Genomic DNA, 72,089 nt, shown 5'->3' with positions numbered 1-72,089 from the left:
CTTGCGACCCTCAGAAACTGAGTATGTACTTCGCAACACCCATGAAGGCTTGCAATGGACACTTGGGGGGCAAAGCTCTCACACAGAAAGTGTTAAGGCAAAGGCTATTATTGGCCCACAATGAAGGTAGATGCACTCGAGCTCGTCAAAAAGTGTGACAGGTGTCAGAGGTATGCCAACATTCACCATCAACCTGCTACTGATTTGAAATACCTCACCAGACCGTGGCTCTTTACGCAGTGGGGAATTGACATCCTTGGTCCTTTCCCACCAGCAATAGGGCAGAGGAGGTTCTTGGTTGTAGCAGTAGATTATTTTACGAAGTGGGTGGAAGTCGAACCCTTGGTAACGGTCACAGCCCGCAACATATAGAAATTCTTCTAGAAAAGCATAGTATGCCACTTCGGACTACCTCAAGTGTTGATATTCGGCAATGGGAAGCAGTTCGAAGATGTTAAGTTTCAAAGTTGGTGTGCCAAGATGGGGATTCAACAAAATTTTACCTCGGTGGCATACCCCCAGGCGAACGGGCAATCAGAAGTAACTAACAGAGTGATACTTCGCGGATTGAAAGCTCGCTTAGCTCGAGCCAAGGGATTGTGGGTGGACAAGCTGCCCAGTGTCCTTTGGGCCTATCGAACTACTATTAAGACTGCGATGGGTGAGACCCCTTTCAACCTCACGTATGGCACCGAAGTGGTGATCTCGGCGGAAAAAGAGGTGCACACATTACAATTGGAGGCTTATGACGGGAAAACGAACGATGACGAGCTCTGTACCAACGTGGACCTGGTAGAGGAGGTATGAGACCTGGCTTACATTCGGACCGCAACTTACCAACAAAGAGTAGCTCGGTATTATAGTGCCCGGGTTAGAAAATGACACTTCCGTGTCGGCGACCTGGTTCTTCGAAAGATAATGGTAATTGAGCCCGATGTAGGTAAGCTCAAATCGAATTGGGAAGGTCCGTACCGAATAAAATGGGTGTTCGGGGAAGGCACATATAAGCTCGAGACTTTGGAAGGGAAGTAGGTACCTCGAGCATGGAATATCGATAACCTAAGAAGGTACTACTTATGAACTTGTGACTCCGAGGCAAAATTTCTTCAAGTCTATGTGACCACCGAACTGGTCGAAAAAGATGACCGACTGGAGAGAGGACTGCGAGTCACTCCTAGAAGCCTAAGGGCTAGGGCATCGAGCTGACAAAAGACCTCGGCACTACAACAAGTCCTAGTCGCCTCTTCGACATAGGCAAACAAGTCCTAGTCGCCTTTTCGGTATAGGCAGACAAGTCCTAGTCGCCTCTTTGGCATAGGCAGACAAGTCCTAGTCGCCTATGAGGCATAGACAGCTTGGGTGCAAACCCTACGATGTCTATCCACTTCGGCGTACAACAACGTAGGGTTAATCCCACCTGGAGTCCAGCTTGTTAGCACGGCAGTAAGCATCAAAGCCGCCCAATTGGAGTTCGGATCACCTTCCAGCTAGGAGTAGCCAGATCGCGCACCATCAAAACGCAAACAAAGCAACCAAAGATTTGAAAAAAAGAGAAGCCTAACCACCTCCTAAAAAGCAAACAGAGCAACCAAAGATATAAAAAAAAAGAAGGATGAGAAATCTATGGTTGTGTTTATGATTTATCTCCTCACAGCATGATGAAATTTTTTTTTGGGTTATTTCTGAGTACTTGTGATAAAACAATCCAAAAATAGATAGAAATTCTGAAACTGATCAAAATTTTGAACCTTGGCCTACATATCCCTGAAACTGATCAAAATCCAAAATACCCCTTATTTGGGGTTTGATGACCTGGTAATTGAAATTCTGAAACCTTGTCTACAACCACCCATACACAAAATCTTGCAACCACTCAATCAAATTCAGAGACGATTCATTTGTTTTTTAAATTCAAATCAAAAAGGCAGTTCATTTACCCTTTGGGCCCGCTCGTTTTTTGGTAAGTTATTTAGTTACCTATTTTTTTTTATTTCTTAGGTAAATAAAATAATGACCATTTTAACTATAAAAAATTTATTATCAAAAGATGTATTTTTGTCCCATCTATGTATTGGCAACTTTCTCCCATATGGAAAAGTTAATTTATTCACCTAAGAGATAGGTATCAATTAGGAAAATAAACTTTTCATGGTCTTCACATAAAATTGGAAAAAGAACATAGGTTTTTTAAACTTTTCTCCTTATCAAAATCCCAAAAATAATGCCGCCTTATGGATTTCTAGCATCCTAGCGTTAAGAAGGGTGTAGCTTCAATGAGCCTAGATACGATGTAAATTCTTCAAATGGGGTTATTCAACTTGGTCATAGCAAATGACTGGTCTCGTGGTAAAACTTTGCTACAATCATGGTCACAACAAATGAGAACATGCCATGCCAATATGGGCATTGATGATAGATTTTTTGGCAGCTCCCAATTCACTGGTAACTCGGATGCCAAACTAATTCCACTGGATGATGGCTTAGATGCCAAACTGACTGGGCTGAATTAGGAGGTTGTTCTGACTGGGCTGAATTAGGAGGTTGTTCGGGTTCCGAGCTAAGTTGATTGTCGAGCTGTGTAGTTCTCTATAGAGACCTACAAGGAAACAACGTCAAAGTGCCCCGGTTGCTTTTACCCGGCTGGACACTCCGATGCTTAAGTTAGTACTGGTTGTGTGAGCTGAATGCTAGTATGCTAGTATGCTAGTAAGTTTGGGAGCAAAATTTCATACCCCTTTGTGAGGTTGGGGTGAGGCCTATATATAGGCGTTGTTTGGTGTGGGCTTCACACATCGCGTCTGAGATCTCCGAGAGGTCGTGCCTAACCAATCCGAAGTCCTCACAGGTAGCCGTGCACGTAGACCAGTCTTCACGTCTTGTTCGGTTTCCTCCGGAATATTCAGTGCAGGGGCCAACTTCTGAGAAACCCGAGAGCAATGAGATATGCATGCAAAATTGGTCGGCAAGCACGTCTTGCAGGTCGCTACCTGGACCTCAATTAGGCCGACAAGCCCTCGAAGGAGGCCACTCCTCACGTCAAAGTCACTTCGGTTGGTGACAAGGTGCCACAGGTTAGTCCTAGATGAGGCGCTACCAGCCGCCCTGAGTTGTGGACGAGGTCGCCAACTAGGTTTCCACCAGGTCGCAGGTCACCAAGTCGGCAGAAGAGGCAGGTTGCCAGGTCGAACTCCATTACTTTGGCTAAGGCAAGTCATCGCATAGGTGGTGTCTGAGTGTCATCCAACGGTTCCGAGATGCCATGTGTCATGATGTCACTGGAGGGCCAAATCTACCCACATCAATTGCCCCCCACTCCCGAGCTGAGGTTTGCTCGGCGAAGGGAGAAGCTTGTTCCTTTGGCCTGAAGTGACTAGTTTGATGAGCTCGTAGCCATAGATGTCAGTCTAGTTTGCTCCTCAGGTCGGAAGAGTCTAATTGCAGCCTTACGCAGGACCTCACCGTCTTGATTATGGGTGCACAAGAGTGAATTCATTCACTTGAGGAGAGGCAAAGAGAGCACTCTAAGGACATCTACCTTACTAGGGATGCAACCATCAAGCAGTTTTGTAATTCGGCCCAATACCTCAAGAACAAAGTTCACCATGTCGTTCAAGAGAGGCTTCCAATTGCGCGATTGCCTTGTCAGGTCGCTCCACTCAAGTAGGCTACAATACAATGTCTCTCGATCCGGTTCTCGAAAGAGTAGCAGGCGAGGTCAATGCAGAGCCTGGAACCGAGGTGGAGGTCGACTGTGAAGAGATCGACCAAGTTTGCATGTCTACCACGGTGCTGAAAGTGAACTAGTCTTCCCTTCCTTAGTTTCTTTTTCTCTCCCATTTTTTTAGGGTTGGCGATGAGGTGCCAACGTCCTTTGAGATCGATTTAAGTGTGTTGTCGAGCTAGATAAATGGGGGGTCGACCTGCTTATATTGGTCTACCTATTGTCATCGTGTTTTTGAAGTTGACTTGAGGGCGCCTTTGCTAAAAAGCAGTATGGCTTTCCCTTAGAACTCAATTTCGCCAAGTCACCAAAGTGGATTGTCATTCTGTAGTAGTTTTAAATGCGGATGGCCAAGTTGACTCTCCCGGGTCTGCACTTGCGAGTCAATGCCATACATGTATTGCACCTTCTCTCGGAACTACTGGCTGCCCACTCCTACTGGAGCTGTGGGGGGCTCACCCTGAGGGGGTGGTTCTACTGTCTGTGGGTCGCCTACTCTCACGGGAACCACGAAGGGTTTGACCTATGAGGTCGGTTCCACATTTAGTTCGCTTCCAACTCTCATGGGAGCCATATAGAGCTTGATCAGTAGTGGGGCTTTGCAGTTCGGGCTAAGAGAAAATCTGGGTCAGATCGCTTGAAGCTCGTCCACGCTGGTCTTTCATATTTTGTCCTGCTCACGGGTCTTATTGGTATGTATGTTGTTGTCGGCGTTTGACGGTAGATTGATGCCATGGCTACATTGCATCAACCCTCAAAGATGCTAGTCATCTACTCCTATGATAAGCCACAGGGAGTTCGACCTATGGGGGCAGCTCTACTAGTTGTAGGTTGCCAACTCACACGGGAACCTTGAAAGGCTCAACCTGCAAGGGCATTCGCATAGTCTGTTGGCTACCAACTCCTGTAGAAGCCACAAAGGGCTCGATATATAGAGGCGACGTCTCGAAATAGAGCTAATGGGGCGTTGTCCAAGCTGATTGTTGCTGAGAATGAATATAGAATGAGTTGAGGTTGGCAGGGCTGCTCCACAATCTGTTGGCCGTCAACTCCCGCGGGAACCATGAAAGGCTCGACCTGCGAGGGCGGCCTCACTCTGAGGTGCTTGTCGCTGAACTGCTGGTTCTTGAGGTCGTTCTGCTATTGCTTATTCTGTGGCGGCATGAATGCACCGAACTTCTCCCATGCCCACATTTGGAGATTCATGCTTCAACTCATAAAACTACTCCGCTTCAATCTCGGCAAGAACCGCTGGTGGCTCTACCGTAGGGAGAGGGGCATTCACATGAGGTAGCGGTGTATTCATCTGGGGTAATGGGAGTGTTGGGTTTGGTACGGTTGCTACTCCAGAAAGTGTTAGGAGCACTGAACTTGCCTGATTGTCACAGAGGGGTTCTCAAAGTTCATCCTGGATGCTCTTGCCCCCCAGTAAATGATACTTTATCGTTGATGTTAGTGTTGCTAAAAAATGCCATTGAGTTGATAAAGGTGAAAATGAGATTGTGAGAACTTAGCTTTTTGTTGTGTTTCCCACAGACAGTGACAATTGATGATAGATATTTTGGCAGCTTCTAGTTCATTGGTAACTCAGATGCCGAGCTGGAGGATTCCACTGGATGATGGCTTGGATGCCAAACTGATTGGGTTGAATTAGGAGGCTGTTCGGGTTTTGAGATAGGTTGATTGTCGAGTTGTGTAGTTCTCTAGAGAGACTTACAAGAAAACAACGCCAGAGTGCCCAGGTTGCTTTTACCCAGCATGGGCGCTCAAATGCTTAAGTTAGTACTGAGTTGTGCGAGCTAAATGCTAGTATGCTAGTAAGCTTGAGAGCAATAAATCGTACCCCCTTGTGAGGTTGGGGATGAGGCCTATATATAGGTGTTGTTTGGCATGGGCTTCACGCATCGCGTCTGAGATCTCTGGGAGGTCGTGCCTAACCGGTCCGAAGTCCTTGGAGGTAGCCTTGCACGTAGACAGTCTTCGTGCCTTGTTTGGTTTCCTCCAGAACATTCGGTGCAGGGACCAACTTCCGGGAAACCTGGGAGTGACAAGATATGCATACAGAATTGGTCGGCAAGCACGTCTCGCAGGTCGCCACCTAGACCTCAATTAGTCCAGCAAGCCCTCGAAGGAGGTCACTCCTCACGTCGAGGTCACTTTGGCTAGTGACGAGGCGCCATAAGTCGGCCCTAGACGCCCTTAGTTGTGGACGAGGTTGCCAACTAGGTTTCCACCAGGTCATAGGTCGTTAGGTCGGCGAAAGAGGCAGGTCACCAGGTCAGATTCCATTACTTTGGCTAAGGCAAGTCATCACATAGGTGGCGTCTGAGTGTCATCCAACAGTTCTGAGATGCCATGTGTCATGATGTCAGAGAGCCAAATCCGCCCTCATCAGGCATCTTAAAAGCTAAGTGCAATAGAGCAATGTTTGGTTGAACAGTCAACCAATGGTAAGATTCTACACCAATAATAAAATAGAAAAGTACGAACAGGCTTAATGCAGATTTCAAAATTCTAGTACAAACCTATAAATATTCAAATTATAAAAAATCTCCACTCTATAGACAGATCTCACCATGAATTGGCATCAATTCCAAATTGGCATCCACCCCAATTATACTTTGGGCCTATGAATTTTGACACTGGGCTGAACCGTGATTCTTCCCATGGATCCACACCTTTCACGGTGGGTCATGAATTTATTATTGACGTAAAAACCTTATTCAACAACCAGCCGAACAGCTATCACTCACCTAATTAGAATTCCAATGCAATATGGTACGGTCTACCCCATAAGGTTGCTCTTTAGAGGAAGCTTTTATATTTTTCTAATATCTATTTTTAGCCTTTTACGGGATAATCCAAGGGATTGATTGTTTGATAACTGCCGACTTTGCTTTGTCTTTTGGTGAATAAGTCAGTGAATTAACAATGGCCTAAATGACTTATGTTCTGTTTAGATGAACTTTCGCAATTTAACTTGAAAAAGTGAATTAAAAAGTATTTTGAAGGTTTGGTAATAATTTCTTTAAAAACATTGTAATAGCTAAAGCTCTTATCAAACCACAAATTAATCCTAAAGGGATTTTCTTTTTTTTGAATTTTGAGAAGGGGAAATTGGTAAATGGGATTTTGATTGTCATTGGCCAAAAATGTTCTTTTTTTTTTTAGATTTGTGTGGGGACAAGAGAAAGTTTTATTTTAATAGGGTAAGTAATATCAATCTCTTAGGTGGATAAATAACTTTTCCACTTAGGAAAAAGTTACTAATAAGTAAATAGGAAAAAAATGCTCTTTTTATAATGGATTTTTATGATTAAAATGATCATTACATTATTTACATGAAAAATAAAAGGGAGAATGATGGCTCAACCCAGGGTCAGAATTTTTAGGTCCAAAGTACAGTTGGGGTAGGTGGCAACTCAGAATTGATGACAATTCAAGGGCGGGCATTGATGTATAGAGTAAGGGTATTTGACATTTTGAATTTTTATAAGCCTACAGTGGAATTCAGAAATCTACAATGGACATGTCCGCTGAGGTTTTGTTCTTTTAGGGTTCAAAGGCACAAATTTCCAAGTTTATAATGCAAATTCCCAAGTTATTATTATTAGGATAAAATACAAAAACCTCCCCTGAAATTTCTGACAATCATGAAAACTTCCCCTATAGTTTTATTTTAGTAAAAACCTCCCCTCTATTTTTGAAAAATTTGATAAAAACCTCCCTTCCGTTAATGCCAAAACAGAAAACGTTAAACTGATGATTAATTTTTTTCAAATACCCATTTTACCCTCTTATATTTTAGCCTAATAAATAATGTAATAGGTTCAAGATCAACACGGGCCAGACCACTCCACTATACTTCATGCTTCAAAATAGGAGAGGACATGGCATAGGGCCTGGCATATATAGCATTAAGCATCCAGGTTCGTTCACGGCAACCTCAAGTCCTCTGATGTAATTCCTGGGTCCCGACATTGAGACTTGTCTCACCGGTTACTACCTCGCCATGTTCACCGATACCTCCTCTAAAGATGAAACCCTTGACTCCGCTGGATATAGGGCCCCTGACCCTAAGGCCTATAAGTCCAGTCGTCAAGCCACTTCCAAATCCGATGTCTACTCCTTTGGCGTTCTCTTACTGGAATTTCTGACCGGAAAACCTCCATCCCAGCATCCCCTGCTCATATCCAATGATCTGCTTAATTGGGTCAGATTCGTCAGGGACGATGATGGTGGCAATGAGAACCGGCTAGCCATGCTTCTTGGGATAGCCACCACATGAGACATCTCCGGAACAAAGACCCAGGATGTGGCAAGTCTTGAAGATGCTCCAGGAGTTTAAGGAGACGGTGATGAGTTCAATACTAGGTTTTAGCTCAAAAAGTGAATCAAAGACCAATCACAACCAACTGACCTCTTTCTAGTTCCCTAAAATTCTATAGAAATCCAAGACTAATCAATCGAGTGACTCATTTAGTGAAGCTCCAAACAGAGCATTATTATTAAAATTATACAAAATAATACTACTGAGAATCTGAATGAAAAGAGAGAAACCTTCTGGCTGAATACATTTGAAAACAGAGCAATACTGTTAAAATAATGACCAGAACCCGTGTGCATTAAAAAACTGTTAAAACCGAGAATAATATTAAAACAATGAACCAAAGATTAGTGTCAAAATAATGACCGAAAGGGGAAGAATAAGAAATCGGCTTGTGTTGTGTTCACTCACTTGGCTGAATACGTCTGAAAGGGAAAGAAAAAAATGGCAAGGAAAAAAACAAAAACGAAAATGAAAAAAACAGCTTGTGTTGTGTTCCTCGAACCCTTGTGCATTCATTCCTCCTGTGTTTCTTCTCTTTAAATAAAGAGGTATAATATGTTGATAGGGGTATTTTAGTAAAAATAGAAGCAAATTAATTTGTAAAAGGATAAAGTAGGTATTTGAAAAAGAACCTAATTATCAGTTTAACGTTTCCCGTTTTGATCATTGACAAAAGAGAGATTTTTGTCAAGTTTTTTTTTTTTAAATAGAGAAGAGGTTTTTGGTAAAATAAAATTATAGGGAAAATAAGATTTTTGTATTTTACCATTATTATTATTATTATTAATTAAACTCAGCGACTTCAACCATTATTGAACAACCCTGAGTCCCTAAGCCAATTAAAAGTAAAAATGACATGACCAGTCCTAACATGTAAAAGACGCGTGCACCCACCACCAGCATAAATCATTTTGTCAATACATGCAGCAGATGTCGGCATTCCGACATTTTGCAGTTTTGCACCACCTTTTCCACTCCTCCCACATTGTGTATCTAATTCTAGCTTTGGCCTCTATATAGGACACGACGCGCAGGACCAGATAAATCATTTTGTTTAATTAGCTTCATTGAATTTCTTATTTGATTTAAAAAAAAATGCAACTTAGATTTATTTCTTTGTGGAATATAATGGGCTTCGTGAAGAAAAGTTCAGGCAGGAGCCGTATGGCATTCTAACGTCCAACCCAATTAATATTTTTGGGTTATATATTTACATGGAATTTAAATATATTTTAATTTTTTTATTAATAAATGCGTTTTAATTTTTACTAATTAAGTAAAAATAGATTCAAAACATCTAATGAAATCTTACTCATACTTGGTGTGTTTATATCTTTTATTTCATTAAGATACATTACTATTTACTAATGACCATTGACCACCTTGTACTTGATCCCTTAATGGGTCGGGTCTACTCTCATTGAGTGGAGTTAGCAAAAGTATATGGGCCCCAAGATTGATTTTTCTAAATCATCCCTTTTTAGACCATGGGCTCTCCTTTCAATCTTCAGAATTTCGTGGTATGCTCTTGAAATATTTGAGAAAAGTAGTATTGTGATTACAATCAGTTTAAGTCTGGTTATTTTCATCCTATATTAACCTTCCCAAGAAAGATCCCGAGAAATTGTATGAGAATCTTCTATTTCATCAAGATCACCGGAAGACGATTCTTGAATAATAATAGATTTAAAGGGAAAAGGTAAAGGTGATTAATTGCATTAATGGGATCATTGGGAACATCTCCAGATGATGTCCATCATTGAGGGTCTTTTCAATACACGGCGGAGATGTGCTGTGGGGTGGAGATGTAAACTCGCATTAATTAATTGGGAATTACATTCATTATATATAGAGTATATATTGACTGAGAAATCTAATTCAATTCAAAAAAGCAAGAGAAATTCCTAGTACCATGCTGCAAAGTCATCTTCGATACACTGATCATCATCTCCAAGACCCACAGGGACAAGTCGTTTCCCACCTCTCTTCGGGAAAGTAAACATTTTTTTGATCAATAAGTTCTAATTGTTTATGTTTTTTTGTTCTTTCCTGAGTGAGAGAGGCTACAACTAGTGTCTCTCTTCGGGAAGCTTGTAGTGGTTGTATTTGTTTTGTCTTCTCTATATCTTAGATTATTAATAAAATTCTATTCACTTATCAAAAACCAAATGGAAAGAAACATGCTTTAGAAGATTCAAAGAACTAGCAGATGGAGAAAGATACATTTATGCTTTACCTCTGTAGATTACTATAACCATTAGAGAAATCAAATAACATTACATATGCATTGATATTTTACCTCTGAAGGCTCCAGTAGCTGTTGTGGTATGAGTTATATAACCTCAGTCTTATTTCACAACCTCGAATAACAACTTTCTGATATATTTTCTTGCCAAAAGCTCTTTATGGAGAGCAAGCTCTGAATGACCGGTTAAAGTCAGGAACAGCAAATGCTGACAGACCGGTTTATACAAAGATGATATGCCTTTGGGCACAAATTTGGTTCCTTTTTTATCAATAACAGAATAATTTTTGGCTCTTGGTGCTCCAGTCTGTGCACATGAGATATTGCTCCTTTCCTAAATCTAAGACTACGTCCTTACCTGTTTTGTTCTTTTTTTACCTTTCTTTTTCTTTCTCTTTATAAGCATCTAAGTATCAACACCACCTTAAAATGGATAAATTAAAAGAAGTAAACTCTAGGAACTTCTGATCTGAATTCTGCACTCAACTCTTGCTCCATGCTTCACAGGTATGCAACTAACGCTATAGGCTATACCTGTTAGACAGTTTTGCATGCCCTTAGCTTCAATCAGAATGATGTACTTTATGAGTTTATTGTAAATGAATAAAGATGCATATTTGATTCATGTCCCCTTGGTATGTTTCTGTGTAATACCCTTAAACTGGACACTTAATGAGACTCGTGTTAGTTTAAAATGTTCACAGCCAGTGGGTCGGTCTGGGGAGACCTATCCTGACAAGGCTGACACTGTGGTGCCACCAAGTCGGTTGGGGTGGCCTGTCTCAGCTGCCAGGGTGAGACCCTAGGCACATACAGTGTAGGATTAATTGAATCTATGAACTGGACCAGATTTTCAGTATTGCCCTGGACCTTGGAGATTGATGGGCAAAACTGGAAAGTTACACCCGACCCCTAAACTCGATTATGATACTACACTAGGTGTCGGATTGGGCTGTCTTTGATGTACCAATCAGTGAGATCCTTAGCGGGGGTCAAAACCTGGGTATGTTGGGACAGTCCGAGAATTCATCTGAGTGGGTGATCATAGTGACAGGATCAGCCCCTTTGTCGGACAAAGGTAATGATCGGGGATGCACTCTCACTGATGGAAACCAAGACTGCCGGCAGCCGATTTCAACCATTGAGATTTGTTTTGCAAAATATATTTTATATAAGATATAAAAGTATATATGTATGGTTTCTAAATTGTTTGCAAGAAGGTTTTAATTCCCGGGATCCATATAAGTGGAGAGTGCAACACTGTTTCTTGCAGCCGAGGGAGAGGTCCTCTCTTGTCGGGCAGTGTATGATCATTATGGGCTGAGAGGTTAAGTGTAAGACCATTGAGGTTAATACCTGATGGGCTAATCTTGCATCTGCCCACAGTCCCTGGGTGTTACAAGGTGGCTTGGCCCAAGGACCTCTTAGGGTAAGTGTTGGGCCCATAGAGCTCATTTGATGGGTTTCAGGGGGTACACTGTCTTCAGCAGTGCATTCGGCCAGGCCTTGTAACAAAGGCTGGGCTGAACCCATGTGGCTGATGTGTAGATCAATGCTTGGGTCCCACGCCATACAAGGAAGCCCAACTGGGCAGCAGTTAAGAGGGTTAAGTGAGCACATAAGCTTAATGGGCCTAAAGCCCATTTCGAACTGGGCTGCTTATTTAGTTAATAAAGGGGCGAAATCTGAAGTGGATCAGCTAATAGGATTGGGCTTAGACCCTATCCACTTAGAGAGTCCAAGATCTAAATAAGATTTAGATCTGGAAACCTCCTAATCAGATTAGGAGATGCCTGATCTGATCTCCAGATAAGATAAGGATTATCCCTTATCACTTAAAGGGACTTCTAAACCAAATATGATTTGGATTAGCAACTCCTAATCTGATTAGGAGCTGATCCCTTTAAAACTATAAAAGAAGAAGGGGGCGGCAGCCTTTAGAGACACAATACACACAGATCATCAGGTTTCTTTGGTGCTGAAATGTAGAAGAGAGAATTCTGCTCCCTGCAAATACTCTCTTGCCGCCTCCCTGTTCTTGCCGCCCTGCTTTCCAGTTCGATCTCCACTGGTGGGAGAAGTCAAGATTGGATCTTGACATCAGTCCTTTGAAAAATGATTGAAAGGAAGCTGTGCTCACGTGCCATCTTGCTGATTCTTGCGAAGGACAGAGTTCTTGGAGAAGAACACTGCTGATTCTGCTCCACCTGCACTGCGCCATCTTCAGTGGGAGCAGTCTTTGGATCCTTCCTTGGGCGTGAACACCTTCGTTGGGAGATATTACTTCTCCGTATCAGGTATAATCCTTCCCACTTCTTTTTGGTTCAGATCTGGTTCGGTTTATGGTTCAGAATTGATCCTTGAAAATATGATTTTCTAAATGGGGAATACGATTCCCAGTTGAAGGGAGAGAAAAATTTTTGAAATTCGCCCCTTATTTCGCAATCTTTTGGGCGTCCATAGTATGGATCTCTCATCCCTTCAATGGTATCAGAGCCATGGTTCAAATCTTGAACCAGTTTGTTTCAGATCTGAACCTGCGCAAATGGGCGGAAGGTGTTCTACCCGATTTGCGCAGATATGGGTTTTGGGAAATTTTGTTCCCAAAATTAATGGGCGAATAATCTGAAATTAATTTTATATAAATCTGATTATTATTTAGAATTGTTCTTTATGATTTTCTTGATTTATGGGTTGTTCGTACAAGAGGAGATCGAAATCTTGGTTTGCGCAGGGAACCTGCAAGATTTCAGTTTCTTGATTTATTTGTTACATTTGGTCTGTAAATAATTTTTTTTTATTTTCTAGACTCAATGTATAGGTACTCGATCTGATGTAATTATTAATAGAAATAGGATTTCTATTTATTTTAATTTTGGATCGAAGATGGCGGCGCAGAAAGGGAGATTTCGCAGAGAAGAAGATTTCGCAGATGGGAGAATCGCTATCTGCGATTTGCAGTTTGTGAAACTGCATTCTGTGATCTAACCTCTGTTTTGCATGATGGATTGTGCGAACAGCCCTGATTTACTGATTCTTGCTTTTCTTTTATCTGTAATTAATTTCAGATTATTTTCTTGAATTAAAGATTTAATTAAAGATCAAACCCTAGACCCATTCGAACCAAGATTGGTTCAAATTGTTTGGACCGAATCTAGGGTTTAATCAAGGCTGAAAGTCAGCCCTAATTTTCCCACTAATGGGCCTAAGGATTGATATTTAATTAAATGGTTAATTCGGCCCAACCTGTAAAGGCCCAGTTTTAAACAGTTAAAACTGCTAAAAGCCCACCTAACCCTTTAAAGCTATATGGGTTGAACCATTCGGCCCATATACCTAGATAATGTTAATGGTTAATATTATGGATTTAAAATGGGCTTCAAATGGGCTTTATAGATAATTAATTGATTGGATCAATTTATCCCTGCATGTGATGTATGGATGTGTGATGTGCTGCGTACATGGGCCATGAGTACTTGGCCCATGCTCAATCGACAGTGGCTCTTTCGCACACCATGGCTGAATGCACATCATTGCCATGGTGTCCGTTTTGGTCATTGGATGACCTCCCTCAGTGGTGGGCCCCACACCTCATCATGAGGCCTCGCGCGGAACCCTAGCCGATTTAGGCCCACCAAAATCTGGCTTTATGAAAGTCAGTGGGAGCCACTTTGGTTTGACCTAAAGATAGAACTAGGGCGTAATTATCTGTTCCCTCCAGATAATATGAGTGCATGTGATAGGGAGATTCATATGATGAACTCTCTAAAGGCCTTCCATCATTAGCACAAGGATGGGTCCTTCAGTAATGAGAAAACGCACCAGAAAATGGGCTATCCATTTGCTGTTGGGCTTGTCTAAGTGTTTCATAAGATGATAGGGGCGTCATAGACCGATGTGGGAGGGGCTTCACCAGAAAATGGGAACTCTCTCACGGTACCTTGGCGTTCACGAATATGATGGGTAAGCACTCACTAGACAGAAAGGTTTACCTAAAAACGGCTCTGAACCTTGTCTGACAGAGGCCAAAGGGAAAACTCATATGATGAGTGGATATGATCCTTCACAGAAAGGTGGTGGGGTTATGCAGCTGAAACAGTTGGCTTCATGCACCCTATGTGATTTCCCACATTTCCAGAGACAACCCGTAGTCTCCGTCACTGAGAAAGGAGGGAAATCTCAGAGATGAATAAATGGAAATGGATCGTAGATTAAAATCCATATCTATGAAATGAACATGAATCGAATTAGGTCGTGGACTGATGTTTGCTCTTTTATCAGAAAATGGCAAACAGATCATTTGCAAAGCTACTTGATGACAACAAGTTGAAGGGCCCAAACTATGCTGACTGGTATAGGAACCTTATGCTGGTCCTTGCTTCTGAAAAACTTGACAAAGTGGCAAAGAATCCTACCCCGGAGCGTCCGGGAGATAGGGCTTCTGAGGCCCGAAGGAGAGACTATCAAGAATGGGAGGAGAAAAACTCCCTTGCCCGGTGTTACATCATTGCCTCCTTGGACAATCCGATACAGAGGCAGTTTGATCAGATCGAACTTGCCAAAGACATATTGGACAGTCTCAGGACAATGTATGAAGAGCAGAATCGTTCTACTCGACAAAAGGTCTTGAAACAGTTCATGACCACACAAATGTCCAAGGGTCAACAAGTTCATGACCATTGTCTTCGGATGATGGGATACATCAACGAACTGGAGGCTCTTGGATCCGGGCTGGACCTTGCAACCCAGATAGATGCTATCCTTAACTCTTTGCCTCCTTCCTTTAATTCGTTCATCATGAACTATAACATGAACAAGCTGAATGTCAGCTTACAGGAGCTCAGTAATATGTTGCAAAGAGCTGAAGAACTGATTAAAAAGGATGAGCCTGTAGCCATGCTTGTTGAAGCTGGAAAGACAGGCAAGAGAAAGAGGAAGGCAAAGAAGCCTCAGAAGAAAGCCACTAAAAGCAAGAAGCAGAAGAAAGACAAAGCATCGGATGCCTGTCACTTCTGCAAGAAGACCGGCCACTGGAAAAGGAATTGTCCTGCCTACCTGGAATCCAAGAAAGGTAACATCGAAACTTGTGTTATAGAAACCAATTTATTGGTAGCTTCTGCGTCCTGGTGTATTGACTTCGGGGCTTCAACTCATGCGTGTAACTCACTGCAGGGGTTCAAGGTAAGCAGAAGGCTGAGTGAAGGAGAAGTCACACTCTACTTGGGGACTACTGCAACTGTTGCAGCCGCGGCCATAGGAACCGTGGAATTATATTTTAGAGAATGAATAATTGTACTGAAAGATTGTCTTTATGTACAAAATTTAAGAAGAAATTTGATTTCTGTCTCAAAACTGTGTGCAGATGGTTATTCTGTCTTCTTTAGTAATACGATTACTATTAAAAGAAACAACAGATTCATCGCATACGGGGAACTGGAGAACGGTCTCTATGTTCTACATCCTTCTCTAGAAACTAACATAACCGAAACTACGTTGGTTGAAAACCCCAAGAAGAGAGCCCGTGATACAGTTAATCCCACGTGTCTGTGGCATTACCGACTTGGCCACATCGGTGTTGACCGAATCACAAGGTTGGTAAAGGATGGTCCTTTGGATTTTCTAGCTGTAGAAGATCTTCCCACTTGTGAGCCTTGCCTACAAGGCAAGATGACGAAACGGCCATTTAACGGTAAGCCTGAAAGATGTACAGGCACACTTGACCTAATACATACTGATGTATGTGGTCCCCTGAGTGTTAGGACACGAAATCAACATGTGTATTTCATCACCTTCATAGATGATTTTTCACGATATGGTTACGTGTACCTAATGAGACACAAGTCTGAATCCTTTGAAAAGTTTAAAGAGTTTAGACAAGAGGTTGAGAAACAGTTAGGGAGAGAAGTTAAAGCCCTTCGATCAGATCGAGGTGACGAATATCTCTCTGACGAATTCAGGGACTACTTAAAGGACAATGGGATAGTATCACAATTAGCTCCTCCTGCTACACCACAACTTAACGGTGTTTCAGAGAGGAGGAATAGGACCTTATTAGATATGGTCCGGTCGCTTCTCATACACTCAGAGTTACCCACATCTTTTTGGGGTTACGCATTAGAGACTGCGATTTACGTGCTGAATTGGGTTCCAACCAAATCGATTCCGCATTAGAGACTGTTCCTTGCAGCCGAGGGAGAGGTCCTCTCTTGTCGGGCAGTGTATGATCATTATGGGCTAAGAGGTTAAGTGTAAGACCATTGAGGTTAATACCTGATGGGCTAATCTTGCATCTGCCCACAGTCCCTGGGTGTTACAATGTGGCTTGGCCCAGGGACCTCTTAGGGTAAGTGTTGGGCCCATAGAGCTCATTTGATGGGTTTCAGGGGGTACACTGTCTTCAGCAGTGCATTCGGCCAGGCCTTGTAACAAAGGCTGGGCTGAACCCATGTGGCTGATGTGTAGATCAATGCTTGGGTCCCACACCATACAAGGAAGCCCAACTGGGCAGCAGTTAAGAGGGTTAAGTGAGCACATAAGCTTAATGGGCCTAAAGCCCATTTCGAACTGGGCTACTTATTTAGTTAATAAAGGGGCGAAATCTGAAGTGGATCAGCTAATAGGATTGGGCTTAGACCCTATCCACTTAGAGAGTCCAAGATCTAAATCTTATTTAGATCTGGAAACCTCCTAATCAGATTAGGAGATGCCTGATCTGATCTCCAGATAAGATAAGGATTATCCCTTATCACTTAAAGGGACTTCTAAACCAAATATGATTTGGATTAGCAACTCCTAATCTGATTAGGAGCTGATCCCTTTAAGACTATAAAAGAAGAAGGGGGTGGCAGCCTTTAGAGACACAATACACACAGATCATCAGGTTTCTTTGGTGCTGAAATGTAGAAGAGAGAATTCTGCTCCCTGCAAATACTCTCTTGCCGCCTCCCTGTTCTTGCCGCCCTGCTTTCCAGTTCGATCTCCACTGGTGGGAGAAGTCAAGATTGGATCTTGACATCAGTCCTTTGAAAAAGGATTGAAAGGAAGCTGTGCTCACGTGCCATCTTGCTGATTCTTGCGAAGGACAGAGTTCTTGGAGAAGAACACTGCTGATTCTGCTCCACCTGCACTGCGCCATCTTCAGTGGGAGCAGTCTTTGGATCCTTCCTTGGGCGTGAACACCTTCGTTGGGAGATATTACTTCTCCGTATCAGGTATAATCCTTCCCACTTCTTTTTGGTTCAGATCTGGTTCGGTTTATGGTTCAGAATTGATCCTTGAAAATATGATTTTCTAAATGGGGAATACGATTCCCAGTTGAAGGGAGAGAAAAATTTTTTAAATTCGCCCCTTATTCCACAATCTTTTGGGCATCCATAGGATGGATCTCTCATCCCTTCAATACCTGGGGACAACACAAACAGATGTGCTTACTCTATGTTTCTAAATCCAATGTGGAATGGGAATTATACTATGCAACACGCATCAAATACCTATTCCACATTGGATTTAGAAAAATGGATTATTCAAGAATAATTATAAATTAAAATGTGTCTACCATTGACATACGGCCTCAGAAATTCATTCTGATTATCGGTTGTAATTCAGCTTGTTTTATCAACCCATCATGATGATTTTGGACCCAGCACTGCTTTTACTCCAAGATACATATCAGTATCAATGGCTTACAATGAGGTAGAAACAGCACCAAAACCACACAAAAATTCTGAAAGAGTTCCTCTTTTTTTTTGTTTCCTAGGGATCATTCCATCCAAAGGAAAGCTCTTGAACTAAGTTTAATCCTAATATCCTTGCTCCGATTCCATGTCAACCTCTAGGCAAGAAAAATAAATCAAGCAGTCTTAATAAAATCACTCCCAGACAAGTGTTGTAGATATCCAGATGACAAGAAGTCTTCAGATTGCCTAAACTCTCCAGATGATTTTCAATTGAGCAGACTTCTTACATTGATAGCCTTAAACTGTGGAGTGTTGTTTTATTCCTTTTTCAGATTATGCCCACTTCGACAAATGAGATAAGTTTAAGGTTGTAATATCAATAAAGCATATAAATACTACTGGAAGAAAATAGCAGTAATCAGAAGCAGTACCCAAATCCACACTCAATCTAAAAGGTTGCAGGAAAAAAAATCCATTATACTTAAAAAAGGAGAAATTAAGGACTACAACCTCTATGCGTGTTGAACAGATATGCCTCTTAATAAAATCACTCCCTACCAAAAAGGGCTTGGTCATTTGGGTGTTTTTTTAACAATCAAAAAGACTAAAAGGGAGTCTGCATGGCCATTTGTAATGAACCTACTGACTACAAAACAAATATGTATGGATATACAGAGAGAAGATGAATCAAAACGTTGAATATAAAAGAACTCAGGGCCTTATATAATCCCCGAAATGGAGACACCTATGAATCGCAGAAAAAAAATAGGAGTACATCCATCGGTGTATGAATATTTTACAGACTATACTCACCGATTGCCTAGATTTGGAGTGAAAAACCGTTAATGGTAGCAGTGAAGTAGATCGATCCCAAAAAAGAGTAGAGCAGATCTGAAAAAGATAAAACCAGTCGGTTAATGAAAAGAAAAAGAAGGAAGAATGAGGAAGAGGAGGAGAGGAAGAAGAAGATTCAATCGGTGGGCAGTTGATTTCGAAGAAGAAGAAGGAGGAGGATAATGGTTTAGCAGTGGTCTTACCTCGCCGGAGGTTGGTTCGGCCCTTTGTTCGGCGATGGACTTCTCCCTGTTCGGCTCTCCCAATCTCTTCGATTGGATTGAAAATGAGGAGGGCATTTTTGTCAAAAAAAATGATATTCATATCCGAAATGAGAATCGGATTCCCTGGGGAGGGGTCGGGAATGGCCATTTCCCGTACGAGGGAGAATGGGAATGGGATTCCGATTCCGTCAAATCAAACATTTGGAATCGGAATGATTCCGGACCCCTATTCTTGCGAACCAAACAGACCCTAATATATATATATATTAGCAAGGATCCCATGGAGCGGGGATCGGGGTCCATACGGGGCAGGGAGTGTTCTCCCCGTCCCCGTCAACGGGGATGAAAATTTCTCGGGGGAGGGATCATCCCCATACCCACCCCAGTCGGGGCAGATTCCCACAGGGATCAGGGAAATGGAGAAAATTGCCATCCCTAAGTTTACTAAACAACCCCATCTAAATTTAATTATTGTTATTTTTGTATTATAAAAATTATTAAAAGTATTATATAAAATATAAAAATGATTATTAATTATTATACAAAACAATTGTATATAGGGATATCAATGGATCAAGTTAAATGGTAAACCCGGCTTGACCTGACCCTATAGGTTCGGGTTATGGTCAAGTATATTTGGTTTAGGATCGGGTTAGAGTTTTTATTCTTTATCCCTTAGTAGGGTTTGGGTCGGATTCGGGTTTTGGCTGACCCGCCCCATCGAGTCATGATACCTTGCATATATACCAAGTACTTTTAACTTTATAGGCTTAAAGTTTATAATTTATTTATATTTTGATTTTCTTCTTTTTTTAAATGGAAAAAATAACACCTTATAATCTATAAAACAATTTCCTCATTTAAATTAATGTATTTTAGGTCTTCAAAATGTGTTAAAAAATACATTTAAAACTATACAGGTCAAGTCGGGTTGGAACCAGGTTAAACCCTACAGGGTTGGATCGGTTTGGGAATCATGTACTTTTTAAGCCAGGTCGGATCGAGTTCAGGTTGGAGTGTGGGAGGGTCTGGTTAGAATTGAGGCAAACCCGTGCTGAACCCGACCCGTTGACATCCCTATGTATATTCTTACATGTTTCTATTATTTATCTTTAACTTAACAAATCTCATGCATCGCACAGGTCCCCACTAATAATACATATAATTGGGTAGCGAAAGAAAATTTCCTAACTGAAATAGGAAATTGGAGTAATAAAACTGAAATTGGGGACACACGGCAGTATACTTGCATAACTTGCCGTCTGTTCCAAATGTCAAGCCCCTTTATCAACCACTTGATGACTTACTCATGGATCAAATGAGTTAGAAACGAGTTCACTTTGGCTAGCTCCTCAAATTTCCCATTACAATCACTTAGGATATCATTATGAACACCTTAGTGGAGTGGCCATGTTGTGACTTACTTGAGGCAGCTTAGAATACTTCTTATTTGGGTAAATTTCTTAAAGTACCCTTATGGTTTAGTTAATTGATTAAGTGTATCCATATTGTTTGAAAATTGATTGGTGCTATCCCCACTATTTCTGACAATTGACTAACTTTACCCTTACTGTTAACATCCGTTAGTATTCCGATAACCCCTTCTTCCTCAGACCTTCAGTCTCTTTTCTCTTACCTCTCTATTTTTCTTGACATAGTGGCGGCGAACCAGCATTGACCCTCTCCACCTCCGACTAGGTCCTTCTCCGATCTCTCTCTCCTCCTCCCTCTCTCTTTCCCCCTCTTCTTCTTCTTCTTTTTCTCCTTCTTCCTCTTCTTCTCCTTCCTCCATCTTCATCTCTGTTCATCGTCTTCTTGACGGTGAACAAAGAACTACCACCGACGAAACCCTGTTGGTAGACCAGAGCTGTACAGTTCGACAACCAAGGTGCTTCTAGCTTCTACTCTGTTCATCGTTGCTTGTGTTTTCTGTCCTCCCAAGAAAATCTAATTTTCTTCCTCCGCTCTCTGCCAAATCTAGCAAAGATTTAGCGTCAGAATGCGTTGGTAAGTTGCGACCTTTAAAAGAGGAAACAAAGATTTTGAGAGAGAAAGAGAGAAACAAGAATCTCGCCTAGTTGTGGGCTTCAAGCAAAAGGGAAGTTTGATCCTTTTAGAGTTTTCCTGGATTTCAGTTTCAATTTTTTTGTCATCGGATACCCTGTTTGAATTTCTGGATATATCGATTTCTTAAAATTTTGCCTTTTTTCCGCTCGAAAGAGATGCTTTAGATTCGGGAAACCAGTTGATGAAGGACGATTTGGCCCGACCTAGTAAAAAGGGGACATGTGGACACGACCTAACTAAGATGACAACTCAACCTGGCATGCCTAGTCCGCAACAGATCGAGCTCGGATATTCAACCATCTCGGGACAAGGTCACCTCGGGACGAGATCACCTCAGTACAAGACCGCAGTAGGATCACCTCGATCCCAAAGCACTTCGGCATTCAATCCAGTTCGGAACTAAATAGCATCAGCGCGGGGATACCGGTTCAAACCACTACGTGATGATCCCGGAAATCCCTCCAATGGATTCCGAACCTCACAGGATCACACCGCGTAACGGCAAGCCTTATCTCCTCCCCACCTGGTTTGGGCGGAATTGATAAGCCTTATCAGTTGACAATGTTATCCCCCAATTAAAGCGGAAACGGATTCCATCGTGACGAAGATTCCGGAATCGATCCGCATAACCCGTGAGGACTCAACTATATAAAGGCTCCAACCTCGATGGCTTAAGGTGCGCATGATTTCTCTGCTCTCTAGCTCTCTAGCTCTCTACATTATCAAAGCTATTTCAGCTCGCAAACAGCTTACTAACTTAAGCATCGAAGCGACCTCGTCGGGCTAGCCACCCCGAGTTCTTTGATCTTATTTTGCAGATTTACTTAGCTCGTCGTTTGACTAGAAGCCAGATCATCCTCCAGCAGGGAGTAGTCAGATCGTGCAACATCAATTGGCACCGTCTGTGGGAAACACTACAAAAAAGCCTTCTCCACACTCAACAGCTCATCTGAAATCAATGGCATCCTCTAGTTACGCTGGACAGAGGACTGAAATGAACATCTCTAGGGGGCAACCTCAACTTCCATCAGTCAGCATCGGTCAGTTCACCATACCACTCACTGTGGCTGGGGTTCCAACACTGACCATGCCGCAAGCTTCTACGCAGGTAAACGCACCACTCCCTCCTGTAGTTGGTGTGACTTTCGCTGAACCATCTGTGGTTCCCCCCGGAGTCGGGCAATCCCAGTTCGATGACCTGTTACACTGCGTCCGGGCCATTCAAGTCCAAATGCAACAGGTCCAACAATTCCAGCGATACCAGCAACAAGTATTCTACCAATTCTACCAACAACAGTTCCCTCCACTGCAGCAAAGCCAGCAGCCGGTTCTGCCCCGACATCCAGCAATTCAGTAGAACCGGCCTCGTGTACAGAACACTCGATCACCCCATCGAGGCGAGGAGACTTCCCAGGTTCCACTTCCTCTTGGAAGCCAAATCTCACCTCGTGGCAAGAGAGACGGGCAGGTTACTCCGCTCGCTTTATAGGGCAACATCGGAAACAAGTCCGGAGACACTCAGCCCGCCAGAGCCACTCTTCCTCGGCGTTCGCATCAAGAAGGTGGTTCGCTCGCAGGTAATTGGTTTGGGGTTCTAGCCGTGAACTCAAGGCAAGACCCTTCCATCCATGGCAGTTAGCCTCAACATCCAAGGAACCAAGAGCCTCCTCATGGCAGAACAGTACCAGACCACATAGAGATTAGCAGCACCAATGAGGAACCGATGAAGGAGCAACAGCGAAAGCGTTGTAAGGCACGCCAAACCGTAGCTTAGAACAGCCAGCTCGCGAGGCCAAATCAGCAAGAACATATTAAAGGTAAAGAAGAGGCGAGCTCGGTAGCCACAAAGACCGCTCCTCTCCTCTCCGGGTTGTCCCCTCTGTCCTCCGAGCTATTGGTGACCCCGATTCCCAAGGACATCAAAATGCCTCCCCTCGACAAGTATGACGGATCTTTTGATCCTAACAACCATATAGATTCCTTTCAATCCCAAATGCACGTAGCTGGAGCTGACGAGTCCTGCATGTGCATGGCTTTCTCTACCACATTCAAAGGAGTAGCTCGCACATGGTACCAGAACCTCGTGCCAGGAACAATTAAGAGTTGGGCGTAGTTTGTGGAGTTGTTCACCTCGCACTTCATCACCAGCAAGAAGTGCCCGAGGTCTCAAGAAAGCCTCCTCAATGTAGTTCAAAGAGAAGGGGAGTCCATCAGCAGCTATATCAAGCGCTTCAATGACACTTGCTTACAAATCCCCGATCTAGATCCAGCGGTGAGGCTCACGGCAACAAAGAAGGGCATTACTCACAGGGAGTTCAAATGGCATGTGGTGACCAACAAGCCGATAGACATCACAAAATTCCTCAAGCTCGTCGATCAGTTCATCGGAATCGAGGAAGAGATGAATCAGAGGACTGATAATCTAGCATAAAAGAGAAAAAGAGAAGGTGGCAACACAGGTAATGACGGGAACAAGAGAAGAAAGAGCAAGTCCCCGACCAGGGGAGGAAACAAGTCTGGGAGCTGATCTCCTTCGCGATCTCACAAGTCAGGTCAGCATTCTAGAACTCCGCCTGTTGAAAGAACGAGCTATACACCCATCAACGCGAAACGAGGAGAAATCCTGATGGCAATCAAAGACTCCTCCTATGTGAAGTGGCCACCCCGGTTGAGGGGAGATTCCGCCACCAGGAACAGGAATGTTGACTGTCACTTCCATAAAGACCACAGATACAGAGAATTGTAGGAATCTCCGCGACGAGATCGAAGAGCTCATCCGTTGCGGATATCTAAAAATTTTCATACAAGGAGAAGACAAAAACCAAGCAGATCGGCAAACAGATTGGTAGGGGGACCAGAGAAGAAATGCTCCCGAGTCCAGCAGCAGACAGAGTGAGCAGCCGCCATGGCAGTTGCCCGAAGAAAGGCCAATTTGCGGAGTAATTAACATGATTATTGGTGGGTCCATCATCGCGGGCTGCACTTTGGCATCAGGTCAAACTTCCATTCGCGAACTGGAAAACGAGGAGCAGAACCCACCGAAGCGATCCAGACTTGAAGGCCCTATCTACTTCACGGAGGATGATGCACGCGGGATCCAATATCTTCACGATGACGCCCTAGTGATAAAGCTGAGGATAAATGATTTTGAAGTCAAGCACGTCCTAGTGGATTCGGGTAGCTCGACCGACATTCTGTTCAAAGACGCCTTCAACAAGCTGCAGCTCCAGACAAGCGATCTAAAGCCAATGGATACTCCCCTGGTAGGCTTCAGCGGCGAGGAGGTCAGACCTCTAGGATGAGTCTCAGTACCCGTAGAGGTTGTGCGAGGCGATCAGCTCGAACAATGCCATAGTAGGTCGGCCCATTACGCACGCACTACGTGCGGTAGTATCCACCTACTACTTAGCAATGAAGTTCCCTATGGACTATGGAGTAGGGGTTGTGCGAGGCAATCAGCTCGAATCTCGCAAATGCTACGTCGCCGCCCTCAAAGGGAAAGCCAAACTAGCGGTTGACGTCGAGCTCAAGCGACCTATGGAGTATACCGAGGAGCGAGCCACACCGACAGATGAGACGATTAACATCCCGGTCTCAACAGATGATCCAACTAAGACCCTCCATATCGGCGCTTCGATCGAGGAACCACTTCGCTCTCAGCTGGTAAGTTTTTTACTTGAAAATTTAGATGTATTTGCTTGGTCCGCAACAGAAATGCCTGGAATAGATTCTGAAGTCCTAACTCACAAACTAAATAATGATCCCTTAGTTAGGCCCGTTAGACAGAAAAAATGCAACCTCACCTCGGAGCACTAGAGGATAGTTGACGAAGAGGTCGGGAAGCTCTTAGCGGCAGACTTCATTAGAGAGGTCCATTACCTGAGCTGGGTAACTAACCCAATTCTGGTAAAAAAGGCCAACGGTAAATGGCGCAAGTGCGTCGATTATACCGACCTGAATAGAGCCTGCCCGAAAGATTGTTTCCCGCTGCCCAAGATCGACTGCCTAGTGGATGCGACCTCAGGGCATGAGTTGCTGAGCTTTCTGGATGCATATTCGAGTTACAACCAGATCAGGATGGACCCTGCCAATGAAGAAAAAATAGCCTTTGCAACCGAGCTTGGATTGTATTGCTATAAAGTTATGCCCTTCAGACTAAAAAATGTTGGGGAAACCTTTCAAAGACTTGTAAATAGAAATTTTGAGCCGTTAATCGATAATAAAGTTGAATGTTATGTAGATGATATGGTCGTTAAGACCCAATTTTCAAAATTTTTATTAAATGATTTGCAAAATGTTTTTGAAATTTTACAAAAATACAACATGAAGTTAAATCCCAACAAATGTGTCTTCGGCGTCACCTTGGGTAAATTCTTGGGCTACATAGTCAACCGATGTGGCATCGAAGCCAACCCGGAAAAGATAAAGGCCATCTTAGATATGAGACCACCTTACAAACTAAAAGAGGTTCAGAGGCTGAACGGCTACAAGCCGCCCTGAGCCGTTTTATGTCAAAGTCGGCAGATCGCTGCCTATCTTTCTTTAAGGCCATAAAGAAGAGTAAAGACTTCGAATGGACTACGGAGTGTCAACTCACTTTCGACGAGCTGAAAAGATACCTAGCTAGTATCCTGGTTCTAACCCGACCCGAGGAAGGGAATATTTTAAAGTTGTACCTCTCCGCGAGTGACTTGGTGGTTAGCTCGGTACTGATAAAAGAAGTAGATCGGGTCAAACGACCCATCTATTATGTTAGCAAGGTTTTGCAGGATGCTGAAACAAGGTCTATGGGGATCGAGAAACTGGCGTACGCACTAGTCATAGCAGCTCGGAAGCTTCATTCGTACTTCCAAGCCTACACCGTCGTCGTCAACAAGCCTCTGAGGCAAATTCTGGTCAAGCCCGAGGTGTCTAGCAGATTGACGATATGGGCTATCAAACTTAGTGAATATGACATCCGATACGAACCTCGGACGACAATTAAAGCCCAAGCCTTAGCCGATTTCATGGCATAATGTACGTTCAGCACCGCAATCCCCGAGCTGGCCGAGCTCAAGCACACGGAGGAAACTTCAACCAATGTGGCACCAATCCCGGTTAGAGCAGGTCTGACATGGGACGAAGAGCCCTGGATCCTCCATGTTGACGGCTCGTCCAACCAATAAGGAAGCGGTGCGGGCATAATTCTGTACGGTCCAAGCGGGGTGAAACTCGTGGTCAACCAAGCGGGCTCACTTTAGCGAAGGAAGTAAAGTCTAAACACCTTATCATCTACAGCGACTCCCAGCTCATGGTCAACCAAGTTAGCGGTGAGTATGAAGCCTGTGACCCCACCATGGCTGCTTATTTGACCAAGGTCAAAGAGGTTCTACGTAGCTTCATATCTTATTTCATCAGGCAGATCTCGAGATCCGAGAACGCTGAGGCCGACGCCTTGTCCCGGTTAGTCAGCACAAGCAGCAACACCATGCGGACCGTGTACATAGAGGAAGTAAAGGCTAAGCACCTTATCATCTGCAACGACTCCCAGCTCGTGGTCAACCAAGTCAGCGGCGAGTATGAAGCCTGTGACCCCACCATGGCTGCTTATTTGGCTAAGGTCAGAGAGGTTCTACGTAGCTTCATATCTTATTTCATCAGGCAGATCCCGAGATCTGAGAACGCTAAGGCCAACGCCTTGTCCTGGTTAGCCAGCACAAGCAGCAACACCATGCGGACCGTATACATAGAGGACCTACCTCGGCCTAGCATTCTCGGGGGGCAGGAGAGGTTCCTCCCGTAGCACAAGAAGAGCCGAGCTAGATTGACCCACTCGCGAACTATTTACTTCACGGGACCCTCCCTACAGATCGCAATACGGCCCGAAGGGTAGAGCACCAATCGGCTAAATACATCATTATAGACGGACAGCTGTACTGGAGATCTTTCACACTCCCCTACTTGCGCTGTTTGTGACCCTCAGAGGTCGAGCTCGTTCTCCGCAACACCCATGAAGGCTTGTGTGACGGACACTTGGGGGGCAGGGCTCTCGCCTAGAAGGCGCTGCGACAAGGTTATTACTGGCGCACAATGAAGGCAGACGCACTCGAGCTAGTCAAGAAGTGTGACAAATGTCAGAGGCACACCAATATCCATCACCGACCTATGGCCGACCTCAAATACCTCACCAACCCATGGCCCTTCGCACGGTGGGGAATCGACATAGTTGGCTTATTGCCGCCTACAACAGGACAGAGGAGGTTTCTGGTGGTAGCAGTGGATTATTTCACGAAGTGGATGGAAGCAAAAACCCTAACGACGATCACGGTCCGCAACATACAAAATTTCTTCTGAAGGAATATAGTATGTCACTTCGGGCTACCTTGGGTACTCATCTCCAACAACAGAAAGCAATTCGGGGACATCAAGTTTCAGAATTGGTGTGCCAAAATGGGAATGCAGCAAAACTTCACCTCGGTGGCACACCCCCAGGCAAACAGGCAAGCGGAAGTTACCAACAGAGCTATACTCCGTGGACTGAAAGCTCGCTTAGCTCGAACCAAACGACTGTGGATAGACGAACTGCCCAGTGTGCTATGGGCCTACCGGACTACCATCAAGACCACCAAGGGTGAGACTCCCTTCAACCTCACTTATGGCACGGAAGCGGTGATCCCAGGAGAAATCGAGGTGCCAACACTATGCTTAGAGGCCTACGACGAGGAGATAAACAATGACAAGCTCCATACCAACCTCGACCTGGTGGAAGAAGTACGAGACCTGGCATACATCCAGACTGCAGCTTACCAGCAAAGAGTGGCTCGGTACTATAATGCTCGGGTGAAGAAGCGACACTTCCGTGTCGGCGACCTGGTTCTTTGGAAGGTTATGGTACCTGAGCCCGGTGTTGGTAAGCTCGGACCAAACTGGGAAGGTCCGTACTGAGTAAGACGGGTATTCGGGGAAGGTACGTACGAGCTCGAGACCTTGGAAGGGAAACAAGTACCTCGAGCGTGGAACATCGGCAACCTAAGAAGATACTACCTGTGATTGCCGAACTGGAGAGAGGATTGTGAGTCACTCCCAGAAGCCTAAGGGCCATGATGTCGAACAGACATAAGACCTCGGCATTACGATAAGTCCCAGTTACCTCTTCGGCATGGGCAGACAAGTCCCAGTCGCCTCTTCGGCATGGGTAGACAAGTCCTATTCGCCTCTTCGGCATAGGAAAATCACCCCTCATGCCTAAGGCATAGACAGTTCGGGTATAAACCCTACGACGTCTAGCCCAGTTCGGCATATAATAATTGGTTGGACCCACTAGCTCTAAGGGACAACCGACATCTAAGCTAGTAGCTCGTGTGCAGACAGGCCAGGTATATTCCCTACAATGTCCGCTCACCTCGGCATACATTATGCGAAGTTACCCCTACTAGTAGTCCAGCTCTGTAGCTCGACAGTTCGGGGTAACCTCCACTTGGAAAAATTCTATTTCGGTTATCCCTACTTGTAGTCCAACTCGGTAGCTCGACATTTCGGGTAACCTACACATTTATACTCCTACTTGGTTAGTTCGTCAGTTTGGGAGTTTTTTACACAATATTTTTGAATAAAAGAGAGTCAAAAATTGTATTTCATTGATATCAAACTTTGAGTACAAGAGGAAAAAAGAAAAAAGTTCACTATAGACCGAGCTCAAAGGCCCGAGGTATACAATATAGGAGATAAAGCCTCTATTAATCTCGGTGCTCTTCACCCTTGTCTAAGGCTTCAGCAGGAGGGTCCATACACTCAACATCAGTCTCCTCGACGTCACCGAGTAGATCACTATCGCTTTCCGCTTCGGAGTCCGGATCTTCAGTAGTTTCGGCAGCCATTTCCTCTGTGACCCTCGAAATGGTTATGGCGCTAAGGTCGAGCTGAGGGAATTCACGTCGGGTCAGCCACCTACTAAGCTTGAAACCCTTACGGTAGCTCTCCATCCCCACCTTGATCATTTCTCTCCAGAACTCCTCCGAGGCTGTATTCTTGGATGGCCTTGACCTTGGCCTCTTCCGCTACTTGAAGGAGTATCTCAGTTCGCTCCTTTACGTGGGCTTTAAGGTTCTCTACCTCCCTCTTCAGCACCACTTTCTACCCCGCGATCTCCTCCTTCTCGGCCATCAGCAATGTGATCAACTCCTTTTTAGCCCGCGCATCTTTCTTCAACTGGTTAACTTTGTTGCGGGCCAAATTCAGCTCGGCATGAGCCTCGCAAGAAGAAGACTCAACTGCAAGAGCTCGTTTCAGATGTAACTCGGATTAGTAAGTCAAGGCATGTATAGTGGAGTTCACCTGCCAAGAGGACACAAGAGTTAGTACAAGAAAAGTTTTAAGTACAAAATTGAGGAAGTCAGACAGAACTTACCACCATGCAATGGGTAGCCGCTCGTGCTCTCATCTGAGCGACCGGTAGCTCAGCCCAGCTAGCGACCTCCTCGGAGTATACTACGCTTTGGCTCTTGAGAAGGCTATACTTTGGAGTCAGTATGCTCTGAGCTGCTTCATCGCTGCCTAAAGAAGTGGTAGTTGCAGGGGCGGGCTCCGAAGATGTTGCCTCCCCGGGCGCACGCAACGGGGAGACCTTCCTAGATTCCTCCTCGATCAGATCAATCAAGGGAGGTTGCTCAACGGAGGGCTACTCGGGCTCTAGAACGGCAGCCTGCGGAGACTCAATACGAGCACTTTTGGTAGCTCGCTTCTTCTTTCCCTTCTTCATGCTACCGAAAAGTTCGGTCGTAGGGATTTTCATGGTTGCTGCAACAAAAGCAAACTATCAGAAATGGCACCGAAATAAAACAAAGGCAACACAACAAGCGACGACCTACCAGGACTCAGACTAGCCTGCACGAGCTTGTCTTCGGTCACGTAATCCACAAACTTGAGACCGAGCTCCACCCAAGATCAGAGCGCTTCCCTTGTCTTCAAGTCCAGCCTGACACCGGGATCTTGAATGTTCGCCCTCCAGTGGGTCGGGAAAGGCCACTCCTTAGTGTTACGGACCACGAAGTAATGCCTTTTCCAGGCTGGGACCTTATTTGGGAGCTCGTGCAAGAGTTTATAGCTCGGACAAGGGGATAGGTAGTAAGTTCGCCTATGTTCGGGTAGAACACAGGAGGAGTTTTTCTTTATTGAGAGAATGGAAGAAAAAGATATCAAGGTCAAGAGGAAGGTTATAGTCATGGAAGAGGGAAATGGTTCCTACTACGTTACGAATGGAGTTCGGGTGCAGTTGATCTATGGTAATGTTAAAAAGTTTTATGATTTCGACAATCATGGGGTGAAACGGAAGACGAAGACCAGCTATGAGCTGCTCCTCGAAGATCACGATCTCGTTGTGACCGTGCTCCCAAGGAAAGTTACCTAAGGGAAGACTATAGACAAAGTTGCTCGAAAGCCTATACCAAGCTACTAGGGACAGGAGCCTATCCGCCATCATTGTCGACGGGCCAAAGTTATTTGGCTGTCGACCTCAATGCGAGGTGGACGCCAGATCACCCAAGGCCTCTCGAGCCTCCCGGGGTGATCCCACCTCAGGAGGATCGTGGACCGCATCTTGACCCGAAGTAGCTTCTTCAGTATGGTGATCTACGACTTAAGCCGAAGTACCCACCTCGGCCCCAGCGGATTCACCGCTCCCATCTAAAAGACTGTCAAAACTAAAGTTAGACATGGAAAAGACATGGAATCAAAAAGGAGAGCTAGGGAAGACTCACCAAAGAGAGACCGAACTGAAGGAAGACACCGAGCTAAGGAACTTGAACGCGACCTCAGATCGAAGGCTAGCGAATTTGTGGCGAAACAAATGAGCCTCGGGCCCCCTATTTATAACCGTTGTGTCCAAGAATCAACGATCGAGATTGAAGTGATCCGACGGCTCCCAGGAAAACCGACTGCGTGACCCCCGAGGTTGAAATCGGTTTAGCGTGTGTTTTGACGTCCGCGAAGTTTATAGATCGCGTGATGTCCGTGCGTAAACTAGACGTGACCTGGGTTATTCCTGGTTGAGCCGGGTGGCCGAACAGGTCCGACCGGCGATTCATCCGACAAGCCGCCTAGACCTCGGACCAAATCCACCTGGACTTGTCATGAACTCCCCGCACCAGGTCGGGACCCCTGCCTCGGGGAGTGGGGGGCAATTGATGAAGGACGATTTGGCCCAACCTAGTAAAAAGGGGACATGTGGACATGACCTGACTAAGATGACAACTCAGCCTAACATGCCTAGTTTGCAACAGATCGAGCTCAGATATTCAACAACCTCGGGACGAGGTCACCTCGGTACAAGATCGCAGTAGGATCACCTTGACCCCAAAGCACTTCGGCATTCAATCTAGTTCGGAACTAAAAAGCATCAGCTCGGGGATACCGGCTCAGACCACTACGTGATGATCCCGAAAATCCCTCCAGCTGATTCCGAATCTCACAGGATCACGCCACGTAACGGCAAGCCTTATCTCCTTCCCACCCGGTTTGGGCGGAATTGATAAACCTTATCAGTTGGCAACGTTATCCCCCAATTAAAGCCAAAACGGATCCCATCCTGACGAAGATCCCAGAACCGATCCGCAAAACCCGCGAGGACTCAACTATATAAAGGCTCCAACCCCGATGGCTTAAGGTACACGTGATTTCTCTGCTCTCTAGCTCTCTAGCTCTCTAGCTCTCTACATTCTCAAAGTTATTTCAGCTCGCAAACAGCTTACTAACTTAAGCATCGGAGTGACCTCGTCGGGCTAGCCACCCCGGATTCTCTGATCTTATTTTGCAAATTTACTTAGCTCGTCGTCCGACTAGAAGCCAGATCATCCTCCAACAGGGAGCAGTCAGATCGCACAACATCACCAGTCAAGAACTCTTTAAATCCTAGAAATTTTTTGCATCCCCTACAAAAAAAAGGGGCGGCATATTCTCTCTAACGATGAAAGTAACATTGGTGGCTTTCCTCTTCACTTCAATATCTCTCGTTTTCTATTCTGCATTCTCCAGCGAATCCCGAGTGACTGTACTCAATTGCTTCAGTAATTATACCCCTCCTTCCCCACCTTTGAATGCACCTCTCAAGTTCTTCACCGGTAAGATGAGCCGGCAAAGGACCATTTCCGCCAATAGCCCCTCAGTACTCCACCTAACAGCCCTGCCACCGCGTGCGTGTGGAATACCCCAAGTGTATCATCCACCTTATTAACCAAAGTAACAAATTAAAACGACAACAACATGTTAATCTCTGCAATCGCCACCCACGCAAAGACCTACTGCTCCAAGAGTGACGCAAACAAGGCTGGTCATTATGTCTTGAACGGCTCCAATCACCAAGGGTCTCTCGAAGAAGAGCTCCAACAGGGTTTGATGAATAAGCATTTTTTTTCCTTTTTTCCTATTTTATTTTAAAATTTGAAGAAGAATAAAAGATAAAATAGTCTTTTTTGTCTTTCTATTAACGGATGCTAACAGTAAAAAGAAAGTATTACTCAATTGTCAAAAACAGTAAAGGTAGTGTTGGTCAATTTTCAAATAGTAAGAGTACACTTAATCGATTAGCTAAACTATAAGGGTAGTTTAAGAAATTTACCCTTCTTATTTTTTTCATCTTATGATTTTTTATTTCAGAAAATCTAACGTATTCCTAAGTTTTAGGAAATTGACTTATTCTACCCTTATTGTATGTAAATTTCTTTAAAGTATCCTAAAATTTTCTGAAAATTGACTAAATCATTCCTGTCATTAGTGTCCATTACCGTTAGTGTTCCATCACAATCCATTCACCTGTAGCGCCACATAATGTATAGAAAATTTTGAAATCCCAATATTGATCACTTTTTCCCTCTATTATTCTTCAAAATTTCAAAACAAAAGTAAATAGATCCAGATTTTCAACAATGCCTCTACATGTATATTGTCTCCAAACTAAATCAAAACCCTTGAAATCTCACGGAAATCCATTTCCAATCAATGAAATCTAATCTGACGCAACAAGAATAACAAACCATTCCCTCTAATCCTTAGCAAATCTCAGCAAAACCACTGCTCCATGAAACATAGATTGTCCTTAAAAGCTAAATTGTGTTGGACTATATACAGTATGCATAATGGCTTGGAAAGTTTATTCAGAAACCAAAGAAGTTAACAGTTTCGGGCGGAGTTACCTTCCATTTAAATCTCTCTGTGAGGAGCGCAGCAAAACCTTATATTTTGTATTATTTTGTATGAATTTATAATGTACATATTTGTATTTGTACTCCTTCCAAACTAAGCTTAAGGCTCAATATGGAAGGAGTACAAGTACAAATACAAATATATAGAGTGCAATGAATAACTTGGGTCTAAGGCTCATTCAAATATTGCAAGTTTCTTCTAATTTTCAGATTTATTATTTTAAAAATTTAAAGAAAGAATAGTTTTCAATCCTTCCATTAAGAGAAACAATGAATACCAACATTACCTCCTTGGGGTAAGGGCAAAGTGAACTAGAAAACAGGTCCTCTTAAGGGTGGATACTCTTATTCCTTTTTCAGATTTATGTGAGATATTTGGGTAAATGACACCCATCTCCCTAGTGGATAAATAACATTTTACGTGAGGAAAAATTATCAACACTTGGATGAGACAAAATTACCCCTTTTAATAAAATAACATAGATATTTTTTCAAAAGCAAAATTACCCTGTAGGCCCCAAAAGCATCGAAGTCTAACATCCAGGAAGCTTGATTTACAAGCCAAAAGAACTCTGATTGAGATTTATTGGCATGTTACTAGAGGTGTAAAGTGGGTTGTGTCGGGCCATGCCGTGATGGCTCGTGGACCGTCACGGGCCATGCTGCCCTCCTCAGTGAAAATTTTGGGGGTCGGCCCGGCACGGCCAACGGCCCAGACCCATGCGGGCCCGTGCCGTGCTGCAGGCCTGGGCCGATCCGAGCCGGGCTGCAGGCCATGCCATGAGCTTGGGCCATGCCGGGTTGGGCCACAGATCAGGCCTTGGGCCTAGGCCAAATCGGGTCAGACTATTTTTTTTTTATTTTGATTTCTTTTCTAAGTAAAAGTGTAAAACTAAAATATTTAACTTTCGTTTGAACTTTGGCCTTAGGAACTATTTCAAAAATTAAGAAATGAGAAATCTAAGTTATCTAACACATAAATGAAAAAAAAAAGGAGAATAACCAATCAGCCCATATCAGAATTTTATAGCCCCATAGTACAGGGGGATTGCATCCTGGCCGTGAATTGATGCCAAATTCACGGGTAGGATGTGGTTTATAGGGGGTAGAGGGCTAGTAGTAGGGGGGGCTGAAATTCAGAATTTTGCATCGGGTGTTTCTGTACTTCTCCGAAAAAAAATACTTAATAAAATTGAAATAAGAATGATGGAATAACAAATTGAAAGAAAATTAGGAATTTTATTTCATTTAAATTTGAATGATACAAATTACAAATACAATGATTGGATGATTGGATACTTGGATGAATGAAATATGAAAATGGAATAAATTAATAAAATATAAAAAATACAATATAGTTACAAATTGAAAATACAAAATTACATTGTTAAAAAATTAAAAAAAAATATATCAAATAAATTAAAAAAATTACAATAATTTGAAAAAATAAAAAATTCTATGCAACTAGTCAACTTCATGAATCATGACTTTCATCATCTGCTTCAGGTGAAATATCCGGTATAGTATCATGCTCTCCTTTGTCTTGTAATCTATCTTCTGCATCTAGCCAATCCTTGAAGCAGATGCACGTCTCTATGCTTTCATCATTCATGTAGCTTCTCTTGTTGTCCAGCACCCTGGTACCTAGACTAAAACAAGACTCCGATGGAACTGTAGACACCGGAGGGGTTAGTAGATCATGTGCCATGGCGGCGAAAACTGGATAATTTTTCGAATGTTCACTCCACTAGGTTAAAATATCAAAAGTATTTGATCCTTCACCTAAATTAGAAAAATTTGCTTGTAAATAAAAATTAAGTTCAGTAAATGAACTTGTTGTAGAAGTAGCAGATTTATGCCTTCTACTTATTAAATAAAAAAGTTTTTCTCTTCTACTACTAGGCTCAAAGTTAGAAGTAGAAGATGTTGTACAAGTTCATATTTTATTTTCTATATCAATGTTCATATTTTCACAATATGATTCAAGTAAAATATCTAAACCATCTTTCCTAATCCTAGGGTCTAATATTGTAGCTAAACAATAAAGAGGAGAAATGTTCTCCCAATATTTTTTAAATTTGTTTTTCATTATTTCAACAATACATTGAAATTGTGGATTATTTCTATATTTTGCAAAACAATCACTAATTACCATTAATTGATAAGGTAAATTACAACTAGTTGGGTAATAAATTTCTAATAATTCATTAGATGCATCATAAAAATGTTTTAAAAAATCTCTTATACAGACTGTCATTTCCCAGCCTTCCTCAAATATCATATCATTAGGCATTTTTGAATTATAAAAATCAGTAAGAATTTGTTTATGAGAAATAAACTTTCTAACATAGCATAGGTAGAATTCCACCTATGTTTCACATCTGATATAAAATGTTTATATTTTAAACCATAATTTTGACATAAATATTTAAATTCTTGTTTTCTTGCCCTTGAACTTCTAATATATATAATACAATTTCTAATTTTAAAAATATGAGTAGAAATAATATTCAAGGCATCTTGAATACATAAATTTAATATGTGACATGCACATCTGATATGAAATAATTTACTATTTAAACATGGTCTTAATTTAGATTTTAAAATATTTATTGCAAAATCATTATTGCTGGCATTATCAAAACTTATAGAAAATAATTTATTTTCTATTCCATAAGCATGCAAATTATTTAAAATACTTGCAGCAATAGTTGGGCCAGTATGTGGCCATTCAAGCCTACTAATATTTAAAATTGTTTTATTTAAAAGCCAATTTTCATCAATGAAATGGCCGGTAACACAAATATAACTTATATTAAATTTAGATATCCAAACATCAGAAGTAATTGCAATTTTAGAATTAAGATTTGATAAAAAAGAAATTAAATTTTGTTTATATGAATAAAAAATTTTTAAAGCATCTGATCTAATAGTATTCCTAGAAACTTTTTTCATATTGTGGGTTTACAAAATTAAACAACCATTTTTCAAGCTTTGAATCTTCAGCTAATACAAATGGTTGTTTTGCATGTACAATACACTTAGCTAATTTTTGTCTCATTTTTTCTTGTGAATATTTAAATGTACCAAAACTACTCCCCCTCCCAATTTGTGTTTGAGTTGCTTCTCTCCCTTCATCTTCTTCCTTCTCATGTGTGAACAAATGCCTGTTCAAATGACCCGTACCACCCTTGATACAATAACTAAAATTTTTCCTGCATTTTTGGCAAACTGCCCTTTTTCCCTTCCCCTCAATATCATCTACTTTGAAAATTTTCCAAACAGGGCTACTCAACTTAGAGGCCCTCCTTTTTCCTCTAGTATTAGTATCGGGGGTGAAAGTTCCACTTCTATATATCAATCGCATCAGTGCTAACACTATCATGATGCGATTGAATATCACCAATGGTGAACATGTTGGGGAATCAGTTTTCAGAAAAATCGGCCATTTTTTTAATTCTAAAAAGATAAAAATTAATCTAATTCAACTTACCCGGATTGTTGGTTCAAAATCCCAACTTAATCTCAACGGTTGAAGCAATGAAGCCTTTCGACGTCCAAACCTCCCAAATTGAGATACTTGAGTTGGTTGAGCAAGCCTCTTCTTGTTGAAAGTTGAAACTTCAATAAAGTTGAGACTTGAGAATTGGAGAAAAGAGAATCAGACAATCAGGCAATCAGAATTGCTCAGATTGTAGAGAATTGAGAATGTATGAGTATGAGAGAGAGAGAGAGAAGAGATTGAGACAATTGTTGAATTGGTGTGATGAGATTGGTGGAGGATAGGGCTATTTATAGGAATTGAACATAATTCAATTGCCCAAATACCCTAAAAACTAGATGTTATTTAGTTGTTGGGAGGGGTATTTTGGTCATTGTAAAGTTATTTATAACTTTACACAAAAGCCCCCCAAACTAGTTGTTATATAGCTGTTGGAGGGCATTTATGTCATTTCCCCCCCCCAAGCAAAATACATAAATACCCCCTGCCGCCCCGTGGACCTCGAACCCCTGGCCTAGCACGGCATAGACCATTGTGTTGGGCCTAGCACGGCCCGTAGGTTGTCGTGTTGTGCTATGCCGCAAGCAGCCCGGCCTGATTTACACCTCTACATGTTGCACCACCTCATGTGTAGGTTTGTTCAGGTTTCTATTTATATATACAAACTTTATTTAACTAAAATTGTTTTCCAAGTTCTGAATTTCAAAAAGAAGAGTCCAAGATTGCTAAGGAACAGAAATCCCAGGCTAGGGGTGGCAATTTCTCACCTAACCCATTGGACACACCCAACCAGACCATTTATTTGGTGGGTTGGAAATGGGTTGATCACCCATTGGATCAATTTAAATGGGTTGGGTCAGGTTGGGTTGTGGATAACCAAAGTATTAATTCCTTAGCCCTTTTTTTTAATTTTATTTATTTGAGTGAAATAATTTATAATTAATGCATTATTTTTTTGTTAATTATTGACTAAAATTAGTTTTGCCTTGAATCAACACACTTCACCCAAATCAAATCGACCCGAGTTCAAGCTAGTTCAACTCGGTCTAAATATGAATAGATCTGATCACCTCGGTTCAGTTCATTTGAGTTGGTCAGCCCAATCCGAACCCAACCCAATCCAGATCAGGCCGATCTTGGTCGACCTGAATCTAAAACGGGTTGGTTCGGACTAGACCTGAATCCTAGCCACTTGTTTTGGTTCAATGTGAGTCGCCCAACCCGACCCGCATTGTACATGTGAACCAAATTTGGACCGGCCCAATTTACTTCCCTTAACCCGCTTCAAACCAATTGGTTTGGTCCCAAACCCATGCACAACTTGATATGAGCCGATCCCAGTCAATTTATCATTGATAGAACCGGTTCGATCGGACTAATCCGAATCCAAACAGTTCAACCACTCTTGATGTGATTATCTCAAAGACAATCCAATTAGATAGTTCAAGTTGGTTTGACTGATTTAAGCCTAAGTGGTTCAATCAAACTCGAAACTCAAACATAATCAAATGGTTTTGCTATTTGTGTAAAAATAACATACATGTAATGTGATTTGAACATTCACCACTTGTGTAGATAACAGCTACTATTACCATCAAGCCATGACCAACTTATTTGTCAAGTGGGAGTTAGGTATTTGTTTTAAGTACATAAATATAAGGTTAATGGGTTTAGGCGAGTTAGATTGGGTGACGGCAGGTTTGAATTGAACCCAACCCATAACTCGGTCATTAATGGATCCATTGACGGATAACCAAACCCAACCCAAACTGCCGAATTGCCACCGCTATCCCTCCCCGACCCATTTATAATCCTAATTGCCGAAGATGAATCCAAACAACAGACTAACCGATCCCATCATTTGGTTAACGCTTTGAGATAAATAACTTCCCTAAAACGAACAAGGCCTAAGTGCCTAACTCTTTAACATTACAAGAGAAGCTCTACATACAAAGATTCCTTTGTCCTCACTCTCCGTTATTGCTAACGTTTCGTTCTATACATTTCCCCTGGGTTGACTCCCATGAACTGCGTGACGATTGCATCTAAGCCATCCACAATATGATTCAAGGTTGCATGCCAAAGCACAAACATCTATGGGAACATTTGAAAGGCTTTGGTACTACTACTACAACTGCCTAGATGGTCCTTTTAAGCTTTAACATAGCTTTTTCCATGAATCGAGTAAATGACCCAATCGGACCAGTCATGAGCACCATTATCTTAGGCTACTCCCCAGCATCAAAAGCCATCTAAAAGACAAATGCACGCACGCACAGGGAAAAATTTCAGGCCAATCCAAGCCATAACCAAATACACAAGAGGGGGATCACGGACAACCACTTCTGATTAGTTTCAGAGACAGAGTGGCGAAACTTGGACATCCAAACGCCACCTAAATTCAACAAGAAAATATCCCAATTTATAAAAAGGAATGCATAGAAAAGGAGATAGGCATCCTCAAATATCCCATTTTAGAAGAAATATATTATATATATTGCAGAGTCGATATCCATAACCAAACCCATCTACATCTGAGAGGCATCATGTAACGAAGAAACCCAAGTTCCCCAGAAGCCAACGTTTTTAGGTATGAGCTTCCAATCAGCCTTCCCAGGTGCCAAATTATTTAATGATTAAGCCATATGTCTCTCATGTCAGAAACAGAGATTGCACATAATCAGTCACTATATGATTGATGCAGTGAAGAGCATTTACGCTGGTGGCAGGATCTTAGTTCTTTGATAGCCGAGCAGCCACAAAAACCATTCAACTAGAGAAACAAACAAATGTTCAGTGTGCGCGGTCTCTGAGCACATCAAGATCCATCTCTGTAGGGTCGGTAGCTTGAATCTCATAGTGGATACCATCAAGCTCGCGTCGGAACCTGTCCTTGGAGGTGGCATACAGCATCTTGGCACGGATACGAGAGATGGATGGGGCCCTGTACAGGTGAACATGCCACACGTTAAGTCAAAATGAATAAAAGCAGAAGGATTAAAGCAAAGGTTTTCTTTGCCCAAATGATGTTAACAAATAAATGCCTCAAGAAGTGATGCCACTATCATTTCTTGAGAAGAAATGATCGTTCCTAGTAGGGGTAGCTCTTTCATTAGAACCTCAGAAAAAATAAGTTACATCTTTCAACAGTATTATTTTTTAGCCCTTCAATTCCAATGGACCAATATGGTCTTAAAATCCTGGTGACCCTGCTCCATTCTTTCCACAGCCTAAGTGAAAATTTTTGGTCTAAACAAAACGTTCATGATTTAACGTTCCTGAAGCCTTTGAAACAAGACACTGAATGGAGAATAAGAAGAATAACGCAACGGAAAAGAAGTAAGTCTTCTTGTAATCTCACATTCTAGAATCTATTGATTTTATAAATTGGATATCAATATCCGAGGCAACAGGAACCTCAACAATCAAGTAAAATGCACGCCTTTGTTATAAAGTAATCATGGTTGTGAATAATAGCCCGATCAAGGTAATAAGCGCCCCAGGAACATGCCCAGGAACCTGCAGCGGTCAACATGTTCCATGGGAGTTAGACTTCTAGATGTCTAACCATTGGAACAGGAGTACAGGAGGCTCCTGTTAAACCTAATATTAAAAGTTAAAACTAGATCTAGAATCTTATTGGAATAAGACAATAAGCAAGCAAATAGAGTGCAACAGAAACAGGATATAAAAAAGACGAAGCAAGCAAATAGAGTGCAATAGAAACAGGATATAAAAAAAAATATATACAGAAAGCAGTGACAAAATAACTTAGTGGAGATTCAGTTAAGCTCTCTTTATTCAAAAGTGAATAACTAGAATCAATTTTCCAGGTTAGGAGTTCCGCCTGGCCCTGGATGCTATTCCAAAAACCATTCTTTCCATATTTCAAGATTCAAAAGCAAAAGGCATAAATGATTTGGATCCCTCTTCCATAATCCAAGCTAACAGTGGCCTCAAATGCTAGCAGACTGTCACTCAATTAAAATGGAAATGTAACATCTGAAAGTTACACTTGACAAACAAAGAGTGCCGCCTAGAGTTGAGTCAGGTTCTTCTAGAGATAACAATAACTCAGAATTTAAGAAACCCATTAAGATATCCATAAGAGGTAGGGATACAGTTTGGAGAGTGAAATTGCAGTTAGATTCAGCAATCTTGAAGTGCTTTCTTGTTTGTGTCCGTTTTCTCTTGGTTTATCTTTTTGGTTTTTACTTGCGTAAACTAGTCTTCCCTTCTCATGAGGCCATGACCAAGGCCTCCTCTGTGGTCTCCTCCAAATCTAATCTGAACTGAGAAAGCGAAAGAACAAAAACATTTGCATGACAATCATCACCACAAGTAAGATCCATTTTTAATATTTGCATTACCTTGATCAGATCCACTGATCTTGAGCAAGGTGAATCAGGCAGTAGAACCGCTTGTATCTTTCTAGACAACCAAGGCATGTAATGATACTGCTGCCAAATTATGGTACTTTTAAGCTATTAACTGTCAGGATGATGTCTGTCCAAAGGAATTTTGTCCTCATGCTATGGTATTAACTAGTCTTAACAAAGAAGAAATATATTATAAAGATTGTGCTTGATTAAAATAATAGATGCCACTCCAGAACTCTAATATATGTTTGTGCAATAAAAGGTTAGATATTACAATAGTGAATAAAAGGCTAATTGTTGTCAACAAAATATCATTAAGTCAATGCTGACTTTTGTGAGTAGCAACATGGAAAAATAAAAAATACAGCACATATGAGCAGATATATATGCTTGCAAATGCATACTTGCGTTATTCATGGTCAAATAGAAGCATTTGAAATGAAACATGGTAGGATTATCATACAAGTTGCCATACTTGAACTTGAAATAATTGAGATATAAAGGCTTCCTATATATAATAGTGTTCAAAAGGACAACTAAAGTATAGATTGCTGTATAATTCTCTGATCTCATTGTCAGAAAGGAAAAGAGCATTTAGATGAGATCCAATAACTTCAAACAGCCAATTAACTATTGACAATACAAAGCAAACACTGAAAATGGGAAACTTAAGGAAAAAAGCAAACCATGCAATGAAGAAGATCTTGCTCTTTTGGCAATTCTCTGAAGTCACAAAATCAAAGTCATAGACTGCATATCGGCAATCATTCTCAGGCAAAGCTGCTGCAAAATCATCATAGCTCTCAGCTGGACCTCCAGTCTTCTCAACAACAACCTCCTTTTTCTTTTCATCAATCTTAAAGATCACATAACGGTATATCTTCTTCCTCTTCAATTCCAAAAAAGTGCTTTTACTATGATCTGCCACCCCCATGCCAGAAGAAGCATTTACCTGCAACTCGAAAACTTCATGTCTAAGCACTTAGACAAAATAAGTGAAAATAATGTCAAAAAATTGTGAATGATTCTTAAAGGGCTTTATTTGGGGGTGGGGATGGGGGAGAGAAGGGTCAAAAGAAAGATGATCAGAAAATGCATAATTCATGAAACATCATGAATTGTTAAAATCACAGTGTTACCAAAAAAAATCTAGTTCAAGAAAAGGAATTAAACTCTCTAGCTTCAGAAATTCGCAGCATGCAATCTGAGGAACTTGTCCAATAATTCCCTAATTAGGAGGGAAGGAAAAGAAAAACTAAAAAAATAAAATAAAAAAGACGAAAATAGAAATGGCAATTAAATTCCAAAAGAATTAGCCCTTAAAATATTACAAGATTAGGTCCTACATATTTGAGTGTCACTGATTATTTAAGGGAAAAAAATAAGCTTATAACATGGAGTCAATAAAAATATCAATCGAAGCTCAACTACAATAATGAAGAAAGCACAAACCGATTTAGATTTTCATAAAATTTGCCCTTGCTTAGAAACTCCATAAAGGAGGAATGTCAAAGTAAAAAATCAGTAGTTTTTAAATCAAAATAGAAACATGAAATGAAAAGAGAAACTAACTCTCTTAATTTCTTTTTAACAGAAAGACCTCCCTATTTTTCAAGGAAAAAAAAAAGCTTTAAAAAAGTGAAACATCAAATCGTTTCTCCTAGACTCAAACAATTTAAGATCTGATCAAGATCCATCGATCATGAACGCCAAAAGCAACATCAATACAAATATCCGTAGAAATATTAGCAATAATTATATTTCCATCACTAATATACAGTAAATCACTAAAACGGAACAAATCCAACAACGAAAAAATCTCACGAAAATTCATGAAGCAGTTCCATTAGTGATCAAAACCAATCAATCCATGAAGCTAAGATCAGTAATTAAATCAAATGGGCTAAAACCTTACCCCTCCTCTGAACGACATGGCCGATAACCCTCAGATAACGAAGATGGAACAACACTAAAACCGAAAAAAAAAATCGAATAAAAGATTAAAAAAAAAACAGCAGAGATAAGGTGGCTGTTTTGTTCCGGAGAAGGAATACAGGGACGAGAGCAAAGAGAGAATGGAAACCAACTGGACGAATAAAAGCTTTAATATACTACTGATCTAATCAGAAAAGAAAAATAAAAGAGAATGATCCAAAAGCAGCCAAAGAAGAAAAACTTCTAAAGCTATTCGCTCCTTTGCTTCTTCACTTTTGCTTTCCTCTCGAGAAAATAAACTTATTTTGAAAATTCAAAACCCGTGCAAATCCATCTTATACTGTAAACATGGAATACTGTGTGGGACCCAACTCTACTGATAGCTGGGCGACTCTTCAATTGAATCGATATTCCAGATGTATGGTAGAGATCGCTTTTGTAAGGCATAAAAAAATAAATTTACATGCTGAGCGCGTTGCTCAACTTCTGTTTTTTATTTTCAAAGATTCGCGCTGAGAAAAGGAAAAAAGAAAAAGGGACGAGGCGCGTCGTTTCGCTCTAATCATTTTTTTTAGCCCTTAAAGCTATGTTTGGTTTGAAGGAAAACGTAGGAAAAAAAAAATAGAAAAACCTTCACAAATCTTATATAGATTTTCCTATCTTTTCTTTCCTTTTCTTTTTTTTTTTTTCAAACCAAACATAACCTAAAAGACCGGAAACCACTTCTTAATCTGAGCTGGTTAATTCGGAACCCTGGACCGAGTAAAATATGGACCCAAAATGAAAGCCTATGCTTAGCCAGGCCCATACCCAAGGTTGCTACTTTCCAGTTTTCACTTGCTTGATGCAAAACTGTTTGTTTTGATTACAAAGGTCAATAATGGAGTCGCACCTGAGGACAGCTTAGACTTGTCCTTATTATGCTGCTTTTATATTAGGGATGATCAGATTGTCTAGGGCTGTACAGCCAAAATTATACTTACTACTACCTCTCCTCTATATAAAACCATTGCTTTGATGATGAGGTTGTACAGCCAAAACCATTACCCCCCCCCCCCCTCTCTTTTATCTCTCTACATAAGAAAAAGGTCATGACCCAACATCATTAACCAAGAGGGAACAGAGAGGCCTCTTGTGAAAATAAATGTTTAAGCCAGAATATTTACTGTTAGCGAGACAAGACCCAACTAGGAGTTGTCCTCACTTTGCCAACTCTATTCTCTTCTCTAGTGGCTATTTCTTGATTTTATTGCAGCTAATGCTAGATGACCTCTGAGAATGATTACCCACTCTCCACTGACCACAATAATTCAAATTTCAGGACAACTATCACGAAAAAGGCCAGAGTAGGCAGCTAATAAATATCAAACCCATTAGCAGCTTCAATTGTAAAAGGGTTCTTTAGTCTTTTCATTTGTAACACAGCTCTCTCTAATTAGAAAACTTAATCTCCAGTCCATTGAACATGGGCCAAAAAATGTGGCATTTTATGGGCTTCAATAGCCGTCTAAACTCCAAGCCAAAAGATCTAATGTCCTAATGTGATAAATCAAAATGCCTTATCTCTTATTCCTGTTTCAGGTCACATACTGCCGAAGGATCCATTACTTTCTACATTTAAATTATTGCGTTAATTCCTTTTCTTTAATATAAAAAAAAAAAAGTCCTAATTATTGCACATGGAGAATGGTCTGTCAATTTCATATAATTCAAACATGGCGTCAAAAAAAAAAAAAAACATGAAGCTTGGGCCCCCGGAGCCCGGAATAGTTGAATTGAAGTCCATTGAGCCTAATGGGTCAAATTAATTCCAACAGCAACCCATGGGCCGGAAACTGTTGGTCTGGGCAGTGAGAACCACCCCTCTTTAATTGGCTCAACCAGGTGAGCGGTCCACAGAGATTTTTTGTCCCTTTATTTATTTATTTTTTCTCGACAACCGAGAACCTTGTGCAGTGTTGTATTGTGTTGTAAATGCTAAATTGTGCGTCAGTGATGTTTATTCAGATTCGAAGGCGGTGCGTAGAACTAACGCATGTCCACTTTAGCAATTGCACACGTAAGACCATGGATTTAATGGGCTGGTGCTGGTGTTGACGGACTGACGGTAAGGTGGTGGTGGGCCTACAGCAACGTTATAAACAGACCGACCTACCTGATTTAATCTAATAATCGAGATTTGCTGCAATTTTCTTTTCTTTTATATATAAATCTGTGCACAGGTTAGAGCTAAATTTGATGTACGTGCACTTACATTCAATCTGTAACAGTAACACGTATATAGATATTAATGCAATGTAAGACCATATGTAAGTAGATAGAGACTCTGTGTTTTTTTGGTAAACCGATGGACTCATTTTTAATTACCAATTTGCCATGTCCGTGTATGTTTTATTGGATAAATTATTAATGCAAAATCTGTATGGTGCATGCGTGCAAAAAACGTGAACCAGTTATAATAATATTATGATTGAAATTTTTAATGTTATTAAAATCTTTATTTAATGTGTTATAAATATTAGTTGGATTCAATTATTTAATTTTATAATACCCATATTACCCTTCTTTTATATACAAGGCAAAGGCATCCCAAGAAATGGACATTGTATGAATGCCTATGTTGGTCGATCAATTAGTAACTTTTTTCATTTTTGATTTTCTCCTTCCAAATGAAAGAATAATTCTATATATACTTTTTTGAGTTAAGATACGTTGGCGGCATCCTATCCTAATCCACAAGACACTGCGGCCGTAGGTTGGGAACATCTCCTACAGAAGATTGTCTTGACGTGTGACTGTAGGTAGGCCTGTAGGGTCCCGTAGCCAGCTTCTTGTTATGCTTCATTCATTCAAGCAGTTGATTGTCATCGTGGATCAATGTATAGCAATAGTGTGTTCATGTAGCCACCTACCACCAACTCTTCTATCATTATTGGTAATTGTCGTTATCTAGCTTTTATTCCAAGAATTTAGTCATCCTTATCTCTTAGCTAAGCCTATTTTTGAAGTTTTGAATTTTGATCCTACTTTTCCGACTCAGTTCGTCTGAATTTTTTTCATTTATTTTTTCGATATCAGGGCTTATTTATGTTAAACTATTCAGTTAACATATATACTTCCTGTTTTATCTATTATTTGACATGGCTTAAGGCTTCTATAATCCATTTTCACTTGTCACTATGTCGCGTTTTTAAAACGGGCTTGTGTTTTACTTATTATTAGTGAGTATCTGTGTGATGTATAGGTTTTGTTAAGTGAAAGTTAAACAATAAAAATAAATAAGAGTATATAATTATTTTATATTTTAAATTTTTAATAATTAATTTGATTATATTCAATTTGAGTTAGTCGGTTTTCTAGTCTTTCTAATTGGTTTTGCTTTAGCAATTTTCAAATCCAATCAAATTAAGTTAGTTTCGGTTTGGCCATTTGTAAACTAACCAAAATTGAACCGATTTGACCATATATTTTAAATTTAATTTTTTAATATGGGAAAGTGGAAAATTCTCATATTTATTAGTCTAAAATATTTTATATCATAAATTTAATTTATTTTTTAATAATACCATTATAATTTTTAAAACTTAAATTTAATTTTTAAGTTTAAATATTTTGAACAAACAAACCAAATGGAAAATAGACCCAAACCGATACAACCCAAGTTAGAAGGTTTTCACTAATGATCAATCAGTTTCGGGTGACAAACTCCTGACCTGACCAAGTCGATTTAATTGGCGTAAAAACTTGCAATTGAATTGAACCAATCCTTGAATACTCCTAATTTTAGCTAAATTAATAGTCTAATCTCTAATAAGTAACAATAGTTTAATTTCCAATAGTTATTGAAAATATAGAGCAAAAGTATACAATTATTGAAAATAAATTTATAATAAAAATATGATAAATATCTAATAAAAATACAATAAATACTGAAAATATATTAAATTAGTCAATAAATAGTGTAATCTCAAATAATAGATTAGTCTCTAATAAATATTAATCAGTAAATTATAAAAATATATAATTACTAAAAATAAATTTATAAAAAACACAATAAATATGATAAATTAAATTTCAAAAGTCAAATAATAGTTGTTTAATATCTAATAATTATTGACAATCTTTTGTTAAATAACAAAACAAAGATTTATAAATAATTATTGAAAACATATTTATCAAAAACTACAATAAATAATTACTGAAAATATGCATTATTATTATAAAATTATTATTAATAAATATTAATTTTTTTGTAAGTTATTTTCTATAATTATTAATTGATATAAGTGAAATTATTTATTTACAATATTATTTAGTTATTTAAATGATATTGTTATTTAAATTTTTAAAATACTAATTACTTATTGAATTTAATATTCTGTAAAATTATAATTAGTACTATTATTATATAATTAGTTATTAATTTTGTAAAATATGAAATTATTATAAATATGAATATTATGAAATCTATTATATAATTATTTTTCTACTTTTAAGATTTAGTCATGTTAAATATTTTGTTATTTATTTAAATAATATATAAAATATTTAAAATTTTTCATTATTTGAATTTTATTTATTTTAATGTTATTACATGATATTAAATATTTTTTATATTATTATTTAGATATTTTTAATGTTTTGTTATTTAAGATATTTAGTCATTGAAAGATTTAAATAATGTTTTATTTTTTAATGTTAAAATTTTATTATTTGAATAGCATATAAATTTAATAATTCATAAAATTATAATTTATATTGTTACTACCTAATTTCATGATGAATTTTATAAAAAATATAGAATTATTAATAATATGAATTTTATTAAATCTATTATAATTATTTTTTGTGTTTCGAATAAATATTTTGAAGTTAGTATATAATTTTGTTATAATATTTAAATAACTCTGAAATGTTTTAATTGAAACTTTCTTTAGATAGATGTAGATAAAAAGTGGGAGAGAGGATAAATAGGAATTAGAGATAGTTTAGGAGAGAATCTCTCTACTAAATTAGAGATAATTTAAGAGATAAATAGGAGTTAGAGATAATTTAGGAGATAAATAGGAATTAGAGAGAATTTAGGAGAAAGTGGGGGAAAGTGGTGCCACTTGGCTAAACATTAGAAAATCAAATCCCTCTTTCTTTATAGTTGTTAGAAATAGTTAAGCCTTTATTATTTCCTTATTGGTTTAATAAGTAATTAAGTGGATTTAAAAAAATAGGAAATTAGGAAGGGGGTTTAGAGCAGGGAGAGGCATGGTGACGTGGACTATTTTGCTATATATATATATATATATATATATATATATATATATACTAGCGGAGCACCTACAAAGCACGAGATGGGGCACTCCTCCCTGTCCCTTGCCCCTGTAGTTAAGACACTCTACCCCATCCTCACCCCGTCCCTGATGGTAGGGCAAGTTCGAAGCGAGGCACTCATTTCCTACCGATGGTGGGGCAAGTTCGAAGCGAGGCACCCATTTCCTATCGGTGATGGGGAATCCCCAAATTTTCCCCACCCCGAGGCAATCACCTAAAAATAATCTAATTTGTGGATATTTTACAAATAGGACTATGGGAATTTGGAGGTATTTTAGGAATTCGATTATAACAATTTGGGGGTATTTTATAAATGGAATTTGTGGGATCCTAGGATTATAAGAATATATGAAAAAATTAGAGATATTTTAAAACTCAATATTAAATCTATTGATATTTTACTAATTTACCATCGGGTTTGGGGAATTATATACAAACCCCGTCAGAGCAAAAATATTTTCCCCGTCCCCACCTTGTCTCTTTCCCATCCCTATTTAAAATTCAAGAAAACTTGCCCGTTCAGGTGGGGCAAGGTAGGGCCCTAGTTTTATAGGGAAAATTGCCACCCCTACAATTCTAATAATTTTCTATAACTAATTAATTAACAGTAAATTAAATTACAATATTTTATGATAATTTCCAAAAAATTATTGAAATTGTTATTGATTAGCAAAAGCGTATAGTAATTAGTTATTTACAATAACAATACAGCATAAATTATTTACTATTAATCAAAGTGATGTAACTATATTAAATTAATGTAATTATGGTAAATTACATGAATTTTAATTAAAAGTAAATCATTTGTTGTTAATTAACGTAAAACCAAGTATGGTTGAAGTCAACCAAGTAGCCTAGACCGGTGGGGATAGGTTTAATAACTTTTATCAATTATTTCATATTTATTTATTAAAATAATAATAATGGATTGTTATTTAAATAAATATGAAACAATTTCTGATAGATTAATTTCCTAATTTAATTTTCTTAAAATTTTTAATAATTATTTAGTTGAATAATAATAATGGACTATTATTTAAGTAGTTTTGGAGAATATTTTTTCATAGATTAATTTCCTAATTTTTTAATTATTATTTGTTTAAAAAAATTATGGGTTATTCGTTAAATAGTTTCCCTTAATTATTTGATAATTTGTAACTATAATTATTAATTTTATAGAAATTAGTAAATTACGCCAATTAGTAATATTTTTTATGAATAAATAATTGTTGTAAAAATTTAGTGAAGATTTATTAAATTATAATGATTAATGTAAATTATGCTAAACATTAAAAATTTAAACATTTATTAATCAACCAATGGTTAGTTTTTACTAATGGTTGGTCAGTTTCGAGTAATCAACTTTCTCACTTGACTAGATCAGTTTGGCTAGGCAAACAATCTCCAGCTAAACTGAATTGCCTAGTGAACACTCCTAATTTCAGCTAAATTAATAGTATAATCTCTAACAAATAACAATAGTTTAATCTCCAAAAATTATTAAAAACTTATAGCAAAAATACACAATTGTTGAAAATACATTTATAACGAAAATACAATAAATAACTAATAAAAGCTTTAATACCTTTAAATTATTTTTTCTTTTATTTATTTTTATATTCTTATTAAAGTTACTATAGAATTTTGTTATTTAATTTATTTTTTTAAATAATGTTTAAAATATGATTTAACATTCATTTTTTATATTGAAAACATTTAAAATTTATTTTAAAATAGTATATAAAACATAAATAATTATTAAAAAGTATTATACAAAACATAAATAATACCCTGACCCACCCCGAATAGGGTAAGTTTTTTTTAATCTTAAATAGGGATGGGGAAGAGACAAGGTGGGGATGGGTAAAATATTTTTGCTCCAAATCAGGGACGAGGTTTGCATATAATTCCCTAAACCCATTGGTAAATTAGTAAACTATTAGTAGATTTAATATTGACTTTTAAAATATCACTAAGTTTTTCCTCATATTCTTATATTTCTAAGATCCCACAATTTCATTTATAAAATACCCCCAAATTGTCATAACCAATTCCTAAAATACCCTAATTCCCATAATCCTATTTGTAAAATATCCACATATTAGATTATTTTTAGGTGGTTGCCTCAAGGTGTGAAAAATTTGGGGATTCCCCATTTTTGACGGGGAATCGGTGTCTCACCTCCAACCTGCACCAGGGATGAGGTGGGGATGGGGGTAGAGTGTCTTGACTACAGGGGCGAGGGACAGGTAGGGGTGCCACATCCCATGCATCACATGGGGCCTCACTAGTTATAATTACTTATGTGCTTTTGATAATTTTTTTAAAGCTATAATATAATTTTGTTATCTAATCTTTTTTTTTGAAATAACATATAAGATATGACTTAGTTATTAATATTTTGATATTTAAAGTATTTAAAAATTAGTTGTTTATAATATTATTTAATTATTTAAATAATATCATAAATTTTAAAATTTTAAAATATTAATTATTTATTAAATTTAATAATCCATGAGATTATAATTTGTACTATTATTACATAATTTTGTTTTTAATTTTGTAAATATAAAATTATTATTAATTCAAAAGTTATAAAACCTATTATAATTATTCTTCTACTCTTAAGAATTTTTTTAAATGTATTACATAATTTCATTATTTTAACTATTTAAAATTTATTTATGTTAAATATTTAAATAAAATGTAAAGAGTTTAATCATTTTTGTTATTTAAATTTTATTTCTCTAAAGTTATTATGTAATTTTAAATGTTTTGTTACATAATTATTTAGATACTTCTAATATTTTGTTATTTAAATAATTTTAATTTATGTATTTAAAATATTATTTAGTTATTAAATCGAATAATCCATAAAATTACAATTTATATTAGTATTACATAATTTCATTACGAATTTAATAAAAGTATAAAATTATTAATAATATGAATATTATTAAACCTATTAAAATTATTTTTTGTGTTTTTAATAAATATTTTAAAGTTATTACATAATCTCATTATAATATTTAAATAATTGTTATATATATATATATAAATGAAGCAGTCAAGAAATTTTCTCCTTTTTTTGAATTTTTTATTTTTTTATTCCATGTAATTTTTAAAACAACCAATGAGATGCACTTTCCCAATAACCTAAATAATCTTTTCTCCTAAAATTTCTCCTAAACTACCTACCCCACTATCCCCTATTTTCTCCAAAATTATCTCTAATTCCTATTTATCTTATAAATTATCTCTAATTCCTATTTATCTCCAAAGCTATCTCTAATTTAGTATAGAGTTTCTCTCCTAAATTATCTCTAATTCCTATTTATCCCCTCCCCTACTTTTTATCTATATCAATCTAAAGAAAGTATGGATTAAAAAAGTTAAGATTATTTAAATACTTTAACAAAATTATAGAATAACTTTAAAATATTTATTAAAAACACAAAAAATAATTTTATATTTCTACAAAATACATCACGAAATTATGTACTAACAATTTAAACTATGTTTTTCCGGACTATCAATTTAAATGTTTTTTAAATATTTAATAATATGTAATAAATTTAAATAAATAAATTTCAAATAACAAAAAAATTTAAATATTTTAGAGATTATTTAAATATTTAAATAACTAAATCTATATCGTAACTAGATTTTAAATAGTTAAAATAATGAAATTATGTAATAAATTTAAAAAATTTCTTCAAAGTAGAACAATATTTATAACATAAGATTGAAATTCATAATAATTTAATATATTACAAAATTAATAGTGTAAATTAGGATTTTATGGATAATTAAATTCAATAAATAATTCATATTTTAAAAATTAAATATTTTACATATTATTTAGTTATTTAAATAAATAAATATTTTAAATAAAAAATTATTTAACATAACTAGATTTTAAATAGTTAAAATAAAGAAATTATTTAATAAATTAAAAAAATCCTAAAAATTAGAAAAATAATTATAACATAAAATTGAAATTAATAATAATTTAATATTTTTACATAATATTATAAATAACTAATTTCACTCATATTAAGTAATAATTCGAGAAAATAACTTTCAAAAAATAATATTTATTTATAATAATTTTAAACTCTTAATATGTATTTATTATATAATTATATATACTAAAATTAATATATATTGTATTTCAGTAATTATTTATTTTTTTATGATAAATGTATTTTCAATGATTATGTATAAATTTATTTTGTTTTTCTATTTAACAGAAAACTTTTAATAACTATGGGAGATTAAACTACTATTATTAAAATTTTTAAATTTAATTTGTTGTACTTATTGTATTTACTATATTTTTGCTCTAACTTATTGATTAATTTTTATAGAGATTAAACTATTATTTGAGATAATACTATTTATTGACTAAGTTAATATATTTTTAGTACTTATTGTATTTTTTGTAATTACTATATTTTTTTCATTACCAATATATTTTCAATAATTGTGTATTTTCGTTATAAATTTTCATTAATTATTGGAGATTAATCTATTCTTATTTTATCAAAGATGAGACTATTAATTTAACGGAAATTATGAGTGTTCATGAGTTGGTTCGATTCGAGGGCTATTTGTCCAACCAAATTGACTTGGTCGGGTTTGAGAGTTGGTCAGCTAAAACCAATTGACTTTTTATGAAATCCGACCCACTCAAGTTGTATTGATTTGGGTCAATTTTTTGGTTTGGTCAATTGGTTCAAAAGATTTAAACTTAAAAATTTAATTTAATTTTAAAAATTATAGTGCAATTATTAAAAAATAAATTTAAAAATTAGATTTATGATATAAAACATTTTAGACTAAGAAATATGGGAGATTTCTCACTTTTTCATATTAAAAAACATATTTAAAATATAAAGTATTAATATAGTCATGGTTAGGTCATTCGATTTTGGTTAGTTTACAAATGGCCAAAGTGAAACTAATCTAACTTGGTCGAATTGAGAAAATTTTGAACCAAAGCCAACCTAAAATACTAGAAAACTGAGCAACTCAAGTCGAGTTAATCAGGTTGGTCGATTTTATCAGTTTGATGAATAAACCTAACTAAAATTAATTATTGTTATATTTGTATTATAAAAATTTTATTAAAAGTAGTATATAAAATATGAATAATTATTAATTATTGAAAAAGTTGAAAATATAAAACAATTGTATACTCTTTATGCATTTCTATTAGGATCGTTTACTAGAACACACCTTTTGGGATGGCAATTTTCCCCATCCTCGACAGGGACCCGATGGGGTCGGGGATAGGGATTGTTTTGGGAGGGCATGAGTGGGGGCTAGGATGATGATTAGTAGGAATCTGCAGTTGAGGCTGGGGATGGGGATTGAGGTCCCCGCCCCAACCTCGATTATATATATTAAATGTTATTTATAGTAAATATACTATTATATTATTTATATTATATATATAAACATATTTAAAACATTATTTATAATTTAAAATTTTTATTTATTTAAAAAAATACTATTATTTGAAAACATTTTGGGGATTCGGGTCCCCATGGGGAACTCATCCCCGTTGGGGATCGGGGATGGGGGTTAATTTCATAATCAAGGTCGGGAACGGGGAATACGATCCCTGCCCCGTTGCCATTCCTACACACCTTATAATTTTACATATTTACTTAAACCTACCTTATAGTTTTCATTTTACTAAAACATTCCTTATATTTTATAACTTATTTACTTAATCAACATTTCATTAAGGAGTGTTTGTTTTGCCATTAGATCCATGATTTTTTATACAAAAAAGACCCTTAACACTTTTTTTGTATAGAAAACAAAATTGACCAAATATAGACAATATAGTGGTTATCTGTGTCTTATTAAGGGAAAAAGGTATTTTATTTTTATTTTCTTTTGATTAAATTTATTTAAATGAACATTATGGTCAACACTGCCATTTTCCACTGTCATCTAATGGAAGATTTATTAAATCCATTGCAAATTATGAGTGGTGTTTTAGAAAAATGCTAACTATAGGGTAGATTTTAGTAAATCCATGAAACTATAAGAGGTATTTTAGTAAATGACCCTTTCTATTATTTAACTTTCGCTTAATAAATCTCGTGCATCGCACGGGTCCCCACTAGTATATATATTAAAACAAAGCGGTCAAGAAATTTTCTCATTTTTTTGAATTTTTTATTTTTTTATTCCACATCATTTTTGAAACAACCAATGAGATGTACTTTCCAAGAACTTAAATAATCTCTTCTCTTAAAATTTCTCCTAAACTACCTCCCCCACTTTCTCCAAAATTATCCTTAATTCCTATTTATCTCCAAAATTATCTCTAATTTAGTACATAGTTTCTCTCCAAAATTATCTCTAATTCCTATTTATCCTCTCCCCTACTTTTTATCTATATCTATCTAAAGAAAGTATGAATTAAAAAAAGTTAAGAATTATTTAAATATTTTAACAAAATTATAGAATAACTTTAAAATATTTATGAAAAATACAAAAAATAATTTTATATTTTTACAAAATATATCATGAAATCATGTACTAACAATTTAAATTATGATTTTCTATATTATAAATTTAAATGTTTTTCAAATATTTAATAACATGTAATATCATTAAATAAATAAAATTAAAATAACAAAAAATTTAAAATATTTTATAGATTATTTAAATATTTATCATAACTAGATTTTAAATAGTTAAAATAAATAAATTATGTAATAAATTTAAAAAATCTGAAAAGTAGAAAAATGATTATAATATAATATTGTAAATAACTAATTCCACTTATATCAAGTAATAATTTAAGAAAATAACTTTCAAAAAAATAATTTTATTAATAATAATTTTAAACTCTTAACCTATATTTATTATATAATTATATATATTAAAATTAATATTTATTGTATTTTAGTAATTATTTATTGTTTTCGTGATAGATGTATTTTCAATGATTATGTATAAACTTATTTTGCTTTGTTATTTAACAGAAAATTTCAATAATTATTGGATATAAACTACTATTATTGAATTTTTTAAATTTAATTTATCGTACTTATTTAATTTATTGTATTTTCAATAATTTAATTTTTTAAATTATTTTATTGTAATAATAGTATAAATTATGATTTTATGGATAATTGAATTCAATAAATAATTAATATTTTACATATTTTAAAGTATTTAAATAACTAAATATTTTAAATAACAAAATATTTAACATAAATAGCTTTTAAATAGTTAAAATAAAGAAATTATGTAATAAATTTAAAAAATTCTGAAAGTAGAAAAATAATTATAGCATAATATTGAAATTAATAATAATTTAATATTTTTACATAATATTGTAAATAACTAAGTTCACTTATATCAACTAATAATTCGAGAAAATAACTTTCAAAAAAATTAATATTTATTAGTAATAATTCTAAACTCTTAATCTATATTTATTATATAATTATATATACTAAAATTAATATTTATTGTATTTCAGTAATTATTTATTGTTTTTTATGAATGATGTATTTTCAATGATTATGTATAAAATTATTTTGTTTTGTTATTTAATTGAGAAGTTTCAATAATTTTTGGAGATTAAAGTACTATTATTGAATTTTTTAAATTTAATTTATTGTACTTATTGTATTTTTTTATAACTTATTGATTAATTAAAATTTTTAGAGATTAAACTATTATTGAGATTATACTATTTATTGTCTAAGTTAATATATTTTTAGTACTTATTGTATTTTTGTAATTATTGTAAATATTATATTTTTTGCATTACCAATATATTTTCCATAATTGTGTTTTTTTGCTATAATTTTTCAATAATTATTGGAGATTAAACTATTGTTATTTTTCAGAAATAAGACTATTAATTTAGCTAAAATTATAAGTGTTCATGAGGTGGTTCAGTCCTGTCGTAGGCTATTTGGCCAACCAAAATGACTTGGTTAGCTGAAACAGATTGACCTTTTGTGAAAATCGATCCACTCAAGTTGTACCGGTTTAGGTCAATTTTCACAAATGGTCAGTCAACTGAAAAGATTTAAACTGAAAAATTAAATTTAATTTTAAAAATTATAATGCAATTTTTAAAAAATAAATTTGAAAATTAGATTTATGAAATAAAACATTTTAGAATAAGAAATATGGGAAATTTCCCACTTTTTAATAATAAAAATTATATTTAAAATATAAAATATTAATATATATCCATGGTTAGGTTGTTCAATTTTGGTTGGTTACAGTTGGCCAAGTGAAATTGATCCAACTTGGTCGAATTGGAAAATTTTTGAACCAAAGCTGACCTAAAATACTAGAAAATCAACTAACTCGGGTCGAGTTGATCAGGTTGGACGGTTTCATAAGTTTGATGAATAAACATAACTGAAATTAATTATTGTTATTTTTGTATTATAAAAAATTTATTAAAAGTAGTATATAAAATATAAAACAATTGTATACTCTTATGTGTTTCTATTAGGGTCATTTACTAGAACACACCTTATAGTTTTATATATTTACTTAAACCTTCCTTATAATTTTCGTTTTATTAAAATATCCCATATATTTTATAGCTTATAGTCAACCTTTCATTAAGGATTGTTTATTTTGCCATTAGGCCCATGGTTTTTATTCCAAAAATACCCTTAACACACACACACACACATACACACACACACACACACACACACATATATATATATATATATATATATATATATATATAATTAGGATTTGTTCGGGTAGGTTTTGCTTTCAAAATTTACACACTATGGAAAACAAAACTGTGCTAAGAAAAATATTTATTTTGAGTGCTTGGAGTTTCTTTTAAAAAATTAGTAAGCATGTACTTGTATTGTACGTGGTAATTTTTTGTGATGATTATGATGATGATGGTGAATAATATGTTTCTAATTTTTTTATATTTTTTAACCTTTTTATGTTTATAAAAATATTTTTATTTGTCACACTTTTTTGTTTAATATGATGAAAATACAATATTAGAGACGTGTCCAAATTTTTTCATTTTTTTATTTTGTGTATTTTCATCTTTTTTTTTATTTTTTATTGTTCCGTATACACATTTGACCTAAAAGGTTTAATTGTTGATCTACCACTAAATAGGAAAACAATTCTTGTTTATCGCTTTTAAATTTTAACATGATTAATATAAAATATTATAGATGTGCCCAAATGTTTTCTATAGAGTTTTTATATTTGTTATTTTTATATTTATCTTTATTATTTTTATTATTTAATTAAGAGATTAATGGTTGACACATATGACCCGGAAAAAGGTTGAACTTTGACATGCTACTAGGAAAACAATTTCATTTTGGGGTTGGTTTTAAATTTTATATTTTATTTCTAACATCAATGAAACAACTATTATTTATCACACTTACTTTTCTTTAATATGATTAACATAAAATATTAGATAAGTGCATAAATGTTTTTCAAAAATTTTTTTATTATTATATAATGTTTTTGTGTTTTTAATTTTTTATTTAATTATGATATCAAGGATTGACACATTTGACTCAAAAGGTTGGATTGTTGATTGTCCACCACAAAAAATAATTTTTATTTTTGGATTGGTTTTAAATTCATATATCAATCCAATGTCAATAAAAATTATTATTATTTATTACACTTATTTTTCTTTAATATTGTTAGACAGTGTGTATGCTCTTAGCTCCAATTAATATATTATACATAATTTATTATGAATAAAAGAGCATTCATTTCATGTACCATTTGGGTTATCCTGCTAAATTACCCTTGGGTCATATTAGTATTATGTATGAGAGCACATAATTAATTTAATATGACCTTAAATCTTCACAACTAGTGGATACACTTGTGGAATTGTATCCACTAGTTGCGGAGCAATGGGTTTCAACTGCTTGGGTTGTAACCTAAGGTGTAAAGGCGATTATTTATAAGAAACATTGAATTAAACCAAACCTATCATGTTCCTAGACTTTATGCTAGGTGGAACAACTAGGTGTTGCTGTTAATCCCTATACTAGATATTGATATTGGATTGAGTATTAGACTTCTCTGTCTTTGATAAACCAACCAGTAAGATCCTTTTAGGGTCAAATATGTAGATATGTTGGGGCATTTAAGGATGGGTACTTCGACTAATGATCAATGTAATAGGATCTGCTACTCTGTTAGGACAAAGAGAATACTTTGTACACAACTTCCTCTTTGGATTCCTGAATATGCCGGCAATAGGATTATTTGAATCCTTAATGAAGGATCCCAAGTGGTATTAGAAGTTGGACACCATGTCATAAGGATAAAGAGGGAAAAAGTCATTCCCTTAATGTGGTTATTTTTAGCATAGAGATTAACTACAAGTGGTTAATTGGGTTGCATTAACTTGATTATCACATAATGGGTTGAACCAATAGACTTGGGCCTTTATGATGGTAAGGTCTTAAGTAGTTCAAGTTGTTGACTACTTTCTTCTATAAAATTCTCTATAAGGAAAACTGGACCTTCGGACCTCTTCCTCTAGACTTACCCTTCAAGTAGTTGATAAAGATCAGTATTCTCTTGAGAGACCCTTCTCAAAGGAGGAAATCAAGGTTGTAATCAGCAAGTTGGAAGGGGACAAATCCCCTAGGGTCAGATGGATTAACAAACCTCTTCTATGTTAAATGTTGGGACTTTTGTGAAGCAAGATTTGATGAATGTTTTTTAAGCTTTTCACTCAATTGCTTCTTTGCAAAGAAATTTAAATGCCACCTTTATCACTCTCATCCCAAAAATTGAAGGGGTTGTGAACATTAAGGATTTTAGGCCGATTAGCCTCCTACACAATTTCTATAAAGTCCTAGATAAGTGTTGGCTGAGAGGATGAAAGGGGTTATAGAAAGTGTGATGTCTAATAATTAGAGTGCTTTTGTTCTAAGGAGGAAGATACTTGACTCAGTTCTCATTGCTAATGAACTTATTGATTCTAGAAGGAGAGAGGGAACTCCTTACTTGGTTTGCAAATTGGATATAGGAAAAGCTTATGACCATGTTAATTGGAGATGCATGGACTTTGTGTTGGAGAAAATGAGCTTTGGGCAAAAATGGAGAAATTGGACCGAAATTTGCATTTCTTCTCCTAAGTTCTCTGTGTTGATAAATGAACAATCTACATGGTTTTTTGATGCATAAACTTTGTGTTGGAGAAAATGAACTTTGGGCAAAAATGGAGAAATTGGACCAAAGTTTGCATTTCTTCTCCTAAGTTCTTTGTGTTGATAAATGGACAATCTACATGGTTTTTTGATAGCTCTAGAGGATTGAGACAGAGTGACCCCCTCTATCCCATGATATTTATTTGTGTCATGGAGATCCTTTCCCTTTTTAGTAAGAGGGTTGCTGATTCTAGATGCTAGGAAAGATTTGCGATTTCCCCTGAGAGTGAAAAGGTCAATATTCTTCAATTTGCAAATGATACTTTATGTTTTGTTGATGCTTCCCATGAGCAGTTGGAGCTTTTACTTGGGATTCTAAGCTGGTTTGAGGTGGTCTTTGGGCTTAAAGTAAACTTGAACAAATGTCAAAGCATTATTGTAGGTCAAGTTTCAAACTTAGAAGATTGTGCTAAGGTATTGGTATGCCAAATAGAGTACATCCCTATGAAGTACTTGGGTCTGTCCCTTGGGGCAAAATGTTCCTCCTCCTCGGTTTGGGATGTAGTCATTGAAAGAATGGAGAAAAAATGCTCTCTTGGAAGGCCAAATATATCTCATTTGGGGGGCAGGGGGTGACCTTGATAAATAGTACACTTTCTAACCTCCCCACTTATTAGTTGTCTGTCTTCCCTATCCTAAATAAAACAACAATAAGATTGGAGTAGCTACAAAGAAATTTCCTCTAGAAGGGTTGGGAAGAAGAAACCCATTTGATCCAAGAAGCGAACACCCAGAATTTTGTCTTATGCGATTTTAGAATCAAGGTTTCAACAAAATTTGATTTTTCACCACTCTAATGACTGGAATTTTTGCATAACATGATCATTAGATGATCATCTTACAAATTAATATAAAACATTTAAGATATGTGCAAATTTTCTATATTTTTTATTTGTTTATATTTTAAAACTTTTTATTTAATTTTGACACCATGGATTGACCCATTTAGCCTAGATGGTTGAATTGCTTATTTGCTAGTAGTATGGAAGAATGGTTTTGTTTTTTTGATCAATTTTAAAAAAGCATGCATTTTATATGGATAAAGGTATTGGATATAGATCTAATTGATAGAATTCATTGGTAAAAAGAATACCTTAAATATAAGATTCATTGAGAAAATAGGAGTCAATACCCTAAATATAAGATTTAATGAGAGGGAATTGAATGAGGAGACATGTGGTAGTTCAAATTACATTTTGTACCCTCATAATTAGAGATGAACCAAAATCAAAAGCAAGGGTATTCTAGTCAAGAATAGGATTCAATGAATGTTAACGGAAGTTAATACCTTACATTTCTATACTTGCAATTAGATGACCAAATTCAAAAATTAGGGTATTTTAGTCAAACAAAAATTCTAAACTCTCATTCACACTTTTAATAGTAGCACAGATAGATATGGATAAATTATTGTTTGAAGTCAAAATATTTTTAAGCCCCAAAGCACAAGCCAAATTGAGGATTTGTGCTTTTGGGTTTTTAAAGCACAAATTAATCCTAAAGCTTATCCAAACGTAGCTTTACATATTCCACTATTCTATTGAAAGTGCTTTAACATAATATTTACAACTTTTCAAAAATTAATACTACTTTTTTAGCACCAACATGTATATTACATGGACAAAATGCCATCATATATATTAAATAAAGCCCTTGTACAAAGGGCTTATCCTTCAAATATGTGTTTATTCTCTCACTCATAAAAAATGATAAATAAGTTTTGACTCAAAAAATATATCTAGAGTGGTGCGGGACCCATTTTGTCTCTAAAATCATGTTTCCTAATTCCTAAAATTATGTTATTTTTTAATAAAATTATGAAGTCATATAACATCCTTCATCCAATTCTAGTTTAAAATAAAATTGTATTATGGACATTTTAATAATTTAACAACGTTCATTTTTGTCATTTTACAATTTTATTTTCTCAACTAATCAAACCATTAATGAGCATTTTAGTAAATTTGTCCTCATTGCTTAAGTGTTGGATTTTGAAAGCATAGGGTACATCTTTTTTTGCAAGTGAAAGCATTCCTTAATCATCACTACTAAGAGTGAGCATGGGCCAATTCTTTAATATTATATTAAAGAAAAATGATCAAATCACTTACGTGATTCAATGGTCAAGTGAGGCCATGGCCATTGTAACCATAAGTGCTTGGGTTGAAATCTTCACACCCTCAAAGTATTTTTAGATTTTCAATTATTTTAAGGCAAGATTGGTTCCACCAAGGCCAACCAAGGTTAGTTCTCTTAGTCAGTTGGGTAGGGTAAACCCCTAGACCTTGAAACCTAGCTTGGGTGGGGGGAAACTCTAAGAATTTGAAAGTAGACCGTACCCAATAATAGATTGAATAGGGTCAATTCAAGGTTGATTCCAAGTAGAACCTATCCATATGCTCATTCCTAATCATTACCTCTCAAGTAGAAGGTAGTTCCTTGTAATTTTCCCAAGATAAAGAAAAACATCCAAATTAGGGGTGCAACTTGGGTGGGCATACCTGACCCAACCCAAGTTTTTTTACATGGGTTGGGCCTGCATTTTTAGGTTGTGGGTTGGGCTTGGCCTAAACTTGGGTTAAGGCCTCAAGTAGTTTGAGCCCAACCCACCCTGGCTCAACTTGAGCCCGTCCAAACAATTACTTATATTCATGCATTATATTCATATAAAACTATCTTTTTTATTACATATACATGCATACATGCATATATGTATAAAACATGGATATGTAAATTTATAAATGATATTTGTACATGTTTTCAACTACTTCTACTCTTAAATTGGATCATATTGCCCAGTGAAAAATGGTCATATATAAATATATTCATATATTCCTTCAAAATCGACCATCTCTCACAATCTAACTATGCCTGACCCAACCCAATCCAACCCGCCCGAATTGAAACTGCATTGACCATCAACCTGACCCAACTTACCTGAGTTGTACTCTTAATTCAAAGGATTATCCCTTAAATATATATATATATATATTTTTTTTGTTGTTATTGGTAACATTGTATCCTTCCAATATTTACGTTAAAACAAATCAAAAGCAATAAAATATTATAAGGCATAATACCTCTTATAGGAATATTTTAAGGGAACTTTGAACTAGGGGTGTTAATCGATCGATTTTGAATTGGATCTAATTCGATTTATCAAATTGGATTTGGATAGTCTGTTATAATTATTTGATTGGGCCAATCCAAAATGGATTGGTCTATATTCTTTTTGGTTTGAATTGGATGTAAACCAAATTTCCAATAATTCGATCACGAGGCCAAACCCTTGTCCAATTTGAAACCAATCAAAACTGATGGCGACATAAAACCACTTTTATGAAAGTACTTTTACAAAAGTACTTCTATAAAAGTAATTTTAAGAAAGCATTTTTATAAAAATACTTTTACGAAAGCACTTTTACAAAAGTAATTTAATAAAAGCACTTTTACAAAAGTTTATGAAAACACTTTTATAAAAGCACTTTTACAAAAGTACTTTAAGAAAAGCACTTTTATAAAAGTACTTTTACGAAAACACTTTTATAAAAGTACTTTTACATGAAACACTTTTACGAAAGTACTTTTATGTACTTTTATAAAAGTACTTTTACGAAAGTACTTTTATGGAAGTATTTTTACTAAAGCACTTTTATGGAAGTACTTTTATGAAAGCACTTTTATAGTACTTTTATAAAAACACTAATGAAAACACTTTTATGAATGTACTTTTATAAAAGCACCTTTAAGAAAGAACTTTTACAAAGGCACTTTTACGAAATCACTTTTACAAAAGCACTCATACGAAAGTTTTTATATAAGTACTTTTACAAAAGCACTTATACGAAAGTACTTTTATAAAAACACTTCTATGGAAGTACTTTTATGAAAACACTTTTACAAAAGTGCTTTTTCAATGCCAAAATGGTATATTTTTGTAATTTTTAGATTTTCTTCATTTTAATATATTTTTGTAATTTTTATATGTTCTGTTTTTTATATAAATTTTGATATTTTATTCCGTTTGGATTGGACCCAATCAAGTCCATTTACATTTTAATGGATTAGATTGGATTCGAACTGAATTATGTCCAATCCATTTCTAAGTGGGCTCACATTGGACTGGATCGGGTTGGACCAAATCCAGTCCAATCGACACCTCTACTTTGAACTAGTCAAGATTTGTAAGAAAAATGGGCATCTCAAGAGGACCAACCATCCGGTCTGATGTGAATCTTAAAATATTGGTTTGAAGCTTATTTTTGCTACTTGGTCATTGCCCAAGGGTGACAATGGGTGGGGTCTGGTCCAGGTCCACATATACCAGCAAATGCTCCCTCCATGGGCCATGGCTCGACTCGACATGAAATTCAAATCACACTCCACATCCCGACTCTCCTCAGTCCTCACTCCCGCTTTGCCTTCTTCGAACGCCTCCATGATTATATTGGTAAACCGCGCTTTAATCGAACTAATTTCATTTTAATTAATTTCTCTGCAATTTCATTTCTAATCTATCTCTATCTCTGTCACCCTTGTTTTATTTTCCATTTCTCTCGATGAATTGCATATTATGTTTCCGTTCTTTTACAAGTCTAGTGCCTCATTTCTGGATCGAAACGTTCGATAAGTTTTGTCTATTGAGTTTATTATTGTCTAGTTTCTTTCTATTTCGGAGATTGAAATTTGTGGTGGGGGTTGCAGATATTCCTAGCTTCCCCTTTCTTGGATGTTTTCAATAATTTGCAGCGATGTGATGCTTCATGATGCAAAGGTATGCGAGCAGGCTACTGCATGTGACACTGTTATTTTATCGACTCTTTTGTTAACTGAGATTAACCAAAGAATCCAACCGCCCGTGTCAGCGGTTGAATATCATTTTGAGTCTTCCGCTTTGTGGCACTTGAATATCATTTTGAGGTACAATTAAAGGTTTTTGGGTTCTTTAAGAATAAGAGTACATTTAGGCATTTGTTTTGGGTATTTCTTCTGCTTATGATTTTGGGTTTCTTTATAGGTGAACTTTGTTAATGATTCAAGGCAAGTAGTCCATGGACTACTGGTTGAAGCATTCTTAAATGGATTCATCCCTCACAATTTGTATTGCTGTTTCTGGAAAACTCTGCTTATTATACAAACTGATTGGAAAGGATTTTGGATTTCTTTATTGGTGAAGTATGTTGATGACTCAAGGGTAGTAGTCCTTATAGGTGATCTCTTTGATCAATTCCTGTTTGCACTAAAACTCACAATTTGTGTAAAAGATGAAACTATATGTAATATATAACTTGGTTGTGCTGTTGGGTCTGGCTTTGGTAGTTTTTACAGGTTGAGCAGTGTGAATGAGTGCCAAACACTTAACAAATGCATTGATAAATATAGGAAGAAGCTTTTTTGATTTGTAACTACTGACTTTTATTGGATAGTAATAAAAATAGTGCTAAAATATGGTCTTATTAGTATTCTTTTTATTTTCTTTGAGTACTTATTTACTGTGTGCTGTGGGCTATCCTTTTTATTCTTTTATTTCTTGGGCTGATTATGTAATGGGCCTGCTGTGCCACTTATGTTTCTTTTCTTTATTGCTGCCAGTGCCACCTACTAGGGACAGATTTAACATTCTTTTTTTGACAAGTAAAACAGAAATATATTAACTTGAAGAAATAGATACAAAAGATTGAATAGGAGGAAGAAAGGAAGGATAGTAAGCAAGAAAGATATGATCCTGCAGCAAATTTTTACACCATTTTGCAAGTTCATGTGCAGGACCATTGTTCATTCGTTTAATATATACAAACTTCAGATTAAAAAAAGAAGAAGCTAAGTTCAAGGTTTCTGTGATAAGTCCCAAAAGATGCCAAGAAAGGTCCATCCTTCTTTTAAGAGCATTGATCACTGACTGAGAATCTGAGCAGAGGATCAGATTGGATCTGTTCATTTGACGCGCTACCAAAAGTCCTTGATTTATAGCAAAAAGTTCTGCTTCTTCCACTGAGGACAAGTTTTTTCTTCCTCCTGCTATCTGTAAACACTCCAAGTGTTTTGTTAGACAAATAATACCAAAGGAGAAAACAGAAGGAGAAATTTTCCCTGCATCTGTGAAAATAATACAGTCAGTATGTTTGTTGAGAAAAAGATGTAATCTAGGAACAAGAGGTTGGGTTAAATTTTCAGTTGGGGATTTAGCCGAAATATTCCTACAAATGGAGTTAGTTTTCTGAATAATCCACAAGTTAGACACATCTGAACTCTTGAAAATTTTTTCATTCCTAGCAAACCATATCTAGTACAAAGCTACTGCATACCAATTAAGTGCTGAAATGAGGTCCAGTTTCTGAGGAAAAATTTGATTTAGATAGAGAATGCAATCAGTCCAGTTGTGAAGAGTGTTAGTATTTAAGTTAAGATTCCATGGAGAGGCAAAGAGGACTGATTGAGTAAAGGAGCAATGTAGGAAAAGATGGTCTGTGGATTCCACTTGGGTTTGGCAAAAAACACAAAGTTGGTTTGATTCTGAGCAAAAATTTTCTCTCTAACTGGAAGATAATTGAAAATGATACGCCAAAGTAGAAGCTGATATCGGGGAGGGCAAGTGAGTTGCCAAGTCCACTTAATACAGGATCGGAGGGCAGAGCTTAGAGGGGTTAAATTATCCTGTATTAGATGTTTGTAGGCTGCTGAGTTGGAGAATTTGCCCATGAAATGTTTAGTCCAGATCCAACAAGTAGGAATATTGTGAGGTAGGATAGGCATACTCAAGATGGCAGAAGCCTAATTATCATAAAAAAAGGAGTTAATCATTGAGGAATTCCAACCTCCATGTTGAATAAGATCATTCACTTTTATAGTAGCTGTATTATTGTTTAAAGGCCGTTGGATCATATGGAAAGTATGATTGTTTTGGATCCAGGGAACCTGAGAAATGGGGGGATTTGTTGAATTTTCAGAAATCAGAAATCCTACTTCATGGAAAAGGTTTTGGAGTTTAGGGGCAGTGGATTTCCAAAAAAAGGAACTGGTCTGAGATATTCTTTGGGGGAAATGGCAATTAGGGACTTAGGCCCCATGGTTGCTTCTCCGAGAATTGAAATCTCTCCTCTTTTCTCTCTTCCTCTTGTTTTCTGCTCTGTTTTGCTTTATTTCTTGCTGATTATACAATTGTTTGTTGAAGATTATTTCTGTGGTGATTTACAAGTTTGTATTAGAGCCAGGTTCTGAACCAACTGTCCTCATCCAAAGCTAGTTTCTAATAAGATGTGGCTGCATAGAATTCACCAACCACAACATAACCATCATATTTTCCTGTATCTACCTTCCATACTTAGCATCCTGTGGATCGCTCCACTTTTGAGCCTGTAAGATATCCCAGCTTACCACACATTCCTATATATAGATTGTGCTCATTCCAAGTAGTTATTCCCATCAAACTTAATTGCAGTAATTTGTGAACTTAGGGTGTCCCCAGAGCTTCTAGGGTTACTCCTAGGATCCACACCCCCGCTTAGAATCTCTGCCAAAAGGATCCATCTCAGTCGGAAACAACTAAAGGAATTCTTTAAACAATATAAGTAACTATTCTTGACCAACAATCAAGACCCCACACAATTTTTCAGGGTTTCACTGATCCTGGTGCCAAAACACAGTGAGAGAAACAGAAGTTGCTCCCAGTCTCACCATAACACTCTGGAACACGTGGGAATCTCAAGACCCCACACAATTTTTCAGGGTTTCACTGATCCTGGTGCCAAAACACAGTGAGAGAAACAGAAGTTGCTCCCAGTCTCACCATAACACTCTGGAACACGTGGGAATCTCAAGAACAATAAAAACTTCTTAAACAATACCTGAGTGCCACACCTGAACTTGCTTTAAGGTCTCCAAATACAAGCTGATCAGAATTTTCTGATTTTCTTCAATTTTTGGGCTCCAATCTCTAAGAACTCTTTTTAAGCAGCAAAACAAACTAAAACCTTCTCTCAAAATCCTTAAAAAATCAGGTAACATTTGACAACAATTGTAATGATCAGCCTCTTCACCTACTCACGTTCATTTCTGATCCTAGTGAAACATGAACCCAAAGGAGAGAAAAAGAAGAGGAACCTGCACTAATACCAACTTGTAAACCACCACAGTAGGAATGTTCAATAAAGAATTGTATAATCAGCAAGAAATTAAGCAAAACAGAGCAGGACATAAGAGGAAGAGAGAAAAGAGAAGAGAGAATTCATTTTTGGGAGAAACAACCATGGGGCCTAACTGCCACCCCATTATCTTATGTATAATCTGATTTAATAATGCATAAAAAGATAAATCTGCATGCCCCAATAGGCAGAAGCAGTAAAGTAAAGTGGCAGAGGAGGCCCATTACATAATCAGCCCAAGAAAATAAAAGAATAAAAAGATAGCCCACAGCCTACAATAAGTAATCAAACCAAAGTAAAGAATAATAACAGGCCCATATTTCAATGTACAGTTTGTATACAATGATACCAAGCATCTCATACTTTAGGCTGGCATCTGCCACTTAATCCATCATCCTCTTTTCTAGTTGCATTTCATGCCCCAACAGTCTCCAATATAGTAAAGAAGCTTTTGCATGACTGGCGGTGCTTTTAATAGTGTTGTATCCATATATTCCTAACTTAATCAGGGCACTAACTTCTTTTAGACAGATATGTAAAATATTCTTAAAACAGTTACTGAAGCTTATACCTATTTCTTACTCCAATGTTGCTAAATACTGCTTGTGCAAATTGATTAATACTACTTAACATGCCTTTACATTACCTTGTATGAAACATTAATTACATGGTAATACATGTCTGAATAATGAATGTGTTGACATGGTGGGCTTATCAGACTTTTTTCTCATCTGGTACTTCATGACTGTTTTTGGAAAAGGCACAAATGTGCCCACATTGCGTGGGCTGCAATGAAGATCGAATTGCTTGAAGACTGGCAGGATATCTGTACATTGTGACTGACATGAACTTGCTAGTTTGATGGTTTTATTGCCAACTCAGCCATTTCAGGAATTAGTTTGTATTTGAAAATAGAGCTGAGCTTTTGCTAAAGTAAATAGATGCAACCTTTTAATTTGATATACCATAATATTTTTGTTGTTGGATACATGATATATAGTTGTAATTCCCAAAAGGAAATGTAGTTTCCAACCTCAAAGAAATATATAGTTTATTTATGTTTTGTCTGTTCAAATCTTTGAAGATCTCATAATGATAATTGTTAAGCTTAAATCTGGCGAGCCTTTTATTCGTTTGATGATGACTTGTTGAACGGTATGTATTTCCTTGATAAAATTCTTGACTGTATAAATTGCACCTTTTGATTTTATCTCGATTGATTTATCTTAATCAAGATTGTAGTTGAAGATTGTGTGGTTTGGACTGACATGCTTTTGAGCTTTAACTTATTAAGAGAAATCTTTTGGGATCAGATGGACCAAATCATTATATTTGTACACTTAGTGAGGTATGCAATCTAAAGTTCCAACTTTTTCCCTTCTTTCAGTTGGTGTTTGGCCCTCTTCTTTCTATGATACATATCTACAGTGTGGCTGTAGAATGCACTTGGCCATCTGGTCATCAATATTTAAAACTCAGAATGTTTACAAGCTGCTGAGAGGAAGTAGTGTTAAAGTTTATTATTTTGTTGTTATTCAGCAGAATAAATTTGTAATCCTATTCTTTAGGAAGTTAGGTAGTGTTTACCAATTCTTTAGGAAAAATCCATGAGCTTAGGAGTTGTTAGTCATGGGTTAGTTGCTACCTATTTTTCTGCTATGTGCATCTCTGATTTAGTTGTATTTAATGGTTTAAATTCATCAATAAAATCATGCTCTCCAGTCAATAGATTAGCTTTGCCTTTTATGTGAGTTCTAAACAGTTTTAAGCACTAACATTTGGTATCAGAGCCAACAAGGGTTTTGGGTTTATTTTGTTCTTTTGCAGACAGCCAGTAGGCGATAATGGCATCAGACAACTATGTGCAACCAACAATTCCTCGCTTTGATGGTCATTATGATCATTGGAGTATGTTGATGGAGAATTTTCTGCGATCCAAGGAGTATTGGACTATTGTGGAAACAGGTGTGGCTTAACCAGCTCCTAGAATTGTATTGTCAGAAGCAGAGCAAAAAGAAACTAGAAGAACGAAAGTTAAAGGATCTCAAGGCAAAGAATTATTTGTTTCAAGCAATTGATCGTTCCATTTTGGAGACTATTCTACAAAAGGATACTTGTAAACAGATATGAGATTCCATGAAGAAAAAGCATCAGGGCACAATAAGGGTGAAAAGGTAGCAGCTTCAAGCTCTTCGCAAAGAGTTTGAGATTCTTCACATGAAGCAAGGAGAGTCTATTGATGAGTATTTCTCAAGAACCTTGGCAATAGTAAACAAGATGCGTATCCATGGTGAAAAAATTGAAGATGTAGCTGTGGTGGAAAAGATTCTTCGATCAATGACTCCTAAATTCTCTTATGTGGTTTGTTCTATTGAGGAGTCAAAAGATCTCGATGAACTTTCAATTGATGAACTGCAAAGTTTTTTGCTTGTGCATGAGCAGAGAATGACAACATCAACATGTTCAACCGAAGAACAAGCTTTAAAGGCTTCAACTCATGGTGAAAGCTCGACAGGGAGATGATTAAATAGAGGTTGTGGTCGAGGCAGTGGAAGAGGACGAGGAAGAGGAAGAGGTTCTTATACACCAGATTCTTGGGGCAGAGGCAGAGGACATGATCACCACCAACAATCTCTCAACAATGACTCAAAGTTTGATAAGTCCAACATCGAGTGTTATCGCTACCACAAGTTTGGTCATTACAAGTCTAAATGCACTGCAAGCTCTAACAATGACAAAGGAGAGCATTTCGACTTTGCAGAGAAAAAGGAACAAGAAACACTCTTGATGGCATCTCACCTCAAGGAGGAGCTTGAACCAGACATATGGTATATAGATACGGGATGCAACAATCATATGTGTGGTAACAAGTCTTTCTTTTCCCACTTAAATGAAAATTTTCATTCTACTGTGACCTTTGGTGATCATTCTAAAGTAAATGTTATGGGAAAGGGTGATGTTCAAATTAGGACTAAAAAGGGCAATGTTGAGACTATATCAAATGTTTTTTATATTCCTGATTTGAAAAGCAATTTATTAAGTGTTGGACAACTGCAAGAGAAGGGATATGAGACGACAATCAAAGGCGGTGCTTATGAAATCTATGATCCAAGAAGAGGAGTAATAGCTCATGTCAAGATGACTTCAAACAGGTTGTTTCCACTTAAAATAGAAAGCATTGAAACATGTTTCAAGGCTGATGTAAATGAGTCCACATGGCTTTGGCATTTGCGATATGCCCATTTGAATTACAAAGGTCTACAGACTCTTTCTCATAAGCAAATGGTGATCGGCCTTCCTCAAATTACTCCTCCTTCCAAAATATGTGAAGAATGTATTGTTGGCAAACAACATCGTGAACAATTTCCAAAAGGCAAGGCATGGAGAGCGCATAGACCATTAGAACTAATCCATTTTGATATATGTGGTCCAATAAACCCAATATCAAATGGTAAAAAGAAATATTTTATTTCTTTTATTGACGATTATTGTTGAAAAACATGAACTTATTTCTTATAGGAAAAATCTGAAGCATTCTCAGTTTTTAAAAGCTTTAAAGCCTTAGTGGAGAATGAAGTTAGGAGAACAATTAAAATTCTCCGAACTGATCGTGGGGGAGAATATATGTCACAAGAATTTGCAAATTTTTTGTGATGAGCATGGAATTTGACGTCAATTGGTAGCAGCCTACACGCTTCAGCAAAATGGCATAGCAGAAAGGAAGAATTGGACTATCCTCAACATGGTTCGAAGCATGACAGCAAATGGAAGGATTCCAAAAAGATTTTGGCCGGAAGCGATAAATTTGAGTGTTCATGTTTTGAATCGAAGTCCCACCTTTTCGGTTAGAAACATGACTCCACAAGAAGCTTGGGATGGGCGGAAACCATCGGTTGATCATTTTAAAGTCTTTGGGTGCATTGCATATGCACACATTCCCGATGAGAAGAGGAAGAAGTTGGATGACAAAGGCGAAAAATGTGTCTTTCTTGGAATTAGTGAGCAGTCAAAAGCTTACAAGTTATTCAATCCAATCACAGGAAAGATTGTCATCAGTTGCGGTGTTATTTTTGAGGAAGAAAATACATGGAATTGGACAGAGAACACTGCAGGGAAATAGCCAATACCTTAGACTTTGAAGAAAAAGGAGCAGAAATGCAAACTATTTCTAATACACCTCTGTCATTACAACCTGACCATCAGCTGCAGCAGCCACTTGATGTCACTAAAGCTCAAACAGAAGGTGCAAGTTCAAGATCTCAACGAATCAGAAGAAGACCAACATGGATGGAGGATTATGAGGTTA

The 72,089-nt window shown here is 37.2% G+C and overlaps 1 protein-coding gene and 1 long non-coding RNA gene across 2 annotated transcripts; one reads left to right on the top strand and one right to left on the bottom strand.

Moving 5' to 3' along the window:
• Positions 1 to 39,229: 39,229 nt before the first annotated feature.
• On the bottom strand, positions 39,230 to 43,556 carry LOC104610019 (actin-depolymerizing factor-like). Its single transcript, XM_010276468.3, has 3 exons — positions 43,067 to 43,556; positions 41,838 to 42,103; positions 39,230 to 39,716 (listed from the first exon to the last, which is right to left on the bottom strand). The coding sequence occupies exons 1-3, from the start codon at positions 43,082 to 43,084 to the stop codon at positions 39,566 to 39,568; spliced, it is 435 nt and encodes a 144-aa protein (XP_010274770.1). The 5' UTR covers positions 43,085 to 43,556; the 3' UTR covers positions 39,230 to 39,565.
• A 20,451-nt stretch (positions 43,557 to 64,007) lies between these two features.
• Positions 64,008 to 71,333, top strand: LOC104610017 (uncharacterized). The gene is made up of 2 exons (XR_737359.3): positions 64,008 to 64,092; positions 64,347 to 71,333. It is a non-coding gene; the product is annotated as an uncharacterized LOC104610017 (long non-coding RNA).
• The last annotated feature ends 756 nt before the right edge of the window (positions 71,334 to 72,089 follow it).

This window comes from Nelumbo nucifera, chromosome 1 (genome assembly GCF_055504915.1).
Source record: "Nelumbo nucifera cultivar China Antique chromosome 1, China Antique-T2T, whole genome shotgun sequence".
Classification (NCBI taxonomy): domain Eukaryota; kingdom Viridiplantae; phylum Streptophyta; class Magnoliopsida; order Proteales; family Nelumbonaceae; genus Nelumbo; species Nelumbo nucifera.
Note: the sequence above shows the minus strand (reverse complement) of the source record. Positions and strands in the feature narration are given on the sequence as shown.

What these genes read in the sequence shown, in the direction of transcription:
- LOC104610019 (XM_010276468.3), bottom strand. An exon ending in AAGATCTTCTTCATTGCATG is followed by an intron (nt 39,717 to 41,837) that starts GTTTGCTTTTTT and finishes TCACCTGTACAG; the next exon opens with GGCCCCATCCATCTCTCGTA.